The sequence below is a fragment of the Thermobia domestica genome, chromosome 13 (assembly GCF_964235325.1).
Source record: "Thermobia domestica chromosome 13, izTheDome1.hap1.1, whole genome shotgun sequence".
In the NCBI taxonomy this organism is placed as follows: domain Eukaryota; kingdom Metazoa; phylum Arthropoda; class Insecta; order Zygentoma; family Lepismatidae; genus Thermobia; species Thermobia domestica.
In genome coordinates this window covers 141715987-141788075 of record NC_137466.1, presented here as the reverse complement: position 1 = coordinate 141788075, position 72089 = coordinate 141715987, and the positions used below count along the sequence as shown (strand labels likewise).

Sequence of the window (72089 nt, the reverse complement as noted above, 5' to 3'; positions counted from 1 at the left end):
AAGTACTTGGGAACGCTGCAATCAGTCTCGCATGTTGTTCCAATATAGCTGACTTCGTAACATATAATATGGGCAAAATCATATTATTACGACACGTTTGTTTTGATCCAACTCGGGGCTGAAGTTGAAACTGCGTACTAGGAACTGACTCGAGTTTGTTGTCGTTGCGCCCTCTGCTTAAGACGACTGATTCCATTCAATATACCAGAGTTATTAGGTTTCAACTTCAAATGGATCTTACTAGAGTCAATTCGATGTAAGGAAAAATTATTTTCGCTGAAGAAATATATATTATAATAGTAGGAACTTGATTTATATTTGTTAAAACTCTCGATATAAACACACAAATATACATTAAGATTTAGAAAATACAAACTATAATTAAACTAATATGTAATGAAGTATTAGATTAGCAATTTCATATTCACTTGTATAGAATACTTTCTCTATACGAAATTAAGTTCCACATTTCTCCGGTAGAAGATTTTCTTATTTGTGGTGTCTATTGTCCATGAACATGAATTTTGAAGAAAAAGTTAGCCTATTGACATGATTAGATAGAACAGTGCACACAGACGTTCATCAAGTGAAATGGGTAAAGCACTCAACCCTGTATTGTCTCAGGATACTTGTATTTTCCATAATATCTTTTTAGAAGGTACGGGTTGGGATTGATTAGGGATTGGGCACCAAAGATTTGACTATATTTATGCAATGATAAAGAAAGTCCTGAACATTCATTGGGAAAAATTTACTAATTCTACACATGTATGGTGTGATTAGTTTGATGTTTCCTAATCTTGGGTTGAAACTAACAATCTTATCCAATTTATCTACAACTTTTCCTTTCAGTTTTCCCTTCAGCAGAACTTACTGAAGTTATTTTCTTAACACGTTGAGTGACCATAGAGACGTCAGTTCCCGAACCCTTAAGTTTCAATAATCAGCGGAAAAGGTATGAAATTAATATATTATTGTTATAAAAGCACATTTCTAGTTTTCAGCAGTGTGGAAAATATCTCCTTAATGGACGCCTAATGTACATGGAAATAAATATTCAGAATTTTAAGAATGCTAAAATGATTTGTAATGTCAAATATTTCAAAAGTTACTGAATACCCTTAGAATGTGCAATAATCTTCAAAATATACATTTAAATCTGTTCCTATGCAGTTTCAAGCCCAATATTAGATTATATGTTTGAAGCATGTACAACTGTTCAAGATATTTTCTGTTCCTTAAATTGTCATTACCTTTGTAAATACATCCATGTAATCTGTTTACCATAACTAACTACCTCTATGGTCTATGGAACCCGGAGGTTCAATGCCGCGTTCACAAAAGCTCTCCACTGACTTATATCCTTAGCTAACTGCATCCAGTTTCTACTTTGTATTCCAATCTCTGCGAGATCCATCTTAATATTGTTCTCCCATCTTCGCCTAGGTCTTCCTAATGGTCGTTTTCTGATTGGTCTTCCAGTCAAGACTTTGAAAGCGTTACTACTTTCTTCCATTCTAGCTACATGATCCGCCCACCTAAGCCCGCCCACTCAATACACTTTTACCAACCCTGAGTAAAAATATTAAAACAACCTTATTTTCATATTCATCCCATTCCATGCCCCATCTTAGATACGAATACGAACAGCGCTTGTTTCGCTTTTGAATACAATTTCACGCCTCAAATCAGGATGCACAACTGTAAATTTGACAACTCATTCCTAGGTTAGGCAATCTCTGCCAGCCAATCCTCACGAGAAACTTTAAACCTACAATCAGTTGTAGAAATGCATTTAAAATTGTAGAATAATGTAGGCTATATTAAGGAAATTAAGGAGAACTTAAATTAACTACATTTGTTTGACAAAATATATTTGTGGGCTCAAATTCATTGGTAGCGAAAGACTGATTTTAGCAATAATGTGATAAAGAGGCTGGTTGAGAAAACAACTTGAATGTTTATTGCATTTGTCGATAACAAGTAACAACGACGCTTGGAAAGAGTGTTGGATGACGCTACGGATTCCCTGTTATGCTAAGTAGTCTAAGAGTGGTTTGACGAGGCGACTGACTAGTGCATTGGTCAATGAAAATTATGTAGCTTGCTTTATTTCTTCGAAAATTAATTGATACAAGCAACAAATACCTTAAATGTGAAAATAGTAAATGCAATGTAACGGAGAATAATTGTGAATAAAAGACTCGATTTTTTAAGTGTTTCTCCACACATTCTCCATTAAAGAGAATACACCATTTGACCCGCTTTGTTCTGGCTTTTTATTTTTTCATGTTGTATTTTAAATAGTTGACATTCATTTGGCAGTTCCACTATCTCGGCACGTTTTACTGGGATTTGGAAAAATGGCCTTGATGCTGAAGTTCCCATTATATCCCCCAATCAATCAATCAATTTGAACCCATGACGATATTGTGGTGAGATCTGAATTGAATTGTGAATCAAAAATATAAAAGTTCTACTGCACATATATTTAATACTCACTAGTAATATGTGGTCGAGTTTCTTTTGTTATGGCTTCAACTTTTACCTACTCACTTTTCTTTTTCCCTCTATATATGTATATATATCTCGTTTACCAGCTATGCCACGACAAAAAATCGACTTCATCATACTTATACTCACTTTCAATCGAAGCTGCGAACGGTAGATGTGATTACCGTTGAATAAGTATACGCATATATGGATTTAACCAGATGTGTACAAGAAGCTATAAATGAGGACCGTTTTTGCAAAACTCGACAGAGAAAATTTTGAGAAAGGGAGGTATGCTTTTCTCTGGTATGGTTTTTATGTTCCAATCGAGTTGTGAAATCAGAATTGACAAATATCGAAATATGCCATGTGTATAGAATACTAAATCATAAAAGTTTTGTCAGAACTCGATAGAGATTATGTAGAATAAGAACAAAAACGTTTATGATTTCGTATTCTATACACACGGCACTTTGATATTTGTCAATTCTGATTTCACAACTCGATTGGTAGCATAAAAAGTAGCCTATGCCAGAAAAAGCATACCTTTGTTTTTCAGGGTTTGCTCTATCGAGGTTTGAAAAAACGGTCTTCAATTGACTTGGCAAGCAAATGAAATTTTACCACATAGTATTAACACACACACACACACAGATATATATATATATACGTGTGTGTGTGTTTAATTCTGACTATCAACCGAATTACATGCAATACGCACTAATTATACAAACGTAAAACTTGTTATTTTGACTTTACATAAAGTAATACTGTCCCTTTCTCATGAACTTTATTTTCGATATATTACTAATGATTAGGTGGCTTTTTGACAATACTGTGTTCGAATACTCATTACAATCTTCGACGGGTCAATCAACTCTGACGCCGTCGTTGTTTTGGGATTGATTTACACAAAGTTATAGGAAGTTCCTAAGCTGGTTATGAATGATGGTTAACAGTGATCCACATCACATGATACACGTCGACTTCTTGGATCCTTGAATTACCTTTCGATATCTCACAGAGCACAGTTCCTCGATACACAAGCAAGATTGAATCTATCTATCTATCTATCTATGTATCTATCTACCTATATATACATACACACACACACATACACACATATATATATCCCTTTTAAATTATGATGGCCTAACACCTGTGTCATGGCGTCGACCTTCGGAATTTGCTTTATAAGTCTTTAGTAAAGCTTTCTACACCGGTTATTTGCATTCATTCAAATATGGAAGCCTCATAGAACATATTTTATGGGCATTTTGCAGCCTCGCGTGCTCTGTCTGGGGGCTGTGACGTCACAAATATGGACGATGGGCTTAAAAAAGGGTATATTTGAGAAGTTTTTCAAAAAATCCCTGACACATTACTAGTTATCCTAGAATCATGGTTTGTACATCGTTGGTTTCGTTATGAGACAGGTTTTCGGAATGTATCATTCAAATTTCCTTATCTTTTACCAGAAGCGGGAAAATCTCGCCCAAATGGAAAAAGGGGACTTTTTAAGAAAAAAATTCACTTTCCCCCACTTTCATCTTTACAGGTATACGATAGCGAAATTTGAATAGTACCATTTGAAAGGACGTCTTACGCTAAAGAAAATGAGGTATGACTCATGTTACTAGAGTCAACAGACGTGTGTCAAAAAATCTCGATTTCTTTTTTTTTTTTTTTTTAAATATTTTTTACACATTTTTAGTCAGTTACTTTAGTAAAGTATCTACAGTATTATCACTATTTATTCTAAAGTCATGATACATACCTCGTTTTGTTTGTCATGAACCAGTCTTTTAAATGGAATCACTCGTATGTCTCTAGCGTGTACCATAGTGGAGAAAATTCACAAAAATGGAAATTTTTGTCAAAAAATCCCTTTTCCTCGATTTTGGGCCCCTCTGACCGGCTCCTGTGTGATGATGGTGATGATAGTATAGAAATTCACTAAAATAGTATTATCAAGGGAAAATATGTTAATCGGCGGTAGCATCAAAACTATTCATCCCAGGGCCACTTTTTGTATCTCATGCTCTTCACCATAAAGCCAATTTTTTTTAGTAGCATTTGCATGATAGTATCCTATACCAAAGGGGAGATATTCCTGATAAAAAAGGGATTTTTTTAAAAGAAAATACCTTTTTCCCATTTAAAGTGGAAATTTCTCGCATTTGGTACACTCTAGGGAAAGTTTGCATACGCAGTTGGAAACATTGCTTTACTAGAAACAAAACGGGGTATGAGCTATGATCCTACGATACAGAGTCTTCACGCAATAGATGATTGAGTGAAAGCCATAATTTAAAAGGGATATATATATATATATATATATATATATATATATTCTTTTTTTTTTTTGCTCAGATCGCGCCTTTCAGTTTCGGCACCTGAAAGTTTAACCGAAACAGGGCTATCATCATTGCAATCTTCTTTGCTTTATTATTTTTCATCATTCATTTGATTTTCAATTTGGACAAGGGAGGACAGGGACGAGGGATAGGAAAAATGGACGAAACCACAACACTAAAGAACAACAAAATAAAATTTAGACAAAATCAACAAAGAAAAAAAAAAAGAAAGAAAAAAAAATTTTAAATAGAAACTCCTAACTACCTAATATTTGTTCATCTTCTAATTTTCCTATTCTATTCTATTCTCGACTCAAGTTTAGCTTACTCTAGTCTTCTATTGTTTCATCCTCGTTCCTTTTATCATACTTAGCCCTTCTCGTATGTTTATCATCATCTTCATAGGTTTAGGTTTCACCTGCATGATAGGCTTTCCACCTAGTTTTTATGATCATCTTCCTCATTGAGTCAGGTTTCTCCTGTATGATTAGCTTTCCACCTATATAATATCCTTTCCACCTATTTTTGTACTATCACCATCTTCATTAGATTTAGATTTCACCTGTGATGGCCTTCCACCTGTATGATAGGCTTTCCACCTATATAATAACCTGCCACCTATTTTTTGTATCATATTCATTGGATTTAGGTTTCACCTGTATGATAGGCTTTCCACCTATTTTATTTTGTTCTTTTTATTTTTGACATTTTTTAAATTTAGGTTTCCTCCTGTGTGATTTTTTTTAAATAAATTTTTACTACATTCTTCTAATAGAGGATGATAATATTTGCACCACTGAACTCAGCATCATTATTGTACACTTACATTTAAATATTGCACGCTTAAATAAGCACTACACACTCCTGTATGTAAAAACACAACTTTTCCGTAATAAAAACAACATACCACTATCACCACACTGCACACTACAACACCCATTCACTTTTCTGCGATCACGCAAACTTTGATTTCCTTATTGATCCTAAGCCGTGTTAGTAATTTCAGTTTTCCACAATTGACTTCTATGGTTCTGGTCCTCAGTGCAACGGTTTGAGGTCCAGGACCCACTCGGAGCACTTAGTGCAGGCCCTGGTCAGTTGTGTCCTGCCGCCGTGAGCGCTGGGACCGGTGTTGACACCTATACGAACAAGGTTCGAGGTGGACACTGTATGACATTTACCGAGTAATTGGCTTTTGTTGTGCATAGGATCTTTAGTGTATGTTATGTATATGCTATTTTTACTTTGTTTTGAAGTTTACGCTATTTCCCACCACCTATTTCCGTGCACACCCGCTCAACACATCCGGAGTTCCAATCCGGCTGGATGCCGGGGATGCGTCGAGCGCACATTCACACTATTCTTCCGGGGCACGCGGAAATCCAGCGTTCCTGGAGCAAAAACTCCGGTCCTGGAAGATACTCATTTGCACTCTGACACATTCATTTTCGTTCCTTATTGTTGTTTTCTTTTACATTTTGTTTATTCCTGTATCACATTTCCAAAAAGTCTTTCTCTTATTCTTGTTGCCTTTTATATAATTGTTTTCTTAGATCAGAATATTCCTTTGCTATTCTACTTAATTTTTTGTAGTCCTCTTCCTTAGCTAAGACTTCCCCTGTTTCTTTTGTTCTGATGTCATCTCTTCCCTGTAATTGATCTTCCAAAAGGGGACACCATAGAATATGGTGTTCCGGCGTGCCTAGTTCTTGGCATTGGCATCTGGGGTGTTCTTTCAAACCCATTCTGTACAGGTATTGTTCATATGGCCCGTGTCCTGAGAGATAATGTATCAGTCCTGGGTTGGGGTCAAAGTGCTGCCATTTGAGACGAATATCAATTTTTGGTATTATATTATACAATCTACGTGAGACATTGGTTTCTTGCCAATTTTTGTTCCAAATTTTTATTAGTTCGTTTTCTATATCTTCGATCGTTTTACTTTGAGTGCTTAGTAATTCTTGTACTTTCCCCATGTTTGATTTTTTTAACCAATAAATTGCAGCTCTTTTCCTGATAATTAAACTTAATGGTTTGACTCCTAACAAAACATTTAACGTAATAAGCGGTGTCGTACTGAATGCTCCACTTAATCTTATTAATAAATTCCTTTGAGGTCTATCGACATTTTGTTTTAAGGTATTATTTTCCAACAATCTGTGGGCCCACACGCTTGAAGCATATGCCATTGTTGCACTTAATAATGTTTCTTGATATAATTTAATTATTTTCCTTGGTAGTTTGTACGTGGTATTTGCTATCGATATTAACTTGTTTGCAACTTTGTGACCCCTGTCTACTATATATCTTATATGTGGCCCAAAATTTAATTTTTCGTCAATGTGTATACCCAAGTATTTGAATTCTGCTTCCCTTTTTATCGTATTAGTTCCTAATTTGATTGTTGGATTCCTACGCAGTTGTGTACCGAACAACATATACTTTGTTTTCTTCGCAGATAGCCTTAGCTTACTTTTGTTACTCCAATTTTGTAAGATATTAATGACTAATTCTGCTTTAATTTCTAATTCTCTTCGTGAATTAGCTGAGATGATAATTGCAATGTCGTCAGCGAAAGCCACTACTCGGTCTATTTCTTCTTTACTATTTAGAATTTCCAGACAGGGCTGCAATTCTATGTCCCACAACAACGGTCCCCCACCATATATATACAGATGGTGATCAGAAAAATGGAAACACCTGAACGAAATTGCAACTTACCAGATTAATATGGTGTCGGGCCACCTTTCGCTTTCAGAACAGCCTTGATGCGACGTGGGATGGAGGCATAGAGGTCGTGAATGGTAGCAAGTGGAATTTTACACCATTCCTTGTGCAGGGCATCGGCCAGTTCTGTTCAATTATGTTGAGATCTGAGGATTGGGTGGGCAGGGGAGGTGTTGAACTTCATTCCGATGTTCATCAAACCACGCTGCAACAAAGCCAGCTGTGTGAATGGGTGTATTATCATCCTGGAAGATGGCGTCATTGTCCGGGAACAACATCCGGACCATAGGATGCAAATGGTCTTCTAAAATTGCGACATAATCATTGGCAGTGATTTGTCCGCTAAGTGTGACCACAGGACCCAATGAAAACCATTATATGGCGGCCCACAGCATCACCGAGCCGCCGCCATGTTTCACAGTTGGGCGGAGATACTGCAGATCATAAGCTTCTTTGGGCGTTCTCCACACATAAACACGGCCCGTGGTTGGGAATAGGGTGAAGGATGACTCATCCGACCATATCACACGTTTCCAGTCCTCAACGGTCCAAGATGCATGGTCGCGGCACCATTTGCGGCGTGCGAAAGCGTTATGGTCCCTGATGAGCGGGTTGGCCCGTGCAACACGACCCCGTAAGTTCATGTCATGTAATTCGCGGCGGATTGTGATTGTCGAAACAGGGTGGGGGAGGTGCTGATTGAGTTCCTCCGTCACTTGCTTCGCAGTGGCACGACAGTTCTGTGTGACAATGCGCTTTAATACCCGGCGTGACCTGTCACTCATGATTTTCTTGCGCACACTGTTCCGCTTCCCCGATGTGTTTTTTCCCGTGTGTTTTGTAGGCCGTCACCACCTTCAACACTGTCCCACGCGACATACCTAACACAGTAGCCACTGCCGTCACACTCACTCCACATAACCGCGCACCAACAATTTGCCCTCTTTGAAAATCTGAGAGGTCTCCCATTTTACACTACCTCCGTCTGCTGCAGCCACTGGACACAGTGATGCCAATTCCTTCAGAGCCGTTTTCCCTTCACAAGCTTCAGAATTTCCCTTTTCCGGACAAAATTTCCCTTCACCCAAACCGTTCAAGTACTTAGTAAACGTATTTTTAATCGTTTCGCTTCCACCCTCTCACCCCAATCTTATAACCACATACAAGCAGATACCTGACAACCCTTCTTTGAGCTTACGCAGAATTTGAACTTGATTTGTTGTTTAGGTATCTAAGGCGTCGCGATAGAGGAGGGGAAAGGATATGGAAAGGTGTAGGCCAGGACCTATGTTAAAGGTGCAATCTGTGCATTTGCCTGGTGTAACTGAGGAAAAACCCTATAAATACCTCTGTCAGGACGGACTATCTAAAGAAATCATAAAAAATGTAAAATAAATATTATGTAAATTTAATTTTTATCCTAGACATCATGATAGATTTTATTATTAATGTAACCTAAGGTACAAAGAAAATATTAAGTATATATTTGGTACGTACTTACTTAAGAACAGCACTCCCATATTTACTGAAACGAATACGAACAGTTACGAAGAAAACTCTAGTTGCTACTGTCTTTGGCCGTACACGAATGTTCGTAAGCACAATACAAAGTTTAGAGATGCGGAATTCTTAAGAATTAATAATTCTGTGCGCACAGTCACCAGAAAATTTGTAAAGTTACACAAACACACATACACTAATGACCCAGTATTCGCCCATATATACATATTTACATTCACGACACGCAGATTTTCTTCTCTTACATCGATTAATCCCCTTCACAATCAATTTTCTGGTTGGGAAATACATCTTCTGATTGGGAAAACCAAACTTACAATAGTTGGAGTGATAATTTAATTGAGAAATATTTCATCTTATTGCATTGCATTTAATTCAACAATGGGAAGATTAATTTTGATGAAAGATTTTAAATAAGCATTGTTGTAATGTTTCGAATTTAACTGAATATGTTGATCGATGTGTAATGAAGATAAATATTAACGAATGCAAAGCAAGTTAACTTTTGAGAATTTATGTGAAATATGTGCAACGGATTAAGTTTGGAACAAATAAGATGTGGAATTTATACTGAATTTTAATGAGATTAATCAGATACGTAAATATGTTCAATCTATAAATGATTGAAGAGAGGTTCAAATTTCCCTGCAATATTGAGAGATTACACGCAATTTTCTCTTTTTCTCTTTTCTCCAAAATTTACTCAAAATTTCCCTGCGACAAGGGAAATTTCCCTTCAATTGGCATCACTGACTGGACACTGCTGTTCCACTGCGCCTGACGTAGTATGGAGACCGACCTAACACACTACCACCAGCGGTCCGGCGCTGCATTGTATGAAAATGAAGTGAAACACACACTGTTGTATGTCATATTGTTTGTAACCCAAAAATGTGGCTTTTGGAATCTTGCTCTTAGATTCACAGCGGAAGTGACGAAATAACTTGACTCATCCAGTGTAGTTTCCCTCCCTCCCCCAACGAATAACTCCTCCTAAAACTTCTGTGATGCCTTCCCCAATACACACTTTTGTTCAGTTCTCCCTACTCGAAAAGCCTTGCAAATAGAAAATCTTACTGCAAAACATGTCTGAAATAAGCTATTGTTGTCCTCTGTATTAATATGATCATCTTTTGTTTCAAAGCGAAAGGACTATTCACACACAAAGCAGACACGGTTACATAATATATTCACTCTCGTTTGTAGCTTCATCTGGAACTGAACAGCAATTACTTTTTCTGTGTGGGGTTCTTTCATGGTATCAAAATCTGCTTCCCTTTGACATTTTACTATTAGAAAAAATCTTAAATTTGCCAAATTTACATACTATACATAGTGAAAAGTTTATACTAACCAGTCATTGCCTTGTTCTCAGTGGCGTATTTAGGGGGGGGGCTTCCGGGCTTAAGCCCCCCCGAAATCTTGCTTACTATAGTAAAGTATATGAAATATCTTGCAGAATTTTCACATTTTCAGGCAAAGCCCCCCTTCCGAAAGTTAGTAAAGCCCCTCCCGAAACAAAATCGTAAATACGCCACTGCTTGTTCTTATTTATTCATATCAATTCTTATTATTCTCTTGATTATCTCCACAATCTGTCTGATGTCTTGTATCAAATGCTTTTGCGTACAATGCTCTACTTGCCACCGAAACGCCACCTCTCTCTGTCTTTGTTTTAGTTTTGCACGCCACCTATATTCTGCATTTGTCAGTGGTACAAATTCCCGATTTTTCATTAAGGATTCTTCAAAATGTTTAGGAATAACAAATGAAGGAAAGTGAAGTGTGATCACTTAGAACAAATAATCAATTTATTTCAAGATATCAATATAGCAATTTATTTCAAGATAGGAAACTACACAAAATTTATGCGAAGTCTAATAATTTACAGCAACTGAGTACCTACGAAAATGTTAAACCAAATAAGTCAATTGACCAAAACGGCATTCTTCAAATTGCCAACTAGGTATTTTAATTTGCGAACTTGTTAAGAAATTGGTAACTTTGGGGAGGAGGCTCTCCCCCTTACACTTCCTTAACGACGCCCCAGCACACACTGTCAAGACCTATGTTCCCATGCAAGGAAAATATAACATTTATACTATATCCTACTACTGCTAATAATAGTAGTAATAGCAATTATAATATGTAGCGTAATTATAAAAGAGTTAGTTCTCCAATCTCTTTTAACTTAGGCAAGGACTCTATTTAGTACGGAGTAATTCCGTGTAGATGGCAGGTTTGTTTTGTCATTTGGAAACGATAGTTTTGAAATGCTGCCATCTGTGACAATTAACGTAATTTATGTCAATACATATTCTAGTAAGGTAATAAAGAGAGGAAGTTATAAAGTTTGTGTATGCACATAAAAATGTTGCAAGAAATGTGAAGTTGTAAAGTGTAATGCGAAAAATTGTTTGAAATATTGTCTGCAATATAAGGCTATTAGATAATCAACATATAGGAATGTATATTTAATTTTCCAGGGTTATATATTTTTATTATTTATTTGGAGAATTTCGTTCGTTTTCACATAGTTTTCAAATCCCACTTAACATACGATCGGATACTCATTTCAAATGAACTTTAACGACAAAATTAGTATATAATGTGATTCACTATGTTATTTATTATGTACACGTTATTTTTTGAGTGTAATTGAACTGATTAACAGAGGGATTTACAAATTAACAAAATGTAAATAAATAAAATGCGAGTAAAATTCTCCTGCCGAATGATGTAAATAGATATTAATATTATAAACAAATTATTACACTACTGGCTATTCAAACCAGTAGAATAGGTAATATTGCACAAATACTAACTACCAACTATAGCAAATTTAGAGAAATTTAGAAGATCAATCACTTTAGTTGAATGGTTTTCATCCTTCTTTACCTGATGAACTTACATGAACCATGCGTATACCAAGATTCCCTCAACTTGCCACTTGTTGGTCTAAAGACTTGTAACTTCAGATAAGGTATTAAATTCTCAGTAATAATTCCCACTTATTTCCAGCAAACTTTCTGCATAGTGAAGCATTTTCTTACATCTTGGTTCTTATTGGAATCTCTTCTCTTACTCATTAGTTACATATAAAAGTAGGACCTACAAGCGGAATATGAAATTTGTGCTCTTTGAATACAGTATGATATTTCGTAGTAGGGAATTTCTGGTTATTCCAAGGAACATGAACAATATGATAACTGTATTGCATTTGTTTTTTTTTTTTTTGTTTTTTTTAATTTGTATGAATTCTTACGTTCACTATTCATGATTCGCCAGAAATCTTTGAGTTTTACGTTCCAAAGTTATCCCAGGTGGGCTTAAGGAGACGGTGATGATGATAAATGAATCAAATATTGGAATGAAGAAACTGGGAGGAAACAGAAGAACCCCAAGCAATCATGGTATTTGTCCACCACAAAGTTCACTTGGCACGAGCTGGGATCGAATCAGGGATCCCATGCACTGGAGGTGAACGCTCTACCACCGAGCCCTTATGATTCGCCAGGTTGTTAATATGTTTTGCTTAGTTTAGGTATAGCTTAACACGTTTTCTGTTCTTCTTAGAAGTATTCTCTATATTTTAAAACTGCTTTTATTGCTTTGAATTAAGATAATAGTATTTTAATCGAGGTAGTTTCGAAAGGAAAGTATGTAAGTACATGAGGTTTTACTATTTGTTATTCGTTAGTAACTTTATTTACTTTTTTGTTGTAACATTTTGTTATTGTTGTATTATTGTAATTTGTTGGTGTCATTGTAACTTTTACTTACTTTTATATCTCTTTTATATATGTATTTTTGCCTTCTCTTTATAAAACCATGTACCCCCAATACACTGTGTTGAAACCAGTGTTGGGCAAATTTCAATTGAATTAACAATTAACAATTAATCTGTAAATTTAATTGTTAATTGCAATTAACAATTGAAAAAAGTAATGGTTAATTGTTAATTGCAGTTGGCCATTAAAAAAGGAGAATCAATTGCAATTGATCAATTGATTGAAAGTAATTGCAGTGGAAAGTAATTGCAATTGAATTCTGTAATTCAATTGCAATTGAAATTAATTGGCAATTGATTCAATTGCAATTGATTTCCACAGCAATTACTTTCAATTGATTGATCAATTGCAATTGATTTTCACTGATTAATATTCAACACTGTAGTTCACAGAGGGCGTGGGGCAATGAAAACTTTAGCCACGACCAATTGACTCACCACCCATCGTGACCCACGACCCACCGTGACCCACTCTGACCCATCACCCAACATAAACCACTCTTACCCACTGTGACCCACAGACCCACCAAAACCCATTGTCATCAACTCTGACCCATGATTCACGCCCTCTTCACTACTGACTAAAGAGTTTAAACTTGTGATAAAACAAGCCTAAAAAATTATCACTCATCGGAGTTTGAATTTCTACAATCAATCGCTCAAGCACCGCACTAATACAATAACGGCGGATCTGACCTTTCTAATATAAATAAAATAGAGTTTGTTCGTGTGTCTGTCTGTCTATCTTTGTGCGGCCCGTGGACGAGACTAGTGGACCGAAACTTTTCAAAATTTGGTCACGGGTAGCTTGGTCTAGGCCCCAGACCAAGACGAAGAGTTTTTTTTTAAATTCTTTACTAGGGTGTCTCCAGGGGACGTTTACCGGGACCGGCCTGGGGACCAGACAAGTCGACCGAGAGTTACCAAATTTCGGTCAAAGATACCTTGGTCCAGGTCCCACACCAAGGCAAAGCTTTTTCAAAAAAAATCGAACCAGGGGGTCTCAGGGGGGCGTTTACCGGGACATGTAAAAGTATTAGAAAATGACCGATATCAGTGTCGATTTCATAGTTTTCGCGGTCGCTGAGATCAATGGTGAAACTCCGATCGCATTAACTTCCAAATTCACCGTATTCTGCTACGAGCCGTGGGTCAACGGGGCGGGAGGGATACCGAAACGTACAAGTAATCCAAAATGACCGATATTAGTGTCAAATCCATAGTTTTCGCGGTTGCTGATATGAATGGTGACACTACCATTAGCGATGACTTTCAAATTCATCCACCGTTGTATGCGGGCTTTGGGTCACCAGAGGGGGGTATTCCGAGACATGTAAAAAAATAATCGAAAATGACCGATATTAATGCCAAATTCATAGTTTTCGGGGTAGCTGAGATGAATGGTGATACTTCCACAGGCGTTGACTTCCAAATACAGCCCCCATCGGCTGCGAGCCAGATGCATTGTTTTTTTTTTTTTTTTCAAAATTGGAACCAGAGGATTATAGGGACTTTTACCGGCATATGTAAAAAGTAGTAGAAAATGGCAGATGTTAGTGTCACATTCATAGTTTTCGCGGTATTAGTTGGGGGTTGGTGGGGGCCAGAGGAGATTTTTTCACAATACGAACCAAGCGGGTCTGAGGGGGCGTTCACCGGGACATGTAAAAGTAGTAGAATTTGTGTCGAATCCATATTTATCGGGGTTGCTCAGACGTATAGTGACACCCCCCATAGTGTTTACGTTCAAATTCAGCCCCCATCGGCCTTCTCAATGAAAACACATGTACGTTGTTGGATATATATTCACACAAAATATGTCCAATGTTAGAAATGTTTCTTAATTGTTCTCCCGTTGTTCAGTTTGTTTACATCGATATTTTATCTGATCCGTGCGAAGAACGGGCATAACAGCTAGTACGAAATGGTAAAGTGTTTGTTATGGACCAAATTACAATGAATTCAATTATATAGATAATTATTATAATTATAACTAATAGTTACTTCCTTGTTGAATTATAGAGCTCCTCCGTGGCTAAGCGGTTAGCGTACGCGCCTTTGGCGTGGGAGACCCTGGTTCGATTTCCGGCGGGAGCTCATGTGGTTGGGATTCCACGTTAATGAGTAGGTCCATGTCTCATATAGCCTCGCTGCTGACCGGGACGTTAAACCCCAAAATCAACTCAAAATCAAATCAACTTGTTGAATTATACATACTTTTCAGTGGAAAAATGAATAAAATTTAAAAGTCCCAAATCAACGTAAAGTAGACCAACGTAGAGGGAAAATGTATAAAATTTTCCATATAATTAAGCTTACAAACTTAAGATTTCCATGTAATTAAGCTAAATTTCCATTTTTGTGTCGTTTTGTGCGCCTATTTCCTCGTTTTCTGCGTCACCGGAAATGGGTCAATGTTATCCTACAAATATGGCGGAACAAGTTAATGCTGTTCCGTCAGGAACGATTTCGAGGTCGTTTCCTTCACATCGTCTTGTGCGAGTTTTCTACCATTTTGTAAGCCTATTTCCACGTTTTGTGAATCAATGGTAGTGGGTCAAAATGGGCATTCAATGTGGGAAGAAAACTGATCCACTCTCCCACCAGTATCGAATTTCAAGGTCGCTTTTTTCGCATTGTTAAGTGCATATTTGTACCGTTCCTGCGCATACTTTCACGTTTTGTAGGCCAACGAAAGTGGGTCAAAGGAGACCTACAAATATGACAGAGAATGACATATTCATTCCACTTTCAAGGTCGATTTTGACCCTCTTCCACTGATGCACAAAGCGACACAAATCACGTATAAAAAATGTGAAGGAAACGACCTCATTTGATGGTGATGGAACAGCATTAAGTTATTCCGCTATACTTGTAGGCCATTTTGACCCATTTCTGTTGTCGCACTAAAGTGGAAATAGAAGCACTAAAGTGGAAATAGGAGCACAAAACGGTACAAAGCAGGCACTATACGATGCGAAAGAAACGACCCCCCAAATTCGATAGTGGCGAAACAATGGCTCTATTTTCTCACACATTGATGGACCATTTTGACGCATTTCTGGTGATGCTCAAAACGTGGAAGTAGGCGAACATAACGGTACAAAATACACACTAAACGATGCGAAAGAACCAACCCCGAAATTCGATAGTGGCGGAATAGTGAGCCATTTAACTTCCACTTTAAAGGCCCGTTTAACTCACTTCCGGTGACGCACAAGACGAGGAAGTAGGCACAGAAAAGTTTTTTAAAAATAATCACTAAACGATGCGAAAGAAAGGACCTAGAAATTCGATAGTGTCGGAACAATGGGCCATTTTGGTTACACTTTGGAGGTCCATTTTCACACACTTCTGGTGACGCGCAAAACGTGAAAATAAGGGCACGAAACATTCACTAGTCGACGCGAAAGGAAGGACCACGAAATTTGGTAGGTATAGTGGCGGAACAGTGGGTCATTTTCGTCCCACCTTCGAGGCCCATTTTGACCGTCTTCCAGTGACGCACAAAGCGTCGAAATAGGCGCACAAAAGGGTATGCAATGTGAAATTAACGACCTCGAAATTCGATAGTAGCGGAACTCTTGGTCATTTTCGTCCCATTTTCGAAGCCCATTTTGACCCACTTCCGGTGACGCACAAAACGTGGAAATAAGGGCACGAAACGGCACGAAACATTCACTAGTTGATGCGAAAGGAAGAACCTCGAAATTCGGTAGTGGTGGAGCAGTGGGTCATTTTCGTCCCACCTTCGAGGCCCATTTTGACCATCTTCCAGTGACGCACAAATCGTCGAAATAGGCGCACAAAAGGGTACGCGATATGAAATTAACAACCTCGAAATTCGATAGTAGCGGAACTCTCAGTCATTTTCGTTCCATCTTGGAAGCCCATTTTGACCCATTTCCGGTGACGCACTAAACGTGGAAATAAGGGCACGAAACGGCACGAAACATTCACTAGTCGACGCGAAAGGAAGAACCACGAAATTTGGTAGGTATAGTGGCGGAGCAGTGGGTCATTTTCGTCCCACCTTCGAGGCCCATTTTGACCGTCTTCCAGTGACGCACAAAACGTCGAAATAGGCGCACAAAAGGGTACGCGATGTGAAATTAACAACCTCGAAATTCGATAGTAGCGGAATTCTCGGTCATTTTCGTCCCATCTTGGAAGCCCATTTTGACCCACTTCCGGTGACGCACTAAACGTGGAAATAAGGGCACGAAACGGCACGAAACATTCACTAGTTGATGCGAAAGGAAGAACCTCGAAATTCGTGGGCGGAGCAGTGGGTCATTTTCGTGCCACCTTTGAGGCCCATTTTGACCGTCTTCCAGTGACGCACAAAACGTCGAAATAGACGTACAAAAGGGTACCCGATGTGAAATTAACGACCTCGAGATTTAATAGTAGCGGAACTCTTGATCGTTTTCGTCCCACCTTGGGGACTCATTTTAACCCACTTCCCACGACGTACAAAACGGAAGTAGACGCACAAAACGGCACAAAACGATGTGAAGGAAACGATCTTGAAATTCATTTGTGGCGTAACTTGTTCCGCCATATTTGTAGGCCCATTTTGACCCACTTCCGGTGATGCACAAAATGTGGGAATAGGCGCATAAAGCGACACAAAACACGCACAAAAGATGCAAAACAAAGTACCTTGAAATTCGTTGGTGGCGGAACAAGTTAATGACGCCGTGAGCACCAATATAAGTATATACTGTAGTTCTTACCAGTTGGCGCGGTGGGTCAGTGGTAGAGCGTTCACCTCCGGTGCTTGAGGTCCCTGGTTCGATCCCAGCTCGCGCAGTTTGTACTTTGAGGTGGACAAACACCGTGCTCGTGGATTTTCTCGGAGTTCTCCCGTTTCCTCCCACTTTCTTCATTTCATTCATTTCCTATCATCACCGTCTCGTTTAGCCTAACCGGCATAAGCGTGGGACGTAAACTAAAGATTTCATATCATTTTTTGTAGTTCTTACCATCAAGGCTGAGAACTGCACGGTCCAATTTTTTAGCCAAAGTAGAAGCTCAACCGGAATAGTGATATCAACCGACTCGGCTTGGTTCAACTGAGCGTACAGCTTGAGCTGGCTTGGTTGGGATTACCCATCGACTGGGCTCAATTGAGCCAATGGCTTGAACCGGCTCGGTAAAGACGAGTCATCGACTCGGCTCGATTGGAGCCAATGGCTCGAACCAGCTCCGTTGAAACGAGTCCATAGGCTAGGTTCGAGTCAGCTTAACTGAGCCAATGGCTCGAACCGGCTCGGTTGGGGTAAGCAATCAGCTCGGTTCGGTTGGGCTCGTGTGAGCCATCGGCTCGAGCTGGCTCGGTTGGATGAGCTGTTGGCTCGGCTCACTTCTCGGTTCGGCTCTATAAGTGAATAAGCTGTGAGCGAGCCGCTTGAGCTGTTGACAACCCTAAACCCGGGTCGAGCAGTTTTCAACATGTTTGGCTGGAGTCCCATAACTTTTAATAATTTTTGGCTCGAGCCCGAATACTTGCTCCTCCTGAACTCAAACCAAGAACCTCGTGACCGATGTCCTTGGCTCCTGTAGATTTCTTGACGACCGAGATCGACAGTCAACTAATTTTTAGTATTCCGATACAAACCGCCTATATTCCATGTTTATACAGGTACACGGTGTTATAATGATAATTAATTATAGTAGTAGTAGTAGTATCATTGATAATTATATTGTCTATGTAGGATACTTGAAGATAGTAGTACTTGGAACTACACAAAGGATTTAGCTCGAATTGGCTCGACTCGACTGGAAACTCGATCCGAATTCGAGTCGAGTTGGGGGAAATGTTTCGAGCCGAGATCTCAAGTCGAGCTCAAAGATGTCTGCTTCGAGTCGAGTCGAGTTTTAAAGAAAACTCGTTCGGACTCCCTTGTGCCCATTCCTATTGTATGCATGACGGGCATATAGAGTTCTTTCGAGGGGGATAGAACCATTAAAAAAATAGTTTCCCGGCTTTCTTCCAAGGGGGGGGAGGAAGGGATGGTAGGTATCCAGCATTTCTTATAAGTACCTTATTTGAAATATGTAAAACAGTAACAAGTGGACAACACAATACACACACATCTTCTTATCTTCAATTTTAATTGCTGATTTCAATTGCAATTAACAATTACAATTAACAATTACAAGTTTCAATTGTCAATTGCAATTAACAATTAAATGTTTCAATTGCACCCTTTGCAATTGACAATTAACAATTAAAAGTTTCAATTGCCTGGTGACCAATTAACAATTAACAATTGACGAAAATTCAATTGCAAATTTTATGATTGAATTCAATTGCAATTGAAATTAATTGTCAATTACAAATTGAAATCAATTGCAATTGAAATCAATTGCAATTGATTTTCAGAGCAATTACTTTCAATTGATTGATCAATTGCAATTGATTTCAATTGATTTTGCCCAACACTGGTTGAAACCTATCTTAAGCCACGTAATAGGAGCAAACAAATAAAGAAAATAACGTATAAATTTAATGGAGACATCTGGAATTGGAAGCATGTAAAATGTATGGGTAGGAAAGGTAAGGGTTGTTTTGAACCTGTTATGGAAAACTCCGTATTACGGGAGAAACAGTAGGATGGTAGTGTGCAGTGAATTGAGCAAACAGTGGTAATGTAAAATGGGCTACATCTGTGATTACGAAAGAAGGAAAACTGTTAGCCCTCGTTTATGTGGTACCTACTTGACGAAAGTGGCAAGTGTCTTGGGTGTGTCGCAAGAGATAGTGTTCAAGGTGACGGCAGTGAACTATATCCGTGAAAAGGAACAGTAATCGGAACAAAGCAATCACTGACAAGTATCACCGAGCACTAAAGCAGATTATGACTCAGAACTGTCGTGCTGCTGCGATTCAGGTAACGAATTAACTCAAGCAACACCTTCTACAGCTTTTGTCGACAATCACACTCCGCCGCTAGTTATATCATTTAAACAAGTGGGATTGGCTAGACAAAACTACTTGTAAATGAGTATAGCGTTTTAGCACAATACCAATGATGCCGCAAACATTCAACATTAAAGCATATGGTAGGGTCATATGAAACACTGTTCATCTCATTTCAAACCAAGAGCCCTGTCTGGCGGATGCTTAAAGATGTTTACCATTCGCAATGTGTCCGCCCAAATGTGAAAAATGGCGGTAGTTGTATGATACTATGAATCGCAAAATCATATTTCTCAGTGGGACCTTACCTGATGCTTATTTGTAGTGAATGTAATTGTGTCGTCCTTTTAGACAACCATGTCCATATTATTGCTTAGATGTTGTTTTCCGGCAGTGATACCATATTACATGGTGCTAATTCGCCAATTCACACAGTTGGAGCTGTTGCTGAGTGATTTGAGAAACTTCGGGTTAAAGTTGAATACTTCCCTGGTCCGTTTAATCAAAGAACGTAGATATAATTGAACATTTGTTTTCCGTTTCGAAAATTAAGCGTAAATTTTCGCTGACACCCTCAGTCACGGAACTGACGAGGAAACCGATTCAAGTGTGACACGAATTTTTGAACGAGTATATGCGCAAATTAGTGCTTTTGTGTACAATTAAACCCATTAGAGAGAAAAACCCTCGATCTCAAGCGTTCCGGAGATATAGAGGAATAAGTGAAAGGTTGGTGCTCCGATATTTTGCGAATTCTCGGGTATGTTGCGAGTGAATATCTTTGAAAATTGCATTGAAACGTTAAGAAAGATGCACCAGGGTGGAATAAAAGTAGTGTTGAATGTTGAGGTGAGTGTCATAGCTTTTACCCGGGGCCGGAAAAAGAAGGAGCTTAAGGAATAGCAAACGCCATTGAAACGAAGAATAAAATTGTATGATATTACATGCTAATATATTATGTCGTTAGTTCGTAGAAAATGAGAAAAAGTTATATAAAATGTATTAAATATATTGTCAAAGGAACAGAGACGTTATTGTGTGAACAAAAACACAATGTTATATTCCGTTCAAAAGTGCTATAAAAATAAATTAAATAATATGAATCAAAAACACATATGATGTTGCAAACGTAAATACAACCGTGTGTAGTTGTGTGACATATATTAAACGTAATGTATGGGTTAATAAGCAAAAATAGTTGTATGATACTATGAATCGCAAAATCATATTTCTCAGTGGGACCTTACCTGATGCTTATTTGTAGTGAATGTAATTGTGTCGTCTTTTTAGACAACCATGTCCATATTATTGCTTAGATGTTGTTTTCCGGCAGTGATACCATATTACATGGTGCTAATTCGCCAATTCACACAGTTGGAGCTGTTGCTGAGTGATTTGAGAAACTTCGGGTTAAAGTTGAATACTTCCCTGGTCCGTTTAATCAAAGAACGTAGATATAATGGAACATTTGTTTTCCGTTTCGGAAATTAAGCGTAAATTTTCGCTGACACCCTCAGTCACGGAACTGACGAGGAAACCGATTCAAGTGTGACACGAATTTGTGGACGAGTATATGTGCAAACGAAGTGCTTTTGTGTACAATTAAACCCATTAGAGGGAAAAACCCTCGATCTCAAGCGTTCCGGAGATATAGAGGAATAAGTGGAAGGTTGGTGCTCCGATATTTTGCGAATTCTCGGGTATATTGCGAGTGAATATCTTTGAAAATTGCATTGAAACGTTAAGAAAGATGCACCAGGGTGGAATAAAAGTAGTGTTGAATGTTGAGGTGAGTGTCATAGCTTTTACCCGGGGCCGGAAAAAGAAGGAGCTTAAGGAATAGCAAACGCCATTGAAACGAAGAATAAAATTGTATGATATTACATGCTAATATATTATGTCGTTAGTTCGTAGAAAATGAGAAAAAGTTATATAAAAATGTATTAAATATATTGTCAAAGGAACAGAGACGTTATTGTGTGAACAAAAATACAATGTTATATTCCGTTCAAAAGTCCTATAAAAATAAATTAAATAATATGAATCAAAAACACATATGATGTTGCAAACGTAAATACAACCGTGTTTAGTTGTGTGACATATATTAAACGCAATGTATGGGTCAATAAGCATAAATAGTTTCTTCAACTTAAGAAAATAAAAACCTGTACGCCTTATATACGTATATCACATACAGTTCCGATCGGTTTATAATTGTAGAACTTATAAATGTTTGGAAAGTTCAAACGGTCACCATTTTTTTTATATATTTTTCATCCTATTTGACTGATGATACTTTTATTCGATTAAGCTTACCAAGAAACCTGAACTTAGCTATCTGACACGCCTATTTCAGGCAACAATGGAACTCCGGTATTTTCGCCTTCGCAGTCTAAAACATTCTTCCCCTAGAATTTTTATGAATTCTTCGGTTTTGTGACCCTCATGTATAAGTCGACGTATTACTACAGTTTCCAGGATGAAGGAATTATTCATTTTTAAAAGAATCTTTTACTTGTACTAACGCTACATATTCAAAAAATCGGAAAATATCAGAGCACCAGCCTTCCCTTATTCCTGTATATTTTCGAAACGGTTGAGATCGAGGAATTTTCCCTCTAATGAGTTTAATTGTACATAAAAACACTTCATTTGCACATGAACTCGTCCACAATTTCATATCACACTTGAATCGGTTTCCTCTTGAGTGATGTACTACATGCATACTTAATATTTCTCTTGATGTATCATTCGCGACTTTAGTGCTCCATTCCATGTCACATAAGAACTGCTCTAATAGCTAAAGGCTGTCCAACTCAATATTCATTTCGTAAGTTGCACTTCTTTCATGTCTTTCTATTAAATTGTTAAATATATATATTTGGAATTTATATCTATATCTGTATTTCATTCCGCTTCACTTTCTTTCAACATTTGTAATATTTGTAATAACGAGTAAAGTTTCTTTCTGACAGTTGTATGAGCCCCTGTTTCTTTTGCCAATCTTTACTCTCCTCAGATTTGGAATCACTGCTTCAGTCTATTGTGAAATACAGACCAAATATTCTTTCAACAGAATGATAGATAGAGCGAATACATTCCAGTAACATGTATAGAAAATTTCACTTATTTTCCACCATAGAAAACAGTCAGAATTAAATGATATTGATTAATTTAAATCCTCATGAGTGGTTTGCAAGATGACTGACAAAGTTGTCATATTATGTAGCATGATAACTTTCATTATCTTACAATGATTTGCCTTCTCCTAGCAAAGATATGCAAACATTCCTAGCAATAATACATATAATCTTAACAGTGATGTACAAGGTCTAACAGTAGCAAACACACTACTCTAATGAATTTAGTAATTACTATAATTATAAATATTACAATTAACATTAAGATCGTTTTCTTACCTCTCCCATAAATACCCTATATTACATAACATCACCAATCTCGAAACTAGTGATGGGCACAAAAACCGCTTTTTCGGTTTCCGGTTTTTATAGAAACCGAAACTGGTTTTTGAAAATTTTCAAAGAAACGGTTTTCCCCAAAACCAGTTTCGGTTTACTCCAAAACTTGTTCAACTTTTATCGAAACCGGTTCAGTTTTCTTCAAAACCGCTTCCGGTTTTCTCCAAGGCCGGTTTCAATTTTTCCAAAACTGGTTCTATTTCTGACCAGGATAGTCCTTCGATGTTCTCCGAGAACCGATTCCTTTTCGACAGAAAAAGTTTTATGTGTTTTGCAAGACAGTTTTCACCTAAACCTGTTTCGGTGAAAACCGAACCGGTTTTGGAGAAAACCGACAACCGATTCGGTGTAAAACGAACCGGTTTTGGAGAAAACCGGTATGTTCGGTTTTCTAGAACCCGGTTTCCGGCTTTATAAAAACTGGTTTTGCCCATCAGTTCTGGAAAAAGGAAAGCCTACAATCCCAAAACTATTCCCTTTTCAGATGCAAGCGCGGACTGGATTTAAATTCATGGATTTAAGTTTACCTGCGGAAATTAATAAATTTATAACAAGATTTAGAAATTAGTAACTAAACAGAATATAAAAATTGAATTCTTACGTAAAATATGATTTATCGTGATCAACACAATTAAAAATGTTAATGCTGTTTTAGATTTAAGTCAGAAAGAGGAATCTTATTGCTCCAGGAAACTTCTGACAAGCGGAGACTAGGATTTTTTAAAATAACAAACTTTGTATTATATAGGGTGTTTCAAAATAATACCGACAACGTTTGGGAGGTGATTCCGGACACCAAGATAAGACAAAAAGTATAGACTAAGCTGGGTGCACAAATGCTTCTTTTCAGAGTTACAACCTGCCGAGAACATGAAATAATTAACTTTAAAGGTCCATAGCTCCAAATCTATTGGACTTACCTACTAGGGCCAATACATTATTTAGGAACTAATATGTGCCCTATTCAAATATCCATGTTTCATAATCCTGCAGTACTCACACAACAATTTTTATTAACGGAGTTTGGCTACAGACATATAATTTGAAGTGCTCACCAACTACCTCTATAAAAATTGTTGCGGATGTACCACAGGTTTCTGAAACATGAATATTTGGATAAGGCACACATTAGTTCCTAAGTGAAGTCTTGGCCTGACTACGGTAGGTCCTCTAGTTTTGCAGCTGTGGACCTTTAAAATTCTGTTTTCATGTTTATGGCAGCCTAAAACTCCAAAACGAAGCATTTGTGCACCCAGATAGGTCTATACTTTTCGTCTTATCTTGGTGTCAGGAATCACCTCTCAAACGTTGTCGGTGCTGTTTAAAAACATCCTGTATATTTTCAAATAAAATTTGCAACACGAAAGAACAGTAACTATAATAGAAAAGGAAAAAACTAGGTAGTTTACGGAAAAACCAAAGAATCTTTTGTACACTGATTGGCCAAATTGGAAAACAAAGTCTATTGTTCCTTCTTATTGGTAGCACTGATCTTATTATTTACTTATCTTGGTTCACCGCAGTTCTTTCACTAATAGACTACAATACATATATACAATTTCTTCAATGATGATATGTTATTTGGTACAATCAAATCTCAACACAATGCAGTCGTAAAAACGATTTTGAGTTTGACGTTTCAATCGCTAGTTCAGATGGAGTCAAGCGGTTCTTCAGGTTTGTACACAGAACTTGGAAGAAAGACCATGAGCAGAAATACCAGGGTAAATCCAAGAAGAGGAAATATCACAGGGAGAGAAAAACCACACAACCCTGTCAAATATATTCTACTACTACTACAATGAACTTTAGAAGGAAATACATGTGTTATATTTTTTATTTAGTTTAAAACTCAATTTACAATCAATTCTTCAAAAATAGTAATTTTTATTCCATTATTACACAAACAAAATACCTCAAAAGCTGTGAGTATTGAACGCACTAGATGGTGTTAGTGTCCCATACCACAGACTATATGAGTCGTTGTCTATGAGACCTAATGATATTCAACAGCTAACAGTTGAAGCTAGTTAGTAGACGTGCAAAAGTTGTTGCACTTCTTATATTCAGATATAAAATATTGCGCTGCAAAAATGAGTAACTTTTCTACTAAACTGAACTACATTTTACAATTTTATTTCGATAAAATCTCGAATATGGCTCAGGCAAATGAAAAAACTATATTGGTTATGGAAAAAGAACAGTCAAAACATGATTAAGTCGATATCGTTCCGGAAATTTAGATATTTAAATTGCTCTTAGCAGAGTATGATCAATCACAGCTAAACCGGATGATATTGTGGCAAAACGTGAGCAAGATTGGGATGTAAGCGGTGATGTCATCGCCAATGACCTAAACATCCATTAGCAAACAACGATAACACATTCGGAGAGAGCTGTCTAAAGAAGCTCGACGTTTGGGTTCCTTATGATCGTACATGCTCAATCAAATTCCTATTTTTTAAACTCTATTGACACAAAACGGTTTCGAGTCATTTCTCTAACGGTTGACCAGATCTGATGAAGAGTTGATCACATATGGCAACAATGTGCGAATTAGACCTTGGTTAAACCGTAAGGAAGCTCTACAAATTGTAGCAAACCAAGCACTGACACCTAGGAAGGTATTGTTGGACGTTGGTTAAAATTGAAAGAGCATCGTGTATCAGTACCTACTACCTGGATAGATTCGGACGTGTGCTGTTGAGAATGAGTATGAGAGTATCTACCAATTCAAAAGAAACGATCACAATTGAGCAAAAGAAAGGGTTTCGTACAACACTTTTTTTTTTACATATCTCACCAGAAATTGAAAGAATTTGGCTTGGAGGTTTTGATGCATTCAAGACATAGCCGAGACCTCGCACGTAATACTATTGGTGTTGGTTTCTGCAGAGCTCCCTAAATGATGTTAAGTAGTTTGGAAAGAGGTCTGTGGAAACCACGTGTTACATCTTTTTCACCAGAAGCCACTGAGGTTGTATAGTGATAAGATATTTTTGTTTCCGGAAAATATTTCATTACCACCTCATATGTTGTTTCAAAATTTTCTTTTCAACTAACCATAAACACATTCTCAACTTTGACCTAAATGGTTCAATACTTCTCAAACATCACAATAGGAGGTTTTCATAAAATATCGTTTGACTTCCTTGTTTGTTTATTATATTTATTTACAATAAATACAGCTATTATACTATTAATTAAATTGTGTTGCGTACAGTACGAAAACATAGTATGATATCGTCGTGTGCAAGTAGTTTTTCTCCTCGAAATTACATGAAAAGAGAAAACCTGAGATCTAATCAAGGTTGCTTCATTGAACTATTGAACACTAATACAGTACTCTAACATCTACATCGCAATGGATTCAGAACGTGTATAAACATATACACAGCTGTTCTTAGTGTTACACACTATTATATCAATGAGTCTTGCTACAAGCAAGAATGATTGTTTTTATGTTTTCGGTTTGATATTATTCTTCCTCTTTACGAATGTAATCCATGGATCTTCTTTAGGACTAGTAAAGATCCATTTTGGATTGAGACCTAGCTCCTCTGGAGTATCCTTGCAAGGATGAAGTTCGAAATAAGCCAGAATGTAAATAAGAGCAACTTTTAGCTCAAACACAGCGAGTTGACGACCTATTAAATGACAGAAATAAAACAATGTTGAGATAAATAATAGTAATTTTTATTTCGATAGAAGTTTATATATATATATATATATATATATATATATATATATATATATATATATATATATATATATATATATATATATATATATACGAGTATTATTAGAAATATAGTGTGCCTTTTGTCACTATTGACATTACAATTATAATTCTATTGAAAGGCAATTTCTAGTCCATTTTTCTTATACAGGATGTGTGAAAACCGTGACTGCTAGATATTTATGAAAATTGGTACCCTGACTAATTGTAGATTGCTAATCATCGTGGTGTTAGTCACTTAGTGCGGAAATGCCTTGTTTACCCGCTACGTATAATATATATATACCAGGCAGTGACCAGGTGAGGCTTTGACAAGATATATCCCAAAAGCACCGGAAAAAGGCAGAAAATAAAATACATTTGAGGCAGCCTGATACCCACGGAAAAGAGACTCATTACCATGAACACGGCAGTAGTGTCATACATTGAGTGGTGGCACCCCAACAGAAACTAATAACTTTTCAAATAGAACTATACCGTTTTAGGCCATTAACTAAATTGGCAATAAAAGTGAGAAAAATAAGCAAAAGTTGCATATCAGTATTGTCAAATAAGAGAAATATGTGGCTCTAAATTTTAGTAATTATGCAGTCCGTACAGAGAAAGTCCCATGTGATATCATGCGGAAATGTGAACGTCTTCCTGTAATGCAGCAATTCCAATTACGTTTGTGTGGACTCGATATTTCGAACCTTGACGGAGAGCTATAAAAACTGTTGTCTTGGGGTTAAAACACTGCATAAAATTCTGCATGCCTTCCAAACCACAGAAACGGCGGTACAGAGTCTAAAAAGAGCACGGAAAAACTGTGGCACGAAAGGAAACACAACTGTGACAAAAAAAAGTACATCAGAATCCTTTCGTAAAGATTAATGACCTGGGATAGGTGTTAGTCGAGAGTAGAGGAAACGTTAGTATTTGAGATAACTATGTAGATAAAACACACTGCATTCACTTTACCAATAATATTCAGGCGCAAAATATTCGAACATAATACATTAACACATACAACATAATTTTGATTAGTATGGGAAAATATGTACTTTCTCGCCCCAACCTCACACTTGATATGAAGTTGGTACGTTTCGACATATGCAGAGGTGATGATGTGGTTCCAGAACGAAGTGATCAGGAAAAACCAGCATGAAGGAATACAAACACTTCACAAACCTCCTTGTTCACACTCATATTGGGAAGAGTCACTGTGATCACCGCGCACTGCCAGAGTCTCAAGAACATTCCCAGACGCAGTAAATATGTCACCTGTTATATAGCCACATTTTTACCACGCATATGAGATCATATCCTTCAGCACAGGAAAACGATAGTGGTGATAAACCACACAATGTAATTTCATGAGAAATACTATTGCATGCAGCTTATCTTGAGTACCAGCCCAGATGAACTAATGCCGAAAATAATCCTCAAAGCTTGCAAATCAATAGTTTGTTGTTTAAAACTAGACATTAAGGGCCTGGAAAAATCTTGTGGTTTTAGGTGGTATGACTTTAATACGAATGTTCTTGTCATATAACAGGCCAAGCCCATTATTTGCTCTGAAAATAGTTTCATCTGTTCTTCCAGTTCAGGAGTCTAGCAAAAGCAGTGAATCATCCTTTACATCACGAATAAACACTTCTTTTAACCACTTTTGTACACGTCATCGAGACAATTTGCCAGATGGGCTCGCATCAAGAACAATATCGAGTTGAGTGTGTCGTGGGAGTTCTTTTACTTTAGAACCGAACATGCCATTAGGCTCTTGGAAACATATATACAAGCGAGTCCCCAGGTTCACTAGGGACAAGTGAATTTGGATGGGTATGAATGTGTAACTGAAACCATGGACTGTATTAATGTTGTAGTATGTTTTTTACCCTGTTCCAGAAGAGTTCTACTTGATGGTGTTCCATATTCAAATCTAGATTGATCAGTGTGAAATATACAGTCGATATGTACCGTTTCTAATGTATTATTGCATTAACATCATTGACAAACATGTAGGCCTTTCAAATAATTCAGCTTCATGTCCATGTTTGTACTTGTCACAAATTGTGTTATCCTCCTTGGAAGGATCCTATGGTTTCGCTTAAATTTATGGATAAAAGCATCAGAGCCATGGAATAATAGGTTTAGTTTCTTCGCTGATGATACCATCCATGAGCGCAAATTGTTATCATGCTCAGTAAGACTTTGCCTGCGACAGGCTTTGAATGTTTGCAGTAATACTTCGCTGATTTGAAGTAGGGGTGAGAAAACGTTTTACAGAACTTTAAAGCCTTATACACAAAAATATGAGGGCATTTGCATTTATAGAAGTTGCTTTAATATATATTTTACAAGTGCCTCTCGCTTGCAATAAATATATATAGACTTGATTGTTTTTGTATTTTGTATTAACGGTGTTCATTATTGTTGTAGGCTTTCTCCTCATTGAGTAGGATATTTCGTATTCACTCCTCAAAGGGCCCCCGTCACTCAATGAAGCAGCCACATAGTCCATTTGATCATTCATTGTCCGAATCATTCAGTTCGCTGTCGCATGTAAATCTAACATATCACACATTGTAAACGTAACATCAGCATCATATTTGCTTTCTAGAAAGTAAATAATGTATCTGCGAATGTCTTGTCCTCCACTTCATGCTCTTTTATGTTACTAATGTTTCTTCCAATGTCCAACTTAAGATGTGAACAACATTATGGGTTGTATTTTACCCTAAATGCCCTGTAACACATTTGACAACCACATCTTTTAGAGGAGGAACTGTATTAAAATCGACCTAACAAATTAGAACGAAGTAGAGACTTGGCACAATTGTTTACTAGCTGATACTAATGAAAATATTAAAAGTCCTCTAGAATCCAACTTGCGCTCCGGCCGCCACAATAGCGACCAAATTTATGCTTTTGGGGAATTACTTCAAAACCGTTATATATATCGATAAATTCCAAGAGACAAAAAATGTTCCTCATAAAAATCCAACGTTTTTATATGTAACATTTTTCTGTAGGATGAAAAATAAAAAAGTTACATAAGACTGAAAGATTACCAATTTTGAATGTTATTGAGGATATACAAAATTCAAATAGATTCTTCTAGAAGAATTGTTATTATTATAAATATTTTTCCTTACTAGGGTAATTTAGTCCTCAGAGGTATGTAATAGCATTTCCAGTGATGAATTCTCATAACTAGTTCCCTGACACTGTCCACACATCGCTGAGCACAGCATGAGTGTACACGCTTGCATCCATTTGCACATCCTACCTTGGAGTTACACGAAATGAGGTTGATCAATTCTAATGGAGCTTCTTCGTTTGTAGGAGGGATAGGTCTGAGTGATCCTCTTTCTATTTTCCAACCCCAATCGATCGGTTCCAAACAGTTCCCCAACCATTCTTAAACTTGTAAGTTTACTCTAAAGGAATTTTGCACTGCAGCTGCACTGGTTGGAGGAAGCCCTGCAAGTTGAAAAGATGTATCTAGCTCTTCTTCTTTTTTATTTGACACTGTACGATTGTATCTGAAGTATCGCAACTCATCTAGTGTATTTGATTTCAGTTCATAAAATTTTAATAAATACTTTATCCAGCGTCTTTGATAGCTTCTTTTTAGCATTCCCTTCGGTGAATTTTTTTATCGCTTTTCTTAATTCTTTATTCTTCTGAAGAAGTCTAAGTCCCCTAACTTTACCTTTACTATACATTGTTGATTTGTCGCATCCAGTCATGGCTTAATCAAAAAGTAAAATTTCACAAGCTTCCCCAATTTTCCTCTTCTGTATCGACAGGTTAAAGATACTTGGTAAGCTGTTGGATTTTCCTTGCTTGCGTAACCATTGCTCTTCCGGCTCTAAAAACAGTACAAAGGACAAGTGGATCCGTATCCTGTCCAACATAACTGTTGTCCTTTTACTATAGACTTGATTTAGAGCAGTCCTATCAATGAGAGTATCTACATCAATCTCTGCATGTAGAACAGTGTTGCCTTTGGCTTTCAAGGCATGTATCAGAAATTGAATGAGAGCTTGTCTGTTGTTTCTGTTTGCAAGAAAACCTGTCTGTGATATAGTGTTTGTGTGTTCATCAAAAGTGATGTCTCGAGAAGATCTTTTAGCTGATCTGCTGTTTTTGTTGTTTCTTTATTCTGATAATCATGAAACACCACTCTACAATTCTTACCATAATGGCGTTCAATATATGTTACATACAAGAGAAATATTTCACCAAACGTGGCTGGTTTTGGCCAAACCAAGCAAGATTTCCAACATCAAAACATAGAAGGAATTGCATGGTAAAGTTGGTGTTTCACTTTGTGTATGAAAAGCATTTACAATGGAAGATTTGTTGCCTTTTCGCAACAGTGCTAAATCAAATAATGATGGAGGCATGCTTGTCAATTCATATTCAAAGAATGCATTCCGTTCTGTTTTTCTTTTGCCCAGACATGCCATTCTGTGGAAAAGTTTTTCTTGGGATTTCAATATAATATTCTCATGGCTTATTTTTATTGTATCTGATGTCAGGTTCAATAAAAGAACTATTTTCTTCTTTAGTTACAAACAGAAAACGCAAAAGTTATTTTCTGCAAGTGATTTCATTGTGTTTATCCCAATCTTCAGCGCCCTATTGCAACTAATTGATGACTCTGCTACCACCCCATTTAAAAGATTCACCAACTTTCCTGTCGAATGACCAAATGGGTTATGTTCTCGTAACCAGGTTAATTGACGAGATATTCCCAATTCTGTGTTATGATATCTCTGAAAAGTAGAATCTGTGATTTCTCGGTCATGTGTAATTCCACCAATAGCCATGAAGCCACGCTTTAAAATATGTTCAATGCACATGTCCGTTGAAATACTAGACCAAAATCTCTCAGTCCGCCTTATTGAAAAGTAACATTCTGTTGTAAGTCTTTCAAAGTTCTGAAATGACATTCTGTTAGTTACAGAGGTAAGGGCACACACTCAAATTTGTACTCAGCTATGTGTGTCCGAGATTAAGAACCGAAAGACAACCGGGATAGATAATACACCAATCGAATTCATTAAGAATGTTGGAAACAACGACAAAAAAGAATAGCTCTGATTCAGCAATGAAATATACGAAACAGAAGAGTGGGCAAAACAATTCCTGAAGACAACCATAATAACGATCACTAAGAAATTGAACGCAGATAGATGTGAGGATTGTAGAACTATTGGTCTCATATTGCATACAGGCCGAACTTTTGCCTCAAATACTAAACAGCAGATTCTATGGACAAACAAATGAAAAAGTTGAGGAGGAATAGTTCGAGTTCAGGAGAGGTAAGGGCACAAGAGATGCAATTGTATTAAGGGTGATCGGTGATAGATTTAGAGAAAAACGAAAAAAGATTTATACAGTATTTACAGATCTAGAAAAGGCTCTTTACCGCGTGAATGGGGAATTCATGTTGAAAGTTTTATAACAACTTAGATTGTAATGGAAAGATCGAAAACTCATAATTAACTTATATGTGAACCAACAAGTAAGTGTTAGAATAGAGGAGGAATTGACAGAGTGCAGCTGGAAGGGGAGTTCAATAGGCATGCTGTCTCTAACGAACATCATTTAATATTTATCTAGAAGAGATAGTGAGAAAAAGCCAAATAAACGAAATCTGCATTTCAGTAGAAAGTAGAATGATTATGTGTATACAGTTTGATGATAATGCGGCGCTTGTGGAGTAATCTGGAAAGAAAATAAATATAACGTTATAAAATTTCTTTGTAGAATATGGGGTGGAAATAAATGGTAGAAAGACAAAAGCCATGGTGATTGCAATGCAGCTGTCTGTGCCAGATATAGAAGTGGGGGGCAGAAAATATTATTAGTGATGATATGAATTGTGAAATAAAATCAAATATAGCAATTGTGAGCCATCCGTTTAGGAAGAAGAATGGTCTGTTTTATGCAACTTCGAATAAAGAGTTAAGAAACAGAGTCACAAAAATCTTTGTGTGGAGTATTGTAATATGTGTGGCGGAAACAAAGTAGTGAACTAAAGGGACGGAAAAGGACTTGAATCCTTCGAAATTTGATATGTAGAGAAGAAGCTTGGATGATTAGCTTTATCTAATGAAAAACGGAAGAGACATTGTTAGAAATGATGAAAGAGGAAAGAAAAAATGGATAATTTTGAGAGAACGGAGCGAAACTGATTGGGATATTGGTTAACAAGAAACTTTATCATGCGAGACGTGCTAGGTGGTATGGTGGCCAAAAATAGAGTGAGAGGGCGAAGGAGATTACAATTGATTGACGATATCAAAACAGAAAAATAGTACGTGAAGGCGAAGATAATAGCTAAAGACTGCGTAACATCGAAGCTTCTTGGTTGCGACAAATGATCTGCAAAACGTGGTTGAATATCTACTATGATATACACGTATATAGATGTTCTGGACATGTTTCACTTTGGTTATTTTGAACATATATAATCTCTATCACTTCTACGCGAAGCGCCTTTTAAACAATAAAAGTTTCGTATCCAGACTGTGTAAATAACTCTCATAATGTAAAAAAGTATTAACAATTTAGATGTAGTTAAGCGTACCATACAATCTTTTTACCTCTTTCTCTCTAAATTTCCGGAATTAGACTTGATTCTGTTGTGCCATGAACACTCGATATGACTTCTGCATTATAATACCGTAACTTGAAACAAATACAGGCAAAAGTATCACAATATTCATTTCACATTAAGTCTTAAATGTAAGGGATGTAACATATTGCAAAGTTTACTATTAATATGGCATTGTAATCAAAATACATCAGAATAGCACATAAAATAATTACAGTTTTCTAAAACATCCATAGCTTACTTTAATATACCTTTTGGCTCCATAAAAGCCATAAATAAATAGTACTTCATGAAAATGATAAATAAATAAATAAATAAATAAATATAAAACATTCTGTAAATGCCTTCCTCTACTGAAAACATAACGCACAAGTATCGAAATTTCTTGAAGATATGTAAATATGTGATTGTATGTATTATAATGATATTAATAATATATGTAATATATGTATGATTCTTTAACCATGTTGGTCCCGGTGTCCCCCACAGAGGACATAAAATATAATGATATTATTTTTTGTTTACAACTTTAAAATGAGACTTGCAACATTCGAAACTGTTTACAGGGTATGTTCGTAAATGGATCATGCCCTATAAACAGTTTTCAAAGTTGCCAGTCTGATTTTAAAGTTGTAAACAAAGAATAATATTGTCATATTTTATGTCCTCTGGGGAGGACGCCAGGACCGACGTGGTTAATAATCTTTGTACACTACTGCATTAGAGCAATATACCATAAATTTTCTTTGATAAATTTTCTGATTTATAAATATTAGAATTAACTGATATTACTTTAAGTACAATAAGGGCGCTTTTGTAATATTGATAGTGGACTAGAAGAATCAGTCATGGTAATTTTCATTTCGAAAACATGAAAAAGAATGATGTGTTAAAGAAAGATATTGAAATTACTCTTAACTAGGTTTTCCTTTCTCGTTAATTAAATACATTTTTTTGCAAGAATTTCACGGGGGAATTTAATACATTATTAACTGCAATGTCCAATTCATTTGCATCTTAAAACCAATCAAAAATTTCAAAACCCCAACAGTTCACACAAAACACGAACGACCAACGGTATAATGCAGTTAATAAAAAACACGTAACATAAGCAATTAATAAGAATACCCATACCAATTGTGTTCAAATCTAGCCACTGGTTATTATGCGTCATTTGGTTGTGATTCGACTCGGGTTTGATTTTCTTTAAGGGCACAGAAATTTTTTATTTTTTGTCGTGATGGTCATCAATTAAAGACTTCAAAACCTACTTAAATAATTGAATCAACGTTTAAAAAATCCCAAAAATTTTGAAAAGTTTATTTTCATTTTGTGTTTTAAATAGCATTTTTAAGGTAAATCTACGCACAGTAATGTTGGTAATGGATAATGAAATGTCAGAAACCAAGAGAAAGCCAACTAGTCCAGAACATGAAACGTATTTTTTTCAATTTCTCTAAACTAGGGTATTATGGGAAAGGTCGGATTTCTCAAGCGACTGATTCAATTGTGGAACACTAAACTTCAGTCGTATGGTGGACAAGTTATTTGGAAGCTTTTACTGTAAGGAGTTTAATTTTGTATCGAAAGAAATGGGACACTGTAACAAAATACCGAAATCTTTTCAATAAGTCTAAAACGAGTGTATGTTTTAATTCTATTTCAATTACTTTCTTGAATACATACTTCCTGTACATTACTGTATATTACTCTATTCATATATTCTTTTACATATATACTGGACTTACCAAGGCAATTTCGTGGACCAGCTCCGAATGGTAAATAGACATCGTGATTAAGTGTTGCTTTGTTTCCTTCACTGAACCTTTCTGGGTCGAATTTCTCTGGATCAGGAAAGTATTCAGGGTCTCTATGTAAGCCATGAACGGAAATAAATACCAGTGTCCCTTTCTCAATAGTCACTTTCTCTCCTGGAATCTGATACGTTTGGTTGCATATTCTAGGAAAGAAGGGAATAATTGGGTACTTTCGAAGAACCTCTAGAAAGAAAAATTAAATACATTATTAGGTTCAACGTGTAATAAATGATAATGCCATAAATAAAGAAAATACTGCAATGAAAACATTGAATTCAACGAAGAAAGGAGAGAGGGACATGAAAGTAAGAAGTCTTACTACTTCCAGAAATTCTCCTCTCGACTTACTTATTTTGGAGTATTAGCAGAAAATATAAACTTAGTAGACAACCATCACGAAAATTGAAATATATTCTCTGAAAAATTGTGCTACTGTTGGTGTATATCATTCACCATTTCCTGAATACACAGTTTCGTCTCAGTTGGACAATCTGTGTTCAACGTAAGTACACATTAAGCCGCTACTGATAAGGTCAAGTGAAGACTAATAGAGTTTAAACAGGATATAAGAAATGTGGTCAGAATAATGGGAACATTCGCATGTGAATCTTTGATTACGCATGGAGAGCACAGTACTAAATCTTGGTGCTTCATGATCACAGAAAACAGCGTCTTCTTGGACTTATGAGAGAAAATTAATGACCCACACTATCTTTGTTATCAGCAGAAATCTATATCACAGCTATCTGTCACGTACTCAACATGATTCGAGGTATTTATTAGTATGTATACGATATTGAAGAAGATAATCAAACACAGTCTATTATCAGGATTAACTTGACATGCAATCTGAGATATTTACCATATTATTAAGATTATTAATAGTAATGGTAGAAAATCACTATGGAATATTCAGTAAAATATATACTTCCTACAGCATGACATGCAATCGATCACTGAGGTTGTGATATTCATTTTTTTCTATCGTCCTTTTAAAGTTGTGCAGGAGTAGTTCTGTTGCTGTGTCAATGATACCTTAAAAACCTACTACCAAGATCGGGCGGAGTGTGACGCTTTCTACGTCACCCTCAGTACGTGCATGCGTCATGGAAATTTGTAGACCTACTTCCACATAAACAATAAACAATGAAGTAGTAATAATAGTAATAGTAGAAGTAGCATGGGTGATATATATATCAGCTCATATTATAAATGTTGACAAATCTGAGTATAAAAACAAGCATGTAAAAATTTGTATTAGCACATTTATTAGAAATGCACATAATATATAACTTAATATAACACTGCATCTGAGAATGAACCCCTTTTAGCACTGAAATTCACATTTATTACTTTTGAATTAATTAATTTATTTATTGAATAAATATTGCTATTGTTGTGGTTATATTAGATTTTATTAGAACTTTTTCTTACATTAGATTCAGACACAAACAAAGTATTTGCTGAGCAAAACAATATATTCACATAATAAACTGCATACGTGTTACAGTTTCGCCAACTAACATTTTGGCTTCATCAGACACTATCTGTCTGATGAAGCCAAAATGTTAGTTGGCGAAACTGTAACACGTATGTAGTTTATTATGTGAATATATTGTTTTGCTCAGCAAATAGTTTGTTTGTGTTTAAGTACATACAAAGCAAAGCTTCTACTTATGGAAAATATTAGATTCAGCAATTATTGTTTATGGTTCGCTAAGATGAACATACCTGATATTACTTTATCAAGTCCATGAACACTTTGTACTCCTTCATAGGTTATGTCACCTTCGCATTTTCGGAGAAATTCATCTACCTCATTTCGAAGACTATCCTGAAACTCACTATATACTGCAAGCTGGTGACAGGCATATATCAATGTATTACTTGCTGTTTCGAAACCACCGAAAAATATTCCAGCCAACGAACCAGCAAGAACAGTATCTGATGTATCTAGAACAAATAAAGAAATCATTTTCATTATTTTTAGAACCTATATCACTTTCTAGAAAGTTAGTAACATATAAATAAGAGTATAAGATGAATGACGAAATATTACGAAGAGAGGATAAAGTGAAAGATTTAGGTGTGACAATTAGTTGTCGTCTTACATATGAAAACCATATTGAATCTGTTATTAATTATGCATATAGAACAATGGAATTTATAGACAAAAATACTCTTGATTTCAGAAATACAAATGCAATGCAGTCTATACAATAGCTTTGTAGGAACTAAATTAGAATATGGATGTATAATTTTGGTTCCCTGTTATCAATATTATATAAAAAGGATTGAACGGGTACAAAATAAATTTTTAAGATGTCTCTTTTATAAAAAAACATAAAAGATCATCGTATCAAGAAAGAATATCGTATAAAACCCTTTTAACGTAATTTCATTATGATTCTTTGTGTGATAGGAGGGAATTAATTGATCAAATGTTCTTGTAAAAATAGTTAATGGTTTGGTCGATAGTCAGGAACTATTACATTCATTAAATTTTAATATTAAGAAGCACAGAGTTCGATTACTTTTCACTGTTGTAAGTCTAATACACTCGTACATAAAAACTCGCCAATAGCAAGGATAACTAGGAAGCATAATCTATTAGTGAAAAAATGTTGTGATGTCGACTTTGCAATGAATATTGAATATTATATTAGCATAATAAAGTAATATATTATATTAATAAGTAAAACAGTACTTTTGTAGCTAATGAGGACCTATTAATTTGCAATGCGATTTGGACCATGTATATTTAGAAACTACAAAACAAATATCACATATGAAATAATATGTAGGACATCTATGGTTTGCACTTTGTTCATGTATTCATTTATTATACATTTATAACAAAACAATGTATTTACTCTTTTACTATGAAATGTATTGAATGTATGTACTATTTTCTTTCATTATTCTGTATACGTTTGCTACTTTTCTTTTCATTTTGTTTATTATTTTCATTTTGTAATATCCGCCTTTATTAGTTCTACTGTGTAATTTTATAAGAAAAGTACCTGTAATACCTATTGTAAAGGGACCTATTGTAATAGGTAATAACGATAAATAAATAAATAAATACGTTGTCGGAATGTATTATACTTTAATTCATGTAAGGTTTTATACATTTATAATCTTAACTTCATATTGTAGAGAACTGCATAATTGAAGCAAGCGATAACGAAGCGTTCGACTCGATTTGCATTTATTCCTTTGCAGATTTGTTTTTCTCTTCCACGATACCTCTCGAAAGCTTTATCACATTTAATTACGCTAGTGGAAATATCCAAATTATTTGTTGTTGCAATCCAACAACACAAAGGGATAAAGTGGATATAATTCACCACATATAGTGAGTTTGCACATTTATTTCCAGAACAATGTTCGAATATAAACCACGTAAAAATTTCAATTATGACAAAACTTACAATATATTTTCTTTATGACATTGCAAGTGTCCCGACAGCTAAGAGTTCAAATCTGCCAAGGATAAAAAATGTGAATTCAACCTCTCAAACCCTACCATCATTTTCAAAAAATGTTCCAGGATAATTTTCGTTTTAAAGTATGTTTGATTTTGGTGTAATATGTCATGCATATTCAGCACTTAAATCATCTTCCCTGCAGAGAGCTGAAATAACTAAAGAATGAAAGTGTGCATGTATCATCATATCCCTTTCCCCGATTCATTTAGAGTTCCATGATGAATTTTCTAAATTTTTTTCGGTATTGTAAAATAAAATGTTTATTATCTTTGACATTTATCCGTAATCCCCGTTGCTTATGATTAAAATCAGACAAATGTCAGCAATGAGTATTATAACAATATTTTTCGTTTTATTGTCCTGATTCTAACATTATACTATCTTATTGAGCCACAATGAGTAAACTAAATTGACGTAATGCAAAATGTTGCTTATTGTATCCCTTCTTTTTATAAACTTTATGACCCTTAAAAGGAAGTTGACATTATGTCTAACCTTGCTTCTGTTTCCATAGTAACATATAAATATGTCGTATTGGTGATAACAACAAAACATACATTGATTTAACACATTGATTTATAACAAGATATATTTCCTTTTCTTCTTCTTTTGAACCTAGCTGGCCAGTGCATATTTATAGAAAAGATCACACATTTTGCCCGCAGAGTACAATTAAAAATACAACATATCGTATTATGGCGCGCAAACATATGGATTTCTTTTATTTAGTTTACAAATAAAAAAAAAAAAGAATCCTAGTCCGTTAGGATTCTTACACTAATCGTCAATACTTTCCGGACATCCCTCGTATATAAACAAAAATCACATTTCATAATTACTCATATACATCATATTTCACTCACATATCATTAATAATACTTTATTTTACATTAATCTTATATTTTTATAATAAAACGTCGATAAGGAATTCCGAATTATAAATCTATATTAAGTGCATTCAGGGCCATAAATTGTTTCTTAACAAAATTTAAATTATTTGGGCAAATTGAGAAGAAGAATTTGATATAAATTGTATTTTATAAATTATTTCAATTATCTTTTATTTTGATACTTAAAGTCATATTATTTTATGGTAACATTTTAAAATATGAAATAACCATATTACAAATATATTCAAATTAATTACCTATTAAGATTAAATTATTATTGAACGCAAAAACAAAATTCAATATTAGGAAATACAATCAACATAGATAGATAAATTATTGGGTTAAATATAAGTTTAGAGATAAAATAACAAGAATTGCAACACAATAAGTTGGATTATATATAAATAAGATTATTCGTTTTCTCTATTGAGATTACATACCATCTATCTAACGTCGCGTACATAAATAATGTACGGTTTTCTCAGACGCCGTAACTTTAGCTTAAGTTACATGACCAACGACTTCTGGTGGTGAAATATCGTGTCTCCTAACGGATCTGTACTTGTCCTTTACATGGCATCCACGGTAGTCTGTCCTGCCATGGTTTCTGTTTCACGAAGACTTCCTCGGGGCATCCGATGTATCTCTGTTTTGCTTTTTAGAAGTAACCGCATTGTTGTCAGGCGGATAATTTCTGTCTGATTTCTTTCTCTTTCTGTCAATCCAATCTTCTCTTCGCCAATCATTTTGACTTTCATCTCTGTAGTTAGGTTTGGTTACATTACCGGTACACATGTATTTAATATCACCTTTTACATTGAGATCACACTTTAATCTCACATGAATGTATGGAATTTGGTTTCGATTAAGGTTAGTTTGGTTCAAGTTATTACTGTATTGTACCACTGAACGATTTTCAGAATCTCGCAATGTCATGCTTATATGATTGAAATCAACTCACTGTATTATGTTCCGTAAAGGCATCATCAGATTGTTCACTATTATCATTCTGGTCTTCTCATTGAATGCACAGTTCAACGGATTCAACTCAATCGACCAATCAATACAAACATTGGTGGGAACACACGTTTTCTTTCTGAATTTCACGAATACTGGAATCAGCTTACTTCTTTCTACAGGAACTAATGTCATGTACATACCATCAAATGATTCTATTACCATTACTTCATCTTCAGGATTAATATCATGACATGATACATACTCAACATGATACTGAGAATTCAAGTAATCAACAGCATTCACTAGACGAAAATGATTATGATTTTCACATATTGATACATATCAAAATCGTCATTACACGCCGCATCCATAAGACAATCAAAAACATTCGACTGAAAAGAAAAGTGAGAATAGTCTGATCCAACCAATACGGCAGTATGCTTTTGTGAAAACTCAGTAGATTTCACTAATGTAAACTCAAAATTTGCATTTTCAGTTGTTTCTGTAGAAGGTTCAGGTTCATTTAAAGCACTCATATTAACTGTCATTTTTCTAAAGCACTGGTTCAACTGGTGGTGTAATTCATCCTTAAGTTGATTCACTTTTCTATCAAATTGTTGTGAAAATTCATCCTTAAGTTGTTGATGTAACTGTATGTTTTGTTTTTGTTGAGACATTTGTTGTGATAGTTGTTTGAATAGATCAACCATACTTTCTGTATGATTTTTCCGGTCTCACTCACACGGTTATCAACCACTTCGTTTTTTATATCACTCATCTTGACACGTCTATCTATTTTTGTGCCACTTCTTAGAATAGTAAAATTAATATTAGGCTCAATTCTGATCGTTTTACTAAAACTTCTGAACGATACACAAGGTTTCTCGGTGTTTCGGCACCATAAAATATATAACTGTTATTTTCGTTATATTTGTTTTAGTCCTGATTCTAACATTATACTATCTTATTGAGCCACAATGAGTAAACTAAATTGACGTAATGCAAAATGTCATTTATTGTATAACTTCTTTTTATAAACTTTATGATCCTTAAACTTTATGTCTAACCTTGCTTCTGTTTCCATAGTAACATATAAATATGTCGTCTTGGTGATAACAACAAAACATGCATTGAATTAATACATTGATTTATAATAAGATATATTTCCTTTTCTTCTTCTTTTGAACCTAGCTGGCTAGTGCATATTTATAGAAAAGATCACACATTTTGCCCAAAGACTACAATTAAAAAAACACCATATCGTTGTATTGTGACCCCTTTATATCTGATGGATTACTTATTCCTAACCATTCCCTAATTTAAAAAAAAAAAATATCCATTGTAATTTCCGTTAGAACTGTTTGGTTTTGGTGTAATATGTTGTAATTATCCTTATGCTTCATAATCATTTGCATAAAATTGCATAAAATTGAAATCAGTAAACACGTTTGAACTAATTTGTGGTATTAACCACTCACCCACGACGTTGTTAGAGTTCTAGGATGATTTCCATACACCTAATTCCAATTTGATACAATGTTATGAATATTTTTCTGAATATTTGTTAAATACACACAGGCTTTTATAAAACATTGTGTGTTTTGTAGGACAGTAGATATTAATGGTAAAAAGTTGGCTCCCTTATCACCTTAAGAAATATCATAACGCCACTAGTACCGTGCTCTATGTGTGTATCAGTTGTCATATTCTGCAGCTCAGTTTCCTTTGAAGGAGACTAGCTTAGAACATAGTTTGATTCAATCTGTTTAATTCTCTTAACAACGTTTCGTGCGTTTCAACAACAAAAACCAAAAACATACATAAAAATACATATGAGAGTTTTATAATAATTTCTGCGAAGGCAATTCAATCTAAGGTAGCGAATAACGTACTGCTCAATGTGACGAACTTTATTTTTACTTCCTCCTAAGGCCTCAAAATGAGACTAGATGAAAACTTTACTAGGTTTAATAAGGTTATACTGCAGCAAAAAAATGTGTTGGATGCATGTACTAAATACTTTCAATGTCAAAAAGGACGCTCCAACTTTAACATTTATTTTCAACAAATTTCATTTTGTAAATCCAACAAACAACAAACTTTAATTAGAACCATAACGATAACGAAACTACATCAGTCTAAATATAACCGAGAACGTCCATTTTTGGATGTAATGTTTATTTCTATACATTTTAATGAACATGAGAGAAATTCCTATATTTAGAGGTTTAATTTTGTAATAATTATTTTTCCAAAATGGTATATATTATGCCAATTCCCAGAATTTCTACTACTTATTACACTAATAGCTCATATTGCCATAAGCAATAAGGTACCCCCAATCGAACCAAAGATTCTTAATGACAGCTGCAAAAAAGAAACAAAAAGTAAGTAATTGTGATTAAAGTAACCCATTACTATATGCTAATATGGACTCAATACAACTTACAATTTGATTATCAATTCATGTTCTTCTATTAACCCACATCTCATCCAATAGATAGAATTTCCTTTTTTGCTTATTATAACTCATACTCCCATTCTATCCATGCTGAATTCACAAAGGCAAATGCACCTGCCTCTTGGCTAGGCTGCATCACGTAAGTTCAACAAGTTCATACTTTGACCGCTAGATACCACTATCTCTTTGAGTCCAACAGTAACAGTCTATCACAGGAGCCCCCAAGCGGTGTAACTGATAACTATTTAACTCACGCTCTCACTTCATTTAAATGTTCAAAAACCTACACTTTTCATTTTTTTTTTTTTTTTTTTTTTTTTTTTTTACAATATTCCGTTACATGAATCACAACACGGAATCATGTTTGATTGCAATTTAATAACGCATTAATCAACTCTTTTAACACTCTGAGAACTTTTGTTTTACAGGGTTTATCAGAGCATTTTTTAACCTACCTTTTTGTATCCAAATTTATACCCAGTCCCAGCACTTAGATACCCAGGCCCAGCAGTTTGGATACACAGTGCACTTCATAAATCTTTAAATTACTGGAAGAGTACTTGAACAATAAATTACTTGAATTATTGTAAATTTAAAATTACTTCAATATACTTTAGTTTTGTGACTACATGTTGTAGCTTGTATTCTGTGGATAGGCATAAAATTGGAGAGCTTCATTCTTGAAATTTCAACTATTCCTCTTTCCTTCGTTTCACGTACTCATTTGTTCACCTCTAGATACTAGCACTTTCATTCTACTCTAATACAGAGAAAGCTAATAGACCGACTAAAGAGGCAGAAAGGTTAAAGCCGAACTCTCACATCAGTGACGATCCAAATGACGTTTGGATTATACACCTTTTGAATAGTCTTTGAGAGAAAATAACAGAAGAAAACAACTTGCTATTTGGATATTTAATTTTTATGAAATGGAATTTTTACTTATCCTTAGCTTAAATACTGTTTTGGTTCGTTACAATTAAGACTCATTATTTCTGATAAAATATTGAGAATAGAACATTTACATCACTTTTATGGAACACTTGCGTTGCGACGATAGCGCCACTTAGATCAAAATCGGCAATTTGTAGAGCAAGAAGGAGCTGCTGATTCAGTGCTGACGTCGATGGCTTTTTAGTGAAAATCTCTCATGCCAAATGATTAATGTAGCTACGTGAAGTCAAATCCAGGATCCTCGTCTATCTATAAGGTAGGCCCACGTGTTACAACATATTTGACAAATGAAGAGGAGGGAGGAAGTAGAGCGACAGAATTAGTTAGGCTTGGCATGTTTGGTTTGCTTTGCTGCTTGTATGTTTTCTGGAGACAATTGAATATCGGGTTTCCTAGCATCTATTTCCGTTTTATTGAGAAGAGTCAATCACAGGCAATTTTTCCTTTAAAGTCAGATTGTCGTTTATTCTTTACCATAACGTGATTGTTTCACATATCCTACAATCACACCGATCTACTATGCACTATATTGTTGATATTAATTTGATGCGACGCATATTAGGTTATAAACTTTGATAAAGCAATTTTGATTTTTTGCTTAGGTTGGGTCACATTGAGTGCATACATAATTTTGAAGTTGTTATTTTAGAAGCCTGTTGAGGCTAACATTCAGCTATTCCTGAGCTATGCTCTTGCATTCGTATTGGTTCGCTTTCCAGAAATTTTCAATTCTCATTATCGCCGAATTCCAGTCTTCTCAAAGATTGTTCTCTTTAACCTAATCTGTTTTATCCTGGCCTAACATTTCCTGGCAATCAAACATTTCGTGTCTGTTATGGGCAATATCGGTAACTGATATTTGTTCACGCATTTTTTCTGATGCAATTAATAGATGGCACAAACTAGTCAGAAAGTAAGGGATTGTCCATTAAGTACAAAGCGCTATTTTTAACATTTTTTTACCCAATTTGTTGCACAGTTATCTTCAGTGGTGGATTTACGCCGGAGGGAAGGGCTGCACCCCTCCAAAATTTTAGGATTTCTATAGAAAACGAATCAAATGTTACTCATAACTTTCAAGCCCCTCCCCTTAAAATTACAAATTTCTAAACACAAAGTATTCCTAAAGAGAAGCCCTTACTAAAATATTTTTTCTAAATCTGTCGCTGGTTACCTTTGTGTCCATGCCCTTTTTTCCCTTATACTTAGATGTTAGAATTTCTAATACTCACAAGGAAGGGTCACGCAGTGGCTCCGCTGAGATCCAAACGAGACAATTGTGTTTGCATTTGATATCTTATAAAGAGACGAATCCTAAAGTTATACATGCCACCGAGCGGAATGTCATGAGTTATAACATATTTTGTAATATAAAAGCTACAAAGCTGGCAGAATAGTTTGAACCGAGTCATTTGTTCGGAAATGGTTGGGAAAATGGAAAATCAAATAATATGTATCTCATAATTTTCAAGAACACACTTTTTCGGATAAAAAAAAAGTTTGCCCCAGGGTCCTCGCAGGGTCCCAGACGGGGTCCAACTCAAACTTTTCAAATAGCAAGGGGGGTTAAGTAGCACATCGTTTGAAAGCTGTTGTAATATGAAAGAAAATGCAGCAAGTCTTGACTCTCTACAACAACCCTGTGCAAAATGGCGACGGATCAAAATGTAAACAAAATCTTAATTGAAAAGTCCATTTTCACCCCTATAAATCGCAAACGGTAAGAGAAATGTGAAAATAGGAAAGGAAGTGTGGCATTATTTTCAAAGTACAACGATTTAAGTGAAAGCGTCTTGTCCCAGGGTTACCACAGGGTCCCAGGTGGGGTCCAACTAAAAAGTGTCAAATGGCAAGAGGGGTTAAGTAGCTCATCGTGTGCAAGATCTTGTTAAATAAAAGTAGATGGAGCAAGTCTCGACTTTGTACTACAACCCTGTCCAAAATTGCGGCGTGTCAAAATGTCCATGCCCAATTTTGGACAGGGTTGCCGTAGAAAGTCGACACGTGCTCCATCTTCTTTCACGTACCAGGAGCTTTCAAAGGGTGTGCTACCTCTCTTGTCATTTGAAACTTTTTAGTTGGACCCCACCTGGGACCATGTGGGGACCCTGGGACAAGACGCTTTCACTTAAATCGTTGTACTTTGAAAATAATGCCACACTTCCTTTCCTGTTTTCATATTTGCCACACCGTTTGCGATTTATAGGGGTGATCATGGACTTTTCAATTAAGATTTTGTTTACATTTTGACCCGTCGCCATTTTGCACAGGGTTGTTGTAGAGAGTCAAGGCTTGATGCATTTTCTTTCATTTTTACAACAGCTTTCAAACGATATGCCACTTAACGCCCCGTGCCATTTGAAAATTTTGAGTTGGATCCCGTCTGGGACCCTGTGGGGGGCTCTGGGACAAGTATTTTTACCCCAAAAAGTTTGTCGTTGAAAATGATGGGATACGTGTTGGTCGAGTTTTCCACTTACCCAACCGTTTCCGAACAAATGACTCGGTTCAAACTATTCTGCCAGGTAATTTTTCGTAGTTCTTACATTACAAAATATGTTGTAACTCAAGATATTCCACCCGGTGGCACGTATAACTTTGGGATTCATCTAGTTATAACATATCAAATGCAAACACAATTGTCTCGTTCGGATCTCAGCGGAGCCACTGCGTGACCCTTCGTTGTCAGATTATAATCACTGCCCATTTTCTTGTTTTTTCTTCAGCACGAGTTTTTCTTAAATACAGTATTGCCAGAATTTTTTTCCTTTTCTTTGGTAATTTTACGATCAGTGAGATGCCACAAAATGATTGAAAGTTTGTGACAGATAAATTGTTAAAAAAAATCTCTTATGTCACAAAGCGTAACAAATTGTAAACCTTTCTCATGTTTTGTAGCGTTACATAATTAACAGACTGTCCTAATAGTATCTAACAGTGGCGGCCGGAGGATTGTAGTTTCGGGTGTTGCAGTACGAACGATAAGAGGCAGAAGATATAAAGTTGACTCATTAACTAATCAGCATAACTTTAGATGCAAATGCTATGTGACATGTGAAATTAAATAAAATTCTCTTTTTAAAAAATAAAAAATGCATAACATTTTATCCGATTAATCACCTTAATTAATTAGTAAGTTCATTCTCCTCTCTTTGATTGGAGCAAATCTGTCTAATACATGCTGATTGAACTCTGGTATTCTTATTGTCACGTCTTTTTCGATGGAAAGCATAACCAGTGGTTATAACCTTTCTTGGGGCATTCAATTCCTTGACAGTATCAATTCTTTCTCATGTGGAAAAAAAAACTTTTCGTCTTTTGCTGACGCCATAGGTACTGGTACAGTTAATATTAATTTCGGAAGCTTTGTAGATTCACTAAATATTTTTTTCTAGATTATTGCAACGATTCATTCTAGCAAACTCAGTCCCTGACAGTGATCCGAATTCCTCTGCAGCGTTGACTGAAGAGAGTTCGCAGCAGAGATTAGTGTTATAAAAAAATGTACATTGAACACACTTTATTCACAGTTTATCCAAGAAAATTTAAAACAAATTGAAGAAATGTATCTGGTGCAAACAACACTACTGCCATAAGATACCCTGTAAATTTAAACTGGATTTTTTTCGAACACTCTCCTGAATTGCCCTTTGCTTTTTTGTCTAAGACTTAATTGCAAATTTTTCCTCAGTTGAAAGCTGGTCAATGTTTCTTGTAAGTTATTTACAGAAGTCATGGTATACAATTCTTTCAGAATTTGTAGGTTTTTTACAGACTGAAAGCACACACAATAAAATTAAACCTAATAATTAAAAACCAAAACAGTTGATACAAAATAGGTACTCGTATATGAATCCCGAATGTCACATATTCATACATCAACACACGCACACACACATGTGCGTAAAAGAAAAAACTGCATTCCAAATCATCCCTCTTGGTTGTTACGCAATGTACGATAAACACAATATACTTCCACATGAGGCGAAACAATGCTTACCAATGTGATATATTCTGGAAAGGAAACCTCGAAACCCGCCAGATGAAAGATCAGCATGTAAGAGAAGCCAAAAATCAAAGAACATCAAAACAAACAGCACTGCCAGTTCTACACCCAGAAATGCTAACTGGGAGGGGTCCAAAGTATTTGAGGGAGGTCCAATACGTCTACATAATATGGAACCCGTCTTATACTGCACCCGAAAAGACGATAAGTAATTCTTACTTACTGTCACCTATATTTTTTTTTTAAATGATAGAACGATTATTTTTATAAGAAAAGAAGAGTACATGATGAGGCGTAAAATAAAATATTTAGCCAACATCAATCGTTTATCTGTTAAACAAGTATAGTTTGTTAAGAAAGTCTACAAATGTTAGTCAAGTTTCGAAATTTTTGGGAGGTCCGGATACGGTGGACCCCCCTCGTGGCTACGCCCCTGAGCATTGCTAACTAGTCCCAAACGCAATGTGGCGTTCCCCATCATACAGTTTTATGTGGAAATTATCAGGAGTATAAAATATACTTATTTTATAAAAGAAATATGTTTATACTAAATACTATCCACAGAGGGGGGAGCGATTCTACATACTGACTTTTTAATATTTGATTCACAAATTACTGTAGAAGAAGCCTTCATTATCAATATAAGTTAAGAATTAACTTGTAAACTACTTTCATTTGTTTTCTCCTCTACTAGATATTTTCTTTCCTATTTTGCAATTCTGCATTCACTTTTTTTAATTGTCATTATATTGATTTGCTTCAGTATGGTCCCGTAATTTAAAAATATGAATGCATAAAAATAAATTCCATTTGTTAATTGCTAGTGAAAGAAAATTCCGGTCAATATAAGCTAAGAATTAACTTGTAAATGCGGGCCTACTTTCATTTCTTTTCTCCTCTACTAGATATTTCCTTTCTTATTTTGCGATTCTGCAATCACTTTTTTTAATTGTCATTATATTGATTTGCTTCAGTATGGTCCCGTAATTTAAAAATATGAATGCATAAAAACAAATTCCATTTGTTAGTTGCTAGTGAAAGAAAATTCCGAAATCTTATTTAGCGTGAAAAACCTTCTCGTTCGCTGGAAACCGTGCTGTGTTGCAGAAGCACGGCAACGACCAGTCCCTTTAACTTCTAAGATAGGGGAAAGGAGACTTAACATTTGCTCCAACCGCCGTGCTGAAGGAATCTGGTCGTTGTATGCTCGCTGCAACACAATATAAATTAAAGACTCTGTGACGGATTATTTTTCGCTTTTTAAAACGGATTAACTGAACGGACAGTTACAGAAGTAAAAAATATCTTATTTAAAGTGTATATATGCAAGTATTCAAAAGTATTATTTTCTGTTCTTTACTACTATTGATAATATTTTTTTCTTGAAATACTTTGGTCGTTGCCAACGCTGCAACACTAACATTAGCAATCACTGGTATCTAATAAAAAAAACTTTGCAATACACCGCATCCATTCTATTTTCATAGGAAAAATAGGGTTACATACAATGCTCCTGTATTGATTGTGATGTGTTGAATCGGAAATGAAACGGTTAGCAGAAGTCTGACAAATACGTCATTTTCTTTGTCATTATTTCGAAAGTGTACATTATACAAAAATGCACTTTAAAAACTCTGACATGTGTGTCAAGGGCCCTTTTGTGCTTGGATACCCAGTAGCGATTTCTTACAAAATGCACTGGGGTTTATTCAGATTGTTATAATTATAACTAAGACCAGAAAGAGCATAATGTATTTTTCCCAAAAGGCTCTAATGTATAGAGTCATTATAGCCACACATTAGAATTAGAAAATTACTGCGTTGCAAAACAATACATTGTAATTTGGAATTATTTCTCAATCACTTCTTGAGCATAAACACGTGTGCTGCTACCTAGAGATAGTATTGCTTACTATAAATCTGAAGACATTTTAAATTCGTATATAAAAACAGTTATCAGGAAGCGAGCAACAAGATTAACAATATTACATTATAAGGATTCCTTTTCAAATAAAGATTGGAAGTTAGAATTTATCTTTCCTAATCCTCTATAATTACACGAAAACACTTAGCTCAGTAGGAAAAAGGTCTCAAACCAAAAAATATATATAGAAAGTAAGCAATAGCAGGAAAGAATACTAATAAAACAATCGGAAAATAAATACTTACCCACTTCAGTAATTGGTATTTGTATATTCCTCTCTTTAGCAACATTTTTAGGATTTTCTCTCGCTTTAAATTCTGTTTCATCGTGTAACTTCTTCATCAAAGTGAGCACATTTTTTCCTGATATTTCATTTCTTTCAACCATGTCAAACGTTTTATACATTATGTCGATGAATACACTCTCTAAATATTTCTCAACACACCGAATTCTGAGTAATCTCACAATACAAGGTGCAAGTATCATAAGAGAAAGAACGATAATTCTCCTGAATGTTTTTTGAGTTACTTTCTTAGCAAGATCAAAATAGCCAATATCTTGAAATTGGCGTCCACTAACACCAAAAGCAAATCCTGCAATTACATTCATGGGATATAATTCGCACACATTTTTAATCTTAGTCCGACCATCAGGAAGAAGAGATTTCTCAATTTCTTTGATAATTTCAGATGCACAATTACATATTGAATGCATCATGTTCTTAACCCTGCCAGGACTAAATGCTGGAGATAACAATGTACGGTAAAATTTCCATCGCTCATCTAACATCCAAAAAAGAGTATTTGGAGCTAGTGAATCCGCATAATTTTCTGCGCCATACCCCATATTTCTAAAGTTATCAAAATCTTTCACCATTATACATTTGATTAATTCTGGATCCCGCACCAGAATTGCAGGTCGCATTCCTATGAAAAATCCACCATATCTATGCCCTTTAAGTTTCGTGTAGATATCAGCTAATTGTTGTCCTATACTAATCCTCAGCATCATCATCTTCTGGCAGCTTCCAAAAATTGGAAGTGGTTTTAAATACGGAATTCCTCTTATTTTCCAGTAGCTGAATTGCCATATAATGTAAGATAATAAAATTCCAATTAGAAAAATTTGTAACATCAACGTTGACATTCTAACTCCTTTTGCTGTATCCTCCTTAGGTTTTATATTTTAAAAGTAATTTGCTGCACTTCCTGAAAAAAAAATACTTGATCAATATAGAAAACCAAGGTTTATTTCAGTATGTTTCAAAATGTAGTACAGTTTTCTCTGATTATACTTTATCGTATTCATTTCATTTTCCTTCATTTCCTTTTTTCTACATCAGTATATTATTTCAACATCAAAAGCTTTGATTAACAGAGTAAACATCAGTTTAAAGAAGACATGGTTCGATGAAAGATTATCTTTAAATAAACTCTCAATAAAAAACGAGATATCAAAATCTTTTGCTTTAACACTAATAAGAATGTAGTGCATCAATCATGAAATTTATACGAATTCGTAACTAATGCTAAAGAAATATTAAACACAAGAATAGATGAGTTTCAAGCTAGATGTTGTGGTTGAACTCTTATGAATATTTACTTTCCAGAATCAGCACTTAGTAAATATATGCCAAATAGAGGATTGTCATACGCGTCTACAGAATTACCAGATAAAATAAAAACATTAATGGTATTAATCTAGCTACTATTAAAGCTCTTATATTCAATTTCTTCTGTACTAGCTCCCGTTAAAAAATCCACAATGGCCCTTAAAATGCAATCATGTTTTACCATACTTAGAATCTAAATTGAAAATATTCATTATCCTGTAAAGCAAAGCGACACTCCAAAAATTGAAAAAAAAGCAATATATTCATTATCGAGTATACATACGAGAAAATATATTTTGTACAATTTATGTCATACTCAAGACGAAAGGAAGACAACCATGTTAATTTATTATACATAAAAGAAGAAAATAATCACATTAAATTTGGATTAAAGACATGATCAGATTGTGTGGTGCTCAAATAATTAAATGTAGAGTTCGAAAATATTTATGTTGTAAACGTTGTCCAAAAGTATAATAACCATTAATCATTAATATAAAGAGTATTATCAGGAATAAGAACGATATGCGAAAAGTTTCTAAACTTAAGACACGTTAATTTTGTTACTATATTGTAAAAAATGATTTAACTAAAACAAATCCGATTGAATATAAAGGTAAAGATGCAACTACAAAATCATAACAATATTCAGAAAGAAGCAGAGTAAATACCAAACATAGAAACAAAATAACGAATTCCCTTTAACACGCAAACAGAAAAAACGAACTCCACAAATCTGAATACTGCACTTACTGTAAAATAGAATGCACTATAGAAAATAATAGTTAATATTATGACCATTAGCTGCATTGTGTAATAATTGTAAATTAAAAGTTAAAGTGCCCAAGTTTGTACCGGTGATTATCTATAACTTAACATAATAGAATTCTCACCTGTTTATAAAAGAGCTGGGATGTACTAAAGAAAATTAGGTATAATACCGGATAACGAAGAACGCTAAATGAAAAGAAGGATCTATCAAATTAAAATTCATTAATTCATTTATTTTGTCATTTAGTTTAGACAAATTATTATCTAACCTAACAGGACAACAAATGATAAAGTTACAACACTTCTGTCCTGATTAAGAACAACCTAAACTTGTAATAAGAAAATATATTTATCTATACGATTGTGTTAGTAATTGGAATAAGTTTGAAAATAGAAAATTACTCACAAAAGAATATTCTTCAAGAAACCCAGTACCGCAGATATTAGTGAAAATGATTATAAACATGCTGGAACTGTTTGGAGGAAGATTAATGTTAAAAATCATGATCAATAGATTGCTTTATATCTAAAATCCTACCTGTGTTATTATAAGATTTGTTCGAAAATTTGAGACAAACTTGTCTTAATACTTATGTTACAGACCCTTCTTGGTATATGATAGCTCCAAGTTTAGCTTGGAATGCAGTGTTAAAGATGACATGTATAAAAGTAGAGTTATTAACAGATTCTAACATGGTTTTGGTTAGAGAAAGGTTTAAAACTTGGAATTAGTCAATGTTCAAAATGATATGTAAAAACAAATAATGGGTATATAGAAAATTATAATGAGAATAGAGAATACTCTTACCTGATGTACATAGACACAATCTTTAAGGATAGACTATGAATCAATATCTACCTTATAAAGGAATTAGATGGTTAAGTGAGGGAGAAATAGAAGAATAGATTTCACAAATATAGTAAATAATCGCAATATACAATTAGCTCTTGAATAAGCAAGATAATTACATGGCTACCACAAAGACTATTCATAGCTATTCAAAATATATACCCGTCTGGCAAAAAATAATCAAAACTATTAACAACTCTATATGATAAAGAACAATATGTAATTCATTACCAAAGTTGAAAACGATGTTTCTCAATTGAATTAAAATAAAGAAAATACATTGAGAAAGAGAGTTTGAACAATCAGATTGGATAAAGAATTCCATTGATTTAAACACACAAACGAGAACAAAGGGAACAAATGATATTGAGAAAAACTTCTATATGCTGATAAATATCTCAGTATTCGGATAAAGAATGAAAATTTTTCGGATGAAGAGAAAAATATGAGCCTGCAGAAATGGAATTTGATTCAGCAACAGTAGAAAAACAAATTGCTCAACAAAATTTTGGAAATAGATTTATTTATACCGAGAATTTGTGTGCCGTAATAAAAAATAAAACCAAAGTAACCTTAAATAAAGTGATGTATTGTGGGAATGGTGATATTAGACCTATCAAAGTATTTAATGAATGATTTCCATTTTAAACTTATGAAACCGAAATATAAGAACAAAATATAAATGTGTTATGCAGACCCTGATAGTTACTCTTATCATATTGAAACAAAAGATATATACAAAGAAATAACAAACTATATTGTTTACTTCCATATGAGTGAATATCCACAAAATAATTGATACAAAATACCACGAATAAATAAGAAAATACTTGGTAAGATGATAGATGAAGCTGAGGTTAAAATCATACAAGTGTTTGTTCGCTTAAGATCGAAAATGTACACAATTAAAACAACACAAATTGATGTAGCAGATAAAGACTTTAAACGTAAGATCGATAAAGAAAAAATGTAGAAAAGCTAAAGCTATCAAGGTAAGTGTTGTATATAAAGAATTCACATTTAACGACTGTAAAGTCTGCTTCTTCAACCAAAATGGAAATTATATTAATAAGGTGATCGTAATCTGAAGGTGTACGCATGATATATATGGTATAGAAATAAATAAGTTAGCATTAGTTTTGTAGATGATAAGAGATGTGTTTCAAATGATGGAATAAACACCCTATCATGGGGCCATTATAAAACAGAATCAAACTAGGGATAGAAAATGAAATAGATTATATGTGATACACTAATACAATAACTGCCTAAATAAAACATAATACAAATAGTAAACATCAAATATTACTGTAAAACTTGTAAAACACGTACCAATGAAGATTGTAGGAGCTCATTCTATTTTGCACTTGTGTTGGATATTAAAATTATAAATATATTAATATTTGTAAATCCGTAGAATAATTTCTAGTATAATGTAAATGTAAATTCTTTGCAATTATAAGCTATAAAGTTTTGATTAACTAAATTTCTTTTCTGAATGCTTTTGTGCGAGGATAATTTGGAGCGTACAAAATTCAAGCGGATAACAAAGTAGCAAGAAAAAACGTAAAAAGTTGCAAAGATTAGAAATTTTCATCATTTTGATCACAGTGAAGAAAAACACTAAATACATAATAAAATGCGTTTTGCACTAGAATAATTTAAGGAGTGAGATTTATATATGTAAATATGTCTAAACGTATTTGTTCCAGAGTTTTGCTCTGGAAATTGGTCATCATACTACTCATGTTTGTGAATTAATGCTAACATTGACTACACATTTCTAAATAGATTCTGTTTTCTTTCTACCATGGACTAAATCTTGGAGAAAAAATCCATATTTTCTCTGCTTATTTAAAAAAACCTAATTATATTTTCTTCGAATTCATTGAACGACCAATCATGTTGTTATCAATAAATCTTTAGCATTTTCCTGAGTATATTGATTAAGTCTAACAACGTCATAGAAATATTCAAAGATTACGATTATAGAGTCTTTCTCTAACTTAAACGTTTAATTTGTGTTGTTTTCTGTACACCCGAATTACTATTCTTTTAGTTATTCAGGTTCTAAAATCGAAATTTCATCCACTTTGCAGTGTTTCATTCCTACTATTACTAGAGTTCTCTTCACATTTTAAATTTAAGCCTCACTTGTTCATGTTTGTCTATTCCTCAGATTTTCTTAATTATCATTCGAATCTGAATATAATCTATAAATTCTTTCTCTTTTAGTGCTTGACGTCACCAAACCTTTCAAATTTCTATTTAGTTAACAAAGCAATCGTGTCAAGAAACAAGTCTAATAAATCACACATAATAACTACTACAGCACATTTTGTAAGATAGCAACCGTTTGTTTGTTCTACGGACGGAACTACGAGTTATGGCAATAAAAAGAGCTATTTCTATGTTAAAAACTTATGCTCTCATTAAAACAACATTCCTTTCCGAAAGATCCTTTATTTCAAGCATCGTTTATGATAACATTTTTTAAATTCTTTTTTCACCTATTGAAGTTCAAACTGAATGACGATCCTTCAAAGGACAATAAGCTTACTGTAACTTATTATGTTTAAATTTGTTACTAATTAAATTCAGTTTAGATCTGATCTTTATTCAAGAAATAATTTATCTGAAAACTACCAATTCAGTTTCTTGTGTACTAATATTCAGTATGCAAGGTTACGGGATCGCTCTAAAATGAAATGCAAATAATAATAATAATAATAATAATAATAATAATAATAATAATAATAATAATAATAATAATAATTGACCATACCATAAAGGACAATGATCACCTTAAGACTCAACTATAGTGTATTCGACAATGGAATATATCATATTTACGAATATTCTAATAAATTGGGAGCAAATAAAATATACCAATCTGTGCCTTACATCTAAGTAGTCTTACTTTCTTTAACAAAACTACTTCAGACTCAATATTAAATGAAATACAACAATTATGTTTCCTAAATTAGACAATTCAAATCACACCTAAAATTATTTTTTGGAGAACAATTTAATACCAGCCAGAGATATAACATTAATAACCAAGAGAACGTGAGGTGGGTAAATACTGATATAGAAAACGAAGTCTGAATACTATAGCGAAATTTGCAGGTTGAGTGTTAGAAACTTTTTTCCACATGTCTCTGTAACATTATATTTTTTTATGGTTTTCTATGAAGACATTTATCTCTTATCTATCAGAGATTGAGTAAGGTAGTAAGAAATGCAATCTTGAAAAATAGTTTCAAATGCAATAATGAACCAATTTTAGAGTTTTGTAATTGCGCTGACTGTTGATGATTCAACCCAGCTAATAATGAAGTCATTTTTTATATATAATTTTGTGATTTGAAATCGTCTGATTTCCCTGTGCTTAGTTTAGGTTACTATATTCTTACAAGTGAATAACCTCCGAACACAAGTAGTTTGAAGTTAAAATTCTTAATTAGTGTTTAAGTAAATACGAATACATTGTAATAGGGTAACCACTAGAACTTCTTCACTCAAGTTTTAAATTCGTAATATTGTTTTAGTGTAACATCGTTAATATAAGAATAAAAAATATAAATTGTTAAAGTTGTTGTACGAACATAAAGATGAGCAATTATCAACGTTTAAAAGATAGTACCTAACTATTTACACATTTTTTTGAAAATTACGTGTAACAATCAAACGCTAATTGTCAGCAATCAAACTCGAACAGTCTGCCCAAACTTTGATCAATTTTGCTTCCGTGGGGGATGTTAGCTACTTACAAAATTATTCACGTTGCAATGAAACCTTGGCGATAAAATGCGATGAAGGAACGATTCAACGATCTGACCCTATTTAGATCATTTTTCCTACAATGTGGTGATCAAATGATGATTGTCGATCAAACGACGATCAAGCGATCTGGTTTAATTTTGATCAATTTTGCTTCCATGGAAAATTACTACGAGTGACGGTGAAGGGATGGTTGTTGCTGATTAAACAACAATCAAGGGATTTGATCTAATTCCCGACAGTTTTGCTTCCATGGGGAAAATTAGGTTAACATGTTAGCCCCCTAGAAAATTACGCATAATACGTCGCTACACATGGTGATCAAACGAAAATAAACCTTTCTGGGCCAAATATGACCAATTCTGCTTCCACGGAAGACAATCAGTTAACATGTTAATGCACTACATATACATTACACATGCCAATCAAGCGCAAACAAACAACAATGAAATAATAGGTTAACCTGTTATGCTTGTACTAAATTGTGCATATTAAGTCACTGTACCTGGCGCTTACGCGATTATTGTTGGCAATCAAATAGCAATCAACCGATTTGGGTCAACTTCGATCAGTTTTGTTTCTATGAAGAGCTAACAGATAAGCTTGTTAACCTCCATACAAAATTACTCGTATATTATCACTACGTTTGGTAATAAAAAGGCCGTCATTGACGATAGAATGCAACGAAGGAACAATCAAACAGTCTGTCTCAAAACATATGAACTTTCCTTCCGTGTGACTGAACATGTTAACTTATTAAACCTCTGAAATAATCATAACTATTACGTCAGTGCGCGTGGCGATCAATAGTGGTCAAACGATCTAGTCCAATTTCGCACAATTATGCCTCCAACAGGCGGAACAGGTTATCCTATTAACCCCTATAAAAATATCCTACCTGAAATTAATGGTGATTCGTCGAGTGGTTTTTAAAATATTCTGTATCTAGGACTGACCAACACATGGACAAAGAGGCGTGTGGCAAATGTCTTTTAATAAAATACCTGGCCCAATTCATCTATTCCTTCCACAGAGGGTTAACAGATTAAGTTTGTGGGCCCCGAAAACAAAATTATGCGTACTAAATAATTACGTGTGGCGATAAAACGCTCTTTGTTGGTGATCCATCGCAATCAAACCATGATCAAACCATCTTTCTCTATTTCAATCAATTTTGATCTTATTACAGAACAAGTTAACTTTCTAACATTTTACAAATTATCCGTAGTATGTCACTACGCGTGGCGATCAAAAGCTGATTGCTGGCGATCAAACACAATCTAAGGAGCATCAAACGATCTTTCTCAATTTCGATCATCTCTATTTCCATGGCGGGAGGCTAATAGTTTAAGTTATTAACACCCTTGCAAATTCATTCGTATTATGTCACTATACGTGGCGCTTAAACGCTAACTGTTAGCATTCAAATTACTATTAAATGATCTAGTCCAATCGAGGTCAGTCTTGTTTCCGTTTACGAAATGACAAAAAATGTGGCAAATCTAGTTACGCAATAATGTATCCATGCCAGGGGCCTTTAAAATTCTGTACACAATAAGTGCCCCCAGGGGTCCCATCATAGGGTCCCAGGGGCAAACTTAAAAATTTCAAGTAGAAACCCATATTTTTAATGCAGATTCTCATTCTGTGATCAAAACTAAGAAACTTTTACTTGAAGCACTTTTTCGTTACTGTAATAGATGGCGTCTTAATCACAAAAAATAAATATCATCGTACGTACGTCTCCTAACTTTGCAGCTTCAAATATATCTGAAATGACAAATGTGACAAATCTAGTTACGTACGAATGTACCTATGTCAGGGGACTATAAAATTCTGTTAACAATTTTGTAGTAAAATTCTGACCCCAAGGGTCCCATTATATAGCCTCAGGGGCCAACTTGAAAGTTTTAAATGGAAATTCCCTATTTTTATTGCAGATTGTGATTCGGCGACCGAAAATACGCAAATTTTACTGAAGTACTTTTCGTTATTCTACTAGATGACGCTGTAACCACACACACACACAAAAAAAAAGAAATATCATCGCACCCTTCCTGGGATTGATAATAAACTAAATATCTGGAAAAATTCACGTGCAATTATAAAGCACGAAATACGTGTCCAATTTATTTACAAGGCTTAGCATAAAATTGCATTCATTTACATTTCAATGCAACCGTGGTAGACCATTACGATATGGAAAGGAAAGTTTTTGTGTTTTGCAACAAGAAACATCTTCCCTAGAATTGTAAAGGTCAAATAGACCAATATGTTTGTTAAATATCACGTGACATGGACAGATTATGTAAAATCGTTATTTCACACTAGTGCGTAAAAGCAAAATGACAAAGGAAATTTTACAAGAGAACAAATTTAGAAAGCCGGATAAAGCGCAAAGAAACTTAATTGAAGTACAGGGCTATTCCCGATTTCAAATGTTAATAACTCTCGTGTTTAGTAACAATGACATGATGCTTATGTAAAATGACAGAAAATTCAAAATTATTTTTCGTTTATAAATACATGCCTGTTACGTTCCTTGTCAAAGTTGCTCAAGATGAGTACTGTTTGTAATTTAACATACATCAGTTTGATAGTCTAATTCTTGGTACACTGTTTTTTACATTCCACAGTCAGGAGTTCCGTCTGCTTCTTAAATATATTCTCAAAGTTCAGTTTAATTGTTAGAGATGGATGACTCATGCACGTGGATTTAACATAAGCCTAACTTCGTTGAAAATTCCGTTTCACATGAAAGTAGAGAATAAAAAACATTCTGCTTTCTTCGTTTGCTGATAGCTAGATTTACTGTTACCCTAGTTACGGAATGCGTAAGTACACATCACCTTTACTAGCAACGTAGTGTCTTTCGGTTTTTTCCCTGAAGAACTTGATTATCATGAGTCCCTTTGCCTCTCACGACTTGGTTGTCTAAAATTGGCAGATGAACAAAGTGTAACTGATGTTTCACAGAATGTGATCAAACTGCGCACTTTTCTTGGTATGGCAGTGACCAATTCGATGGTAAAACACAAATACTGCATTCCTAATGACGTCCAGTTCAATAAGAGCAAAATCATCAATAATCCTTTGACGAAGATTATCCAAAGTGGTTGGCATTGTTTGATATACTCGGATTTTTAGATAAACACAGAAAAAGTAGCCTAGTGGCGATAAATCAGAGGAACCGAGAACCAACGGGCCACTAAATCTAACCTCCTCTGCCAATCCGTTATTTAGGAAATTCCGTGTTAACAAATTGCCGCATATTTACACGGTTGTGCGATCCTGCATATGTTGCTGAAACCATCTGTGGGCAGAATTGTCTTCTGTAGTGTCACTTATTGCTGCAACTACTTGATTTCGAAGCATCCCCTCACACAGTTCAGAAGTGAAATCGTTATTAAAAAAAAAAAGAACCAATTATTGTATATTTAGCACTACCGGCCAGATATTCAACTTTTCACGTACAAAGTGTTTGAAAGGACCAATGAGACTGCTGTCAATTCAAAACCTGTAAGTACTTCTGTTAATGTAACTAGTTAGGTTGAAATGCACCTACTCACACGCACTGGTACATGTTGGATTATGAACATTTGGAGTTTCTTTGTACAAATGAGAAACTCTCAAACGAGATCCAATAGTGTAACGTTGTTGAATACGTAGAATAGACCATTAAAACTCAGGCTTTGCAGGAACCATCGCTTAAATGTCAATTAGACTATGCAACATTGACGAACATACGAATATTAGATTATATTTTAATAGGAATCAATTCTAAACTTTTCAACGGCCTTTTTTTTAAAAAAAATTACATATTACACTTATAACACATTCATTACATATTATCATCTTCCTTGTAAACATATACAATTCTTATAGTTTATCATATCATTAAACTCATTTTTATCTCCTTTTTGAATTTCATAGAAGCTGTATTCAAAATTAGAATTAATATTCTCAATATGCATATATATATATATATATATATATATATATATATAAACATAATCAAAATTATTAATTATCGATCATTCTATTTCTATAAAGCTGCACATCGTATGTGAACAAATAACAATATGCTTGCAACAGCTCGAACTGATTTAACATTTCTAGGAATTAAATATAAATACATACATAATTTACAGTTGGATTAGCTTTTGACGTACGATACAAGGTTTTACCTCTTCACAGCTTCATATTTCTAAACTAAATTACTAGTTACAAACACAAACTCATGTTTTACCTTATTAAAAACTGTAAAACCATTTATGAAATTAAATTTCTAATTAACTTTAAATTCGATTCAAAAAAGTTGTTTTTTAAATTTTAATCTTAATACCACAAGATGCGGACCAGACACCCCATCACCAACTTCTAAATTTTATGTAATTCGCTTCGGGACAGCTAGATAATAGCGGCGCATTACATACTCCCCTTTGTCTAAAACAAATTGTCACCAGACAATATTTTTTTTACAAAACTCAATGTCCATGCTTTTCTTCAAGTATCAGTTCCATAAAATTTGACAACTATATATAGACCAACTAATTCAAGGATTTCCTAACAGTAATCAGTTTCCTCGTAACAATGTAATCAGAGTTAACAACAATCATTTAACTTAAAGCAAACATCATTGACATTGCTGATAGTTTCAAAATGAACAAAACACTAAATAACAGAACACTAAATAACACCAACAAATATCACAACGCCATAATATAAACATTGATACACATATCAAAACATCTTTGGAAGTCTTAGGGTTAAATTTGTAGGATTCGACCTGTGTCAAATACAAATTCTTGTAATCTTCCCAAATGCCAGGATCTACTAGTAAATATCCGGTTTCTTCTCTTTCTGTGTCATCTTTTGATTTCTATTTCTCCTTTCCATTTAAATCTTTCATGTTTCCAATTCGATTTTGACTTCTTCTTTTCTCGCGTTTGGGAACTTGTCTTCCTTGCCTTTGGTACCCAACATGCCGATACTTTTCGTTTCTTTCTTATTCTTTTCCACATTCTGTTCCTTTCAACAATGTTGCTTTTCCTTCTTGATTTGTTTTGTCTTTCATTTCTTGATTTCATCCTTTTCCTTCTCCATCTTCTTCTGTCGCTTATCCTTTCACTGTCTTTCTGTTTGTTTCTTTCTATTTCGGCTTCTTTTACTTCTTTCTTTTTCCATTTTCTTGTCCTTTCTTCTTCGGTATTTCCATCTCTTGTCCAATTTAAATTTCCTTCTTCTTTACATCCTTTTCTGTAGGTTCCACTAATATCCTTTAGGTTTCCTTTTCTTCTTCTCCCAGCACTTCTCCCAAGGTTTCTTTCTATTTTTCTTTATGTTTGAATATTTATCCATGGTTGGAGCTCCTTAAAGTGGTTCTTCTTCAATCTTTATAGAGTTGTTGTTCTCTTCATCAGTAATAATTTCCTCTTCATAATAATTTTCTTCTTCTATTTTAGTTACATCACATAGTTCTTTAGATTCTATCCTATCCATTATTTGTTCTTCGTTGCCATTGTCTTCTTCAGCCTTTCCAACTTCTTGAAATTCCACATTAATAATGTCCACTACTTTTTCTCCGCCAACGATCTTGTTGTGTTCTTTCCTATCTCCAATTATCTCATGCCGAAGTTCCAAGAACCTATTATCGAGCTGCATGGTTAAGAATTAGAACTTCTCGTTAATTTTATTTCTTAAGTATTGTTCAAGATCAATGTTGGCAGGCCCGTAGCCAGTCCAAAAATTTAGGGGGGGCCCGGTCGAAGTTAGGGGGGGGGCCGACCCAATCATATTATACTTCATCACTATATTATAGTTCATTTGCAGGCCTACCGTGAAACTTTTATTGGGGCCAGACAAGGTTAAGGGGGGCCCGGCCCCCCCTAGCCCCCCCGTGGATACGGGCCTGAATGTTGGTACGGTTAAAATCACTAGTCATACTTTCTAAGAATTCTGAGAAGGTTTTATCACTCTTAATAGTAGTTTCAGTCTTCATTATTTTCATTAAGGTACCTCGGATCCTCACCTATTGCTGCTACCAACCGTATTGTTTATTATTCACTGAGTATTGTCTTTATTGCGGCATACACTTCATCTGCACCTCAAAACGTACTTTGTCAACAGTCGCCATTTTATGAAATGCACCTACTCACACGCACTGGTACATGTTGGATTATAAAAATTTGGAGGTTCGGTGTACAAATGAGAAACTCCCACAGCGAAGTCCAATATTGTAACGTTGTTGACATACGTAAAAGTGACCATTAAAACTCAGGGTGTGCAGGAAACATCGTTTAAATGTCAATTAGACTATGCAACATTGAAGAACATACGAATATTAGATTATATTTTAATAGGAATCAATTCTAAACTTTTCAACAGCCTTTTTTTAAAATTACATGTTACACTTATAACACATTCATTACATATTATCATCTTCCTTGTAAACATATACAATTCTTATAGTTCATCATATCATTAAACTCATTTATATCTCCTTTTTCAATTTCATAGAGGCTGTATTCAAAATTAGAATTAATATTATATATATATATATATAAACATAATCAAAATTGTTAATTTTCGATCGTTCTATTTCTATAAAGCTGCACATCGCATGTGAACAAATAATATACTTGCAACAGCTCGAACTGATTTGACATTTCAAGGAATTAAATATAAATACATACATAATTTACAGTTGGATTAGCTTTTGGCGTACGATCCGAGATTTTACCTCTTTACAGCTTCATATTTCTAAACTAAATTACTAGTTACAAACACAAACTCATGCTTTTCCTTATTAAAAATTGTAAAACCATTTAAGAAATTAAATTGCTAATTAATTTTAAATTCGATTCAAGAAAGTTGTTTTTAAATTTTAATCTTAATATCACAAGATGCGGACCAGACACCCCATCACCAACTTCTAAATTTTATGTATTTCACTTCGGGACAGCTAAATAATAGTGGCGCATTGCAAGGTGGAACATGACTTCGTTAGGGAACACATTGCTGGTAGAAAAAGTAGGATCATCATTGACTTATTTTATCATATATTCACAAAATCAAAGACACATTCATTCAGCTGGTGTATCAGATGAACTTTGTATGGGTGGAATTTCATTTTCTTCATTTTTTCGGCAGAAATGCGACTAATGTCAGGCACGTATCCAAGGGGGGGTCCGTGGGGTCCGGACCCCCCCTTCGAGACCAGAATTTTAAAACAATTAAGGAAGGATGCATCAAAATAAAATTAGAAAAATAAGGATCGCGTTAATTTAAAAAAAAAATCAGGAAGCTTTTGGTTACTCTTTTTGAGGAGATTTGTATTAATTGCAATACATGATGGCGAGGTAAGCGAGATATCCTGGAAGAGTCAGAGAATTTGAACTTTCTAGAAAAGTTACAGAATTCTCAGAATTTCTACAAAAGTTACGGAATCCTCTGAATTTATGCTACTAGTCGGGGAGATTTCAAGCTTTTGAAAGTATAGTACCGGTGTGTAACAGCGTGGACATTTTTTATCATAATTTTTCAACATCGTATCCTTCCAGTATCAAACATGATATTTCAAGAACAATTTTCTACTACTTCTTTAACCTGTCATTTGAAACAGACAGAAGTTGACGGAATAATAAAAACAAAAATTTATTTGGAAAGAAGGTTCTGTTAACATTTTATTCAACAGAGGAAGGAACGCAGGTATTGTAAAATATTTTACAAGACATTATTGAGTATGTGCTTTTTATAATAGTGAATATATACTTTTTTATAATAGTCGAGGTCATAATGAAAGAAAAATTGTTATATTTGAATGAACAGAGGAAGGACGTAAATATTGTAAAATCTTTTTCAACATATTTTTTATTATTGTCTTACTCGAGATTTCTTCAAAGTTTCTTATTAAAATACTAACCAATATATCCTCATTTTATTGTCCTAACAAACTAATATATGTTGATAGTAAAGTAGTTTAGATTGATCGAGCTCCTGGGCATTCAGAATTTCATGTCACGCCCCCCCCCCCCTTGATACGAAATCATTGCTAAACGAACCATTATATGTTCCAATAAAATAGTTTAGAATGATCGAGCCCCTGGTGTGATGACCACAGTACTGCATGTCACTGACCCTCCCCCTTCACCAAACCCTGGCTACGTGCCTGCTAATGTCATGTTGTTCAGCAGCTTTATGAATGATAAGTTGAGTATTTTCAACAAATGACTGCAACATCAAGCTGTTTCTCGCCGATTTCGGTCTGCCAGGAATGTTACAATCCTTTATAGTTACCGTTTCCTCGACGCGTCTTAATATGCACTCAACAGTAGATCTCGAAACGGAATTGTGTGAAATTCCTTCCCGTTAAATATTACCTCATTTCAGCACATGACCTTTGGTGATTGCCCCATCCTCGTATCATCCAGCGAGTTAGAACTTTACTTTGAGAGCTCTAATAGAAACCAGTTTAAATGCAGCTTGAGTGTTCAGAGGTTCTCTGTAATAGTGCGTACTGCTACCAATATCCAATGGCTTCTACGTTGCTGGGCCTTAATTTACAATCAACCATAAGAATTTACAGAACATGACATATCGGTGACACATATGTGTCTTCTGGTCAAATGTTATTTGTTACACTACATTTATAAGAGCACATTTGCTCTCTTAGATCTACGGATCAAATTTGCATGTACATATTTACTTTCACTTCGATGGAATTAATGCAGTTTCAAATCAAATCATAATTATACACATCCACATAACCATAACAACAAAATGATGATGTCCTTTTAAACTTCAATAGATCCACCGATCAACCTTACGTGTTCACTTTCACTTTAACCTCCCAGGTTTATACATTTCTACATAAACATGACCAAACTTAATAACTTAATTCTCTTTTGACACTATGTCCGACTATCAATTGAAACTTCATGTTCCAAAGAAGAGCTAGAGTTAATCAACTTTCATAGTGTCTACAAGCTCATAGAAAAATCTCAGTTCTTGAAGAATATTGTCACAAACATGTTCATAACTTTATATGTTTGCAAGTCTTAGCACCAACATCACACAGCATGTCCAGTTCTTGAACCGGGTTTTCATTTATCAACCTCAGGTGACATAAATGACATTCTTATTATTTTTGCGATTTAAATTTTATCTAGGAGGACAACGAAAAATACATAAACTAAATGTTGCGTATTTTCGGTCTCAGTATCCGAGTCTGCATTAATGTAGAGGATTTCTATTTGGAATTTTGGAAAGGTGAAGGCAACTTTATTTTATGTTAGTTGAATAGATGTTCCAAAATGATTGGACACGTACTTAAATTCCAAGTGCATTTCTCGAGGTATTTAGTTTATCTTCAGCCTTATGTGGATGAAATGATATCCATTGTTTGTTATTACAGCTCCATCTAGTAGAATAACAAAAAAATGTTTCAAATAAAAGTTGTTTACTTTCGATTGCAGAATCAGAATTTGCAATAAAAATAGGATGTTTTCATTTAAAACTTTGAAGTTTTGTCCCGGTGCTGTATGATAGGTCTGTGTGAGCACTTGTTATTTACAGAATTTTATAAGCCCTTGACATGGGTACATTCTTACGTAACTACGTTTGTCACATTTTTTGTCATTTCGTAAATATTTCAGATCGCAAAGTTAGGCGAAACACCCTATATATATATATATCTTGCAAAATTTTCACATTTGAGTTAGCAAAGCCCCGCCCGAAACAAAATCATAATTACTCTAGTGATTCTATGAAATGGTAAACTCAACTAAAATTACACATATTATTATTTTATCCTGTAAGATAGCGTGTCGTAAATGTATGTATATACATATATATATATTAAGGATGGCCAATTACGGAATTTTTACTTTCCGGAATTCGGAAAAATTATAAATTTGTATTTACTGTACATACAGTGAGCGCAGAAAGTGTTCGTACACCTATGCTATTGAAACGAGAATGCCTGCGAAAAAGAAACAGAAAATTTAAGAAGTGTAATAACACACACAATATGAATAATGAAAACTAAGCTTTATGAATATATCAATAAAGAACCACAAAGACAAGTTTAATGGTAAGAAATTAAATAAATTCCGTAGAAAGTGTATAGAGTACACGCAAAAAGTGATCGTACACCTGACGTACGAATACGAAACCAAGATACCACAACTGGGGTTCACTAGTATTCACCTGAGTATACACCTCTGTATAGCATGACGAGTAACAGAATGAGTTTAGTTGTGAATAGGAGTGAAAAAACTGCACGGTGGGCTGTCAAAATGGGAAACAACCGAACAGAATCAAATGAGGAGACAAGAAAAGTAATTATTAAATTGCATAAGAAGGGTGTCTTTGAGAAAGATAGCAAACCTTGCAGACAGGCCTCGTTCAACAGTTCAAACAATAATTGCGATGTATAATGTTTCTATCACTGTGCGAAACCATAAAGAAAAAAGAACTGCAAGACCAAGAGTGTTGAGTGAACAAGATAAACGTTACATTATTAGGGAAAGAAAAAAGGTTCCGAAAAGTAGTGCTGTGCAATTGGCAACGGATCTGGAAACACGCGGTGTTAAAGTATCAGCCAGTACAGTGCGGAATATTTGCAGAGAGAATGGGTATCATGGTCGGATAGCCAGGAAAATGTTCTGGGTGAACAAGGCAAATCGTATAAAGAGACTAAAGTTTGAAAAAGAGTATAAAGATAAGGGATCAGGCTTCTTTCTGGAATAGGGTCATATTTTCGGACGAAAGTAAATTTAATTTTATCGAGTCCAATGGGAGGCGTATGGTATGGCGCAAGGTGAATTCAGAGATGAATCCTCAAAATCTCGTCCCTAAAGTAAGACACGGAGGAGGGTCCGTGCTCGTCTGGGGTTGTATGAGTGCCTTAGGAGTGGGTCGTCTCCACCTTATCGATGGAGTGATGATCCACAAAGTGCATATTAACATATTAAAAGAAAATCTCCATACTAGTGCGCAGAAGATGGTTCTTGAAAACAATTTATTGTTCAGCAAGACAACGACTCCAAACATACAACGAAAAATACTCGATTGTGGCTACTCTATAATACCTTGAAACAGCTTCGCACACCTCCCCAATCCCCAGACATGGACCCCATAGAACATCTATGGTCTGTTCTGGAGATAAGAATCAGAAGGCACAGCTTCTCTACTAAAGAAGGCCTGAGAAAAGCTATTCAAGAAGAATGGGACATAATCAGTCCCGAAGCTACAGAACTACGAACTACTACAGGTGAAATCAATGCCACGAAGACTACAGACAATCATTAACGCACAGGGTAATCCCACAAAGTATTAAATAACGTAATATACTTTATAAGCATTAATTCAAGCATAAGTGTACGGTGACTTTTTGCGTTTACAAAAAAGGAATTCTCTCTTTTCTTCTGAACAAAACAGTGATTGTGTTTGTTTGACCTTTCTCTTGTATATAGAAAAAAAATGTATGATAATGTAGTCTTAATTCTGGTTATATATATATTTTCCACCTTCCGTTCTCATGCTAGCTGTTTTCAATATAAAGTATGCACGGTGTACAAACACTTTCTGCGCTCACTGTAGGTATGTTGACAATAAGCGAATGTTATTAGAGTATTTGCTGAGATTTCTTTTCCTTCACTGCCTTTCGCCTGGTTAAAAAGTAGTTTGCAGTGCTTTGGAGCAGCTGCAGGTGAGAGCGCGATAATGTTTGAGACATACCGGCGACTTTTTTGTGTGTGAAAATAAGACCTTTCTCATAATGCAGTAAATAACTGCAGTAGCAATTTCTACGTAAGTGATAAAGACATATCCAACTACATAAAACTAATACAGTATATATATACATTATTGTGTTTAGAAAAAAATCCGAATTTTTCCGAATTCCGGATTTTTTCTGAATTCCGGAATTTTTCCGCTTTCCGGATTTTTTCCGAATTCCGGAATTTTTCTCAATTTCGGAATTTTCCCGAATTCCGGATTTTTTCCGAATTCCGGAAAGTAAATTTTCCGATTCCGGAAAATAAAATTTCCGGAATCCGGATTCCGGAAAATTTTGGCCATCTCTAATATATATAACTACTAACTAACTCTATGGCCTATGGAACCCGCAGGTTCAGTGCCGCGTTCACAAAAGCTCTCCACTGACTTCACTGACTCCTTAGCTAATTGCATCCAGTTTCTACTTTGTATTCCTATCTCTGCGAGATCCATCTTAATATTATCCTCCCATCTGCGCCTAGGTCTTCCTAATGGTCGTTTTCCTATGGGTCTTCCAGTCAAGACTTTGAAAGCGTTTCTACTTTCTTCCATTCTAGCTACATGACCTGCCCACCTAAGCCTCCTAGACTTGACGACCCTAACAATGTTGGGTAAACCGTATAAACTATGTAGTTCCTCGTTATGAAGTTTCCGCCATTCCCCATTCTCGTTCCTCATGGGTCCGAATATTCTTCTCAGGATCCTGTTCTCAAATACTTTCAGTCTATGTTCTTCCCTCAGAGTAAGTGACCATGTTTCGCAACCATACAGAACAACAGGCATGATTATCGTTTTATATATTTTAAGCTTCAAATTCTTCGACAGTATTCGCGACAAGAGATTTTGAACCGAATAGTAACACGAATTCCCTGCTTTTAGTCGACATTTAATTTCTTCGTGAATATGATTTCGTCTGTTAATATTGATCCTAAATATTTGAAAGTATCCACTTTATCAAAAGTATTATTTAATATTTTAACGCCTCCACAATTTGCCGTATTACGGTCCCAACGCACTTCCATGTATTTAGTTTTCTCTGCATTTACTTCTAAACCCATGTCCCTGCAAGCATTTGATAAGATCTCTGCATTTATTTCTACTGTTCTCCTATCATCCCCTATTAAATTTACATCATCAGCATATGCCATCACCTAGTCAATACCGTTCAACTGTAGGCCCTGGTTGCTATCTTTGATTTTCCTTATAGCATATTCCAGCAGAAAGTTAAATAATAATGGCGACAACGCATCTCCTTGTTTCAGGCCATTTTGGACGTGAAATCTCGTGGACAAAATTTTTCCTACCCGGACTTTACTTTGGAATTCACTTAAGCATATCTTAATTAATCCAATTAGCTTTCTCGGTATTCCAAATTCTGTAAGAACGTTGTACAAGGTTTCTCTTCTAACCGAGTCGTAAGCCTTTCTAAAATCAATAAATAATTGATGTACCGAGATATTGTATTCCCACTTTTTTTCGAGTATTTGGCGACTGGTAAATATTTGGTCGATAGTTGATCGATTTCGTCTAAATCCGCACTGATAATCTCCAATAATTTCATCTGCGAATGGGGTCAGTCTTGCTAATAGAATATTTGAAAGGATTTTATAGGATGTTGACAGAAGAGAAATGCCTTGATAATTATAACAGTCAGTATTGTCGCCTTTCTTGTGAATTGGAACAATGATTGATTCTTTCCACTCTTGTGGCAATTCTTCCTTGTTCCAGATAAGGAGAATGAGTTTGTGTATCTTGTTCCACAATTTTTCGCCTCCAGCTAAAATTAACTCAGCCGGAATTTCATCCACACCCGGAGATTTGTGTTTCTTTAATTTCTTTATAGCGGCTTCCACTTCTATTCGATTGGGTTCTGGAATATACGGTTCTGCGGTGTGTATCTCCTTTTCTCCACGCGCATTAGTTTTTGGCTGCGTGTTCAGCAAATGGTCAAAGAAATCTTTCCACCTATTTAAGAGGCTATCCGTATCAGTGAGAACTGTTCCGTCAGCTTTCTTTAATATATAAGCACGAGGTTGATAGCCTTTCTTAAATTCGCTTATCCCCTTATACATGTCCCGAATATTTTTATTTTTACTATTATCTTCAAGTTCCTTAATTTTAGCTTTCAAAAAATCGCGTTTCTTTGTTCTAAAAGTTTTGGAAGTTTCCCGCCTGAAATCTGCGAAATTTTGTGTAGTTATTTCATTCGGATTTTGTAGCCACCGTAATTTTGCCTGTTTTCTCTTCTCTGCTAGTTTAATGCATTCTTGGTCGAACCATGGTTTGTTCCTACGTATTTCCGCGTGTTCCAATTTTTCTATTGCTGAACTTTTAATGCTATCTCTAATTTCAATCCAAGTATCCTCAACACTAGTGCATTCCGAGTCTTCTAAAACCGAGAATCTATTCGAAACTTTAATCTGGTATTCCTTTCTTACATGGCTCTCTTCTAATGTCTTTAAATTAAATCTCTCCGTTTTCGGACATTGAATATTACCTTTATTGAACGATAATCTCTCCCGTATTATCGCTACTACCAGGTAGTGATCAGTGTCACAATCAGCCCCTCTAAACGACCGGATGTCAATTATGCTGGATTGCCTTCTTCTATCTACTAAAACGTGGTCAATTTGATTATGTGTTTTTCCGTCTGGTGATGTCCAAGTGTATTTATGAACGCCGCGATGTGGGAATTTTGTACTCTTCACGATTAGGTTTTTGGATGTTGCAAAGTTCACGAGTCTAACACCCTTGTCATTACTTTCCTTATGCAAACTTTCGTTCCCTATAATCGGTTTCCAAATATTCTCTCGTCCTACCTTCGCATTGAAATCCCCTAATAGAATCTTCATATGGTATCGCGGGAGTTGGTCAAATATCTTTTATATCGTCACCCTTATCTTCAGTTGGAGCATGTACATTTAAAACAATAATATCACACCACCGTCCCTTGAGAGTAATAAAAGAAAGTCTGTCAGTAACAAATTCAACCCGTTTAATTGCTGATAATATTCGTTTGTGAACGAAAAACCCTGTTCCTAACTGGTGATTTTTATTTCCTCCGCCGTAAAAGAACGTAAAATTTGCGAAATTCTCAGATCCATTTCCTTCCCACCTAACTTCCTGAGCTCCTACTAGGTCCATC

At 35.0% G+C, this 72089-nt stretch overlaps 1 protein-coding gene across 1 annotated transcript; it reads right to left on the bottom strand.

The window, feature by feature from the left end:
- Positions 1–25193: 25193 nt before the first annotated feature.
- Positions 25194–51349, bottom strand: LOC145669304 (cytochrome P450 6j1-like). The gene is made up of 4 exons (XM_081737616.1): positions 50393–51349; positions 37193–37414; positions 35393–35644; positions 25194–26939 (listed from the first exon to the last, which is right to left on the bottom strand). Exons 1-4 carry the CDS (start codon positions 51291–51293, stop codon positions 26752–26754), a joined length of 1563 nt encoding a protein of 520 aa, XP_081593742.1. The 5' UTR covers positions 51294–51349; the 3' UTR covers positions 25194–26751.
- Between the last annotated feature and the right edge of the window lie 20740 nt (positions 51350–72089).

Coding starts and splice junctions, on each gene's coding strand:
- LOC145669304 (XM_081737616.1), bottom strand. CDS start 51,293: ATGTCAACGTTGATGTTACAAATTTTTCTAATTGGAATTTTATTATCT. Junction 37,415..50,392: donor AATACCAATTACTGAAGTGG/GTAAGTATTTAT, acceptor TATTTGTTCTAG/ATACATCAGATACTGTTCTT. Junction 26,940..35,392: donor TGGTCCACGAAATTGCCTTG/GTAAGTCCAGTA, acceptor GTCATTTAATAG/GTCGTCAACTCGCTGTGTTT.